Here is a 70,052-nt window from a genome sequence, read left to right as displayed (position 1 = left end):
AGTAATGTCATGTATTGGGGGAAGTTACAAGAGAGACATTTTCTGAAGTAGCATCATGCAGGGGAACAACTCAGCCATAGGGAAGGATTGAGAACCCTGTAAGCATGGAGGGAGACTCTGACCCAACTTCCTGAGCACACACTAAAATGCCTGGAGAGTGACAGCAAACCTGGGGAAAGACCTCGGTTTTCCAAGGAGAGCTGAAGCCTCTGAGGAGTGTGTGTGGTGCTGCCCTGAGGTCTGGAGTCCATGCCTGGCCAGCAGCCTCTCACTAGGGTCTGTCTTCAAAGAGGTTTTGTGTTTTCGTCAAAGCTTGGGGTATTCCTACCTTGGGTTTAGTGCTTTTCATTGACTGAGGTCATTCCTTAGTCTTTTGGAAGAGAAGACATGGGAGAAAAGCTTGTTTTCTTTTCCTGCTCTGTATACTTGTGTGGACTAGTTGCGTCTCACTAGCCCTGGTTGCTTACCTCCCTTTTCCCATCCTCAGAATGCTTCCACTTCAAAATAAATCATCTTTGTGAATCTGGTACATAAACAAATTGATTTCAATGAGCTGTTTCCAAAACATGGCCATAACTGCCCTTGAGTGTGACCAGCATCCTCGAGTATACCTGCCCCACCAGGGATGACAGTGTGCAACAGCCCCAGATTGAGAGCTTAGCATAGGAGTGGGCACCAGGGTACCCTTCATTTGACTTCTGCTGGTCATTTCTATCATCAAATACAGAAACCTCTACGTACGTCCTGACCTTTGTGTCATGGACTCTCAAAGGTCCACCAGGACATGACACAAGTTGGAACACAGGGAATTCCAATTAGGTACCAGCAAACAGATTTTTCAGCATGAGGGTGTACAAACTCTGGGCCAGAGACCCAAAGAGGCCAAGACATGTCCATCTTTGAAGAGATTCAAACTCAGACATGGTGCTGAGAAGCCTGACTTAAGCTGGCCCTGATTTGAGACAGGAGATGCACAAAAAGCCTCCAGATATCCCTTATGATCTAAATGACTGTAACTGTACAGATTTCAAGCTTGTTTCCGAAGAACCAGAGGCCAGGCTCCAAGCAGCTGCTGCCTGGTTTTGAATGCATTTCCTACTTGTCTCTCCTGGGCAGGGACTATCTCCCTGCATCAGCAGTTCCATTTCTCACCCAGGTCAAGGCTCTGTCTCGATACCAATAATAACAACAATAATAAATTGAGAGGAAAGAACATTATCTATCACCTCTCACTCGTGACTTGGTTTTTCTACAGCAAACTCTAGTTTTTCAGGATATTGGGGCTATCAAATCAAGTCCAAGACATGAGTTTCCAGCTTTCAGCACTGTGCAATGGCCCACCCAGGAATACTTAAAAATGGGCGCTGGAAAATCTGAATCATCTGAAATATACCTCCAAAACATCCCAAACTGATCAAGGGCACCAATGAAATTACAGGGGTTTGGGCTGCCACTGCTTTTCCAAGGAGGAAGCACATCTGAGGAGCATCCTCTTCAGGAGTGGAGGATGGAAAGTTGTCCTGCTGCCCAGAGGTCACAATCCAGACTTCTCTTATGAGATGACATGCTTCTTTATATCCCCATATGGATTAGGATGCTATGGAATGTAAGGAAGTGTGTGGTTTCAGGGAGACATCGCCAGTGTCCTCTGCTTCCAGCTACTGCAAGGAGTCAAATGCTTTTCTGCAACTGCATTTAGGTGAATCTGAGTTTGTCAAATATAGTCAGACAGCTTATAGTCACTCTACAGTGTGCTCAGTGACTGTGGAGAGCACACAGGGATCTGCAAATCTGAAAAAGTTGTGAACTCCTAAATCCATGCAAATTTGGTAGCAAAGATGTATTCTGCACATCTTTCTCTGGAAAAATCACCCGTATGACTATAGATTCAGCTAAACAAAGTAATATTTACACAATATAAATAATATTTACACAATACAAAATAATATTTTATCTTGAAAGTGTTTTTTAAGGGCCTTCTGAATCCCTGAAAACCTCAATGGCTCTCATCCATTCTCAGCTGGTGGAAAATACTTGGGATCTAGTGACACGAAGAAAGAACTAAACAGCACTGGGTAGGAATGACTCACAAGGAACAAGACTCAGTATGATCTAGACCTTACATCAGTACAAAACTCTCCTCTTTACTCCCAGTGACTCATAACAAGATCTTCTTTAAGGGGATTAAAATTTATGCTACAGATACAGAAACTGCTGTAGTGGATTGATCAAGTTTAATTCAATACATTGTCTCAGTACAGTAATAGAGCACGCTGCAGAAAGTTGCCTCCTATTTATGTGACACTGTGGAGCAAAGCAAGCACACAGTCTTTTCAAAAACAATGTTTTTTTTTCCCTAAATCTTTATTATTAAAGCTCAGGATAGTCTTGCCATACACACAAATATCCCTTCTTCTTCTGCTTAATTCTTTGCTCTAATACTGTGTACGAAAGAGTTCAGGATATTGTTTTGCAAACTGCAAGATTGTGGAGCAGTTACCTTTCACCCATGTTAACACAGCCTGGATGTATCCTGGATATCTTCAGGGTATCCTGAATATCCCGTTCCATGGAGCTGAAGAGCTCAAACCATTTCTCATACATTACCTTTTTCCACTATAGACCAAATATTCAAAACCTTAGTCAGTTTTCAAACAGTCTTACTTAAAGAAAACATTTAGGAAATCTTTTGAAGCTATGTAGTGATGGGGACTGTTGTTAGTGTTATAGCCTATAACATTATATGTATATATATAGTGTTATAGGTAACACTATATATATACTATATACACACTATATATATAACACTGTAGATGTATATATTTATGTAATGTTTTAGGTATTGAAAGGTTTTCAGACCCTCATTTCCAACCAAAATAGCCTCAGAAAACCTGATCTAGTTAATTTAAGGACATGTTTATGCTACAGTGATTAATGTCCAAACTTAATTTTAACCTGGCTATGAGAGGCACTGCTAGCAGACAGACCTTAGAATTATGAATATTTATACCCATGTACTTGTCCAATCTTCAAGCCAGTTGTGCCATTCAGGCTGGCCACACTCTGCTGTAGGCAATATTGGAGCCAACTAGCTGTTATCACTGCAGCTTATATTCCTTGGCCACATACTTCAAAGAGGCTTTGGCATCTAGGAGTCCAAGTTTCACTGTCTACACCACTCTTAGTTCACTCAATAGTGCCAGAGCCTCTGCTCTTGCCCTCAAATGGGCAAAAAATGACTATTCAGCTCACCCACCTTCTTCAATAGATGGGAATGGTTCTAGACCTGCCCTAATTCCTAAGCTGAGCTTGGGAAATGTTAGGGTCAAAACAGCAGCTGTGCTAAACACAGCACAAACCGCTAAGTTCCTGTGCTTGTATCTCAGAGCTATGTAATATACCAATATAGACCTCGAAACCATGACATTTATGCTCCTCAGTAACCAAGATGTTTTGCAAAATTTCGGTCTGAATCAAAACCAAAGCTTCTGCATCTGACCCAAACAGTGTGGTCTCCTAAATGTTATTCAGAAAGGTGCTTGTCAAACATTATTTCATCCTGTCCTTTTTCTACAGATCTAGCTCTTGGGTTATGAAGAGCTAATTCTGAACAGAAACAGAATAGAGGAAAATGATCTTTTTTTCTTTAATCCTAACAACTACACCAGACAAAAGGGGACCCAACAGAAAGAGAAGGCAGGGATTTGAATCCTGGACTCTGTTCTCTCCCTCGCTTTGTTGGTCAACCCCATTGCCCGTGTATCAGACACAACACTTCCTTTCTGCACCTGGTGGTCTCTTCATCTCTAACGCGCTGAAGGCATGTAGCCTGTGGAGACCTGGACTTTATTTAGTTGTCTAAAAAGATGTTCCTAGTAACTTTAGAGACACCCTAAGAATAGTCCACTGGCTTCTAGGTATGTTTTTTTCAGATAATGTCCTATGCCATACTTGCATGTCTCATAGAATCATAGAATCAAATAGGTTGGAAAAGATCTTTAAGATCACCAAGTCCAACCTCTACCCCAGGACTACCAAGTCCACCACTAAACCATGTCACTGAGGGCCTCATCTACATGTTTTTTTAGCAGTTCCAAGGACGGTGATTCTACCACTTCCCTATGGCTCCTCAGATGGTGCCAGCATCTTACACACTGGCAAATGATGCCAACCATTCTGGCTGGTCAGAACCTGTCCCTAGTCTTGACAGACTGTATAAATGCGGGGTTTAAATCTGGAGTGGAATCCCACCCCTTCTTTACTTTCTGCAGCTGTCCCCAGCTGGCAAATGCCTGTTCCACTGGAGCCTGCAACCAGCATTAACTCTTGCCGCACAGCATGGGCCAGGATTAAGTTACGAGCACACACTTGCAAGGACACATGAGAAGAAATAATGCAGACTACTCATGCAGACATGGGGCTAAGGAAAACTTATAGCCTTGCTGGGGGTCAAGGCCACTGTTTTAACTATGTTCCTCCCTCCATCTTCTGGTTGGGTATCAGGCCCTGACTGAAGGTAAAATGATCAAACAGTTTAAGGACAGGTCTAACTCTTCCTCACATCAACTTTGCAACAGCCTCATGATGATGGGAGAGTGAATGTTGCAGCTGAGAACTCTCCTGCGCTGGTCTTTTGGCAGCAATGCAGACGTGTCCATAGGGAATACGGAGTTTGTGTTGCTGATGCTTTCCTTGCTAATGAATAGCCCTCAGAAAGCAAAGAGAAAATATGAATCAAGCAGATGATTCCTGAGTTTACTCGACTTAATATTCCTCCCAGTGATGCACACTGAGAGGACAAAGGGGAAAAAAAATTAAGAGGAAAAAAACATTTTTCCAGAGAAAGCTGTATCAGGTCCTGAAAAAACACACACACATGGAAAGGGGCCTCTGTACAGGCTTGGAAAAATGCTGGGTTTGTCCTGTTTGGAGGCTGCCCAGTGCCCCACTGCTCATGGTTTCCAGCAGCTGTCTGCTCAATGGGGTTCCCAGGTACAGCTGGAGGGCTTGAGTGGCTCTGAGCAGTGATTCCTGACTGACAACTGGCAGGTGACTTCCCTTCAATTGACAAAGGAGACGTCTTTCCTCCCTTCCTCCCCCCGTTTTTCCTTTTTGTATTGTTTAAATATTAAAAATAAAAAATAAAAATAAAAATTCAGGAGAGAGAAAGCAGCAGGAAGTAAAGAGCTGTATGAAGATAAATCCTCAGACATATGTTGATGTGGCTTAGGATGGGCAAATTCCAGTCCTTCAAGCTCCAGCAGACTTTCCTCATTACCCATGTCCTGGCTCGTGAGCTGGGACAAGATTCCAAAAAAAAACCCCAGACTCTATGAAACATCTAGACAGGGACCCAGAATTTGTCTCCTGAGGCTTCCCCCCATGCTTAAATAGTGTTGACTTATGCATTAGTAAGAAATTCACTTTAGTCCCCAATTGCCACTTAGAAACCAGGGCAACATATAGACCCGGTGCATGGACCAGTTCTTAGCCAAAATGAGAGTAACCAGAAGTCACCTAAGATGAAAAGTAGTGAGGTATCGTCAGCTGGTGTCCTAAGTCCTGCATCATAGAATCATGGAATAGTTAGGGTTGGAAAGGACCTTAAGATCATCCAGTTCCAACCCCCCTGCCATGGACAGAGTGCTTCACATTACACCATGTCACCCAAGACAACCTGGCCTTGAATGCTGCCAGGGATGGAGCATTCACCACTTCTTTGGGCAACTCATTCCAGTGCCTCACCACCCTCACAGCAAAGAATTTCCTCCTTCTATCTAACCAGAACTTCTTCTGTTTTAGTTTGAACCCATTACCTCTTGTCCTATCGCTATATTCCCTGATGATCATCCTTCTTTCCCTTTAAGCAGTGCTTCTGTCATAGAATCATAGAATCATAGAATAATTAGGGTTGGAAAGGACCTTAAGATCATCAAGTTCCAGCCCCCTTGCCGTGGGCAGGGATACCTTACACTAAACCATATCACCCAAGGCCTCATCCAACCTGGTCTTGAACACTGCCAGGGATGGAGCATTCACAACCTCCCTGGGCAACCCATTCCAGTGCCTCACCACCCTAACAGGAAAGAATTTCCTTCTTATATCCAATCTAAACTTCCCTTGTTTAAGTTTTAACCCGTTACCCCTTGTCCTATCACTACAGTGTCTAATGAAGAGTCCCTCCCCAGCATCCCTACAGGCCCCCTTCAGATACTGAAAGGCTGCTATGAGGTCTCCACGCAGCCTTCTCTTCTCCAGGCTGAACAGCCCCAACTTCCTCAGCCTGTCTTCATATGGGAGGTGCTCCAGTCCCCTGATCATCCTCATGGCCTCCTCTGGACTTGTTCCAACAGTTCCATGTCCTTTTTATGTTGAGGACACCAGAACTGCGCACAGTACTCCAGGTGAGGTCTCACAAGAGCAGAGTAGAGGGGCAGGATCACCTCCTTTGACCTGCTGGTCACGTTCCTCTTGATGCAGCCCAGGATATGGTTGGCTTTCTGGGCTGTGAGTGCGCACTGAAGCCGGCTCATGTTCATTTTCTCATCAACCAACACCCCGAAATCCTTCTCCACAGGGCTGCTCTGAATCTCTTCTCTGCCCAACCTGTAGCTGTGCCTGGGATTGCTCCCACCCAGGTGTAGGACCTTGCACTTGGCATGGTTAAACTTCATAAGGTTGGCATCAGCCCACCTCACAAGCGTGTCAAGGTCCCTCTGGATGGCATTCCTTCCCTCCAGTGTATCAACTGAACCACACAGCTTGGTGTCATCGGCAAACTTGCTGAGGCCGCACTCAATCCCACTGTCCATGTCAGCGACGAAGATGTTGAACAAGACCGGTCCCAACACCGATCCCTGAGGGACACCACTCACTGTCTAATCTATTTAATTCCCCTTGCAGGTAAGGCGCAGTGAAGCGCCAGAACCAGTTACATGGTCAGGAGCTATGCTCTGCTCTGGCTGGTCAAACGGAACCAAGCCCATCTTCCTTGGAGGTTTGGTCCCCTTCAACCAGCTATAGCAGTGTTGAAAACATCGAGCCGGGAAGGTGTGCCACTTCCACCTCAGCTCAGCGCCACCATCCCCTCCTCCTGGATGGATCTGCTCCCCCTCTGAACATCTCCAGAGGTGCATCTGGGGACGAGCCACCTGGAAAGGTTTGGGATGGGTTTAAAAAGCATCACTGCAAGGGTCTTGTCTCTGTAAGGATACACACATGTACCCGCCCCAGCATCAACTCAGGCCCAAATTATCACTTACAAGGCTTCCTGGCTCTGCAACATTCAGCAGATTTCTAAGTCAGTGTGGATCTGCAGGGTCCTAATGTAGAGCTTTCTGTATCTCCCTTTCCTACGAAGCATGCTTCCATAAACCCCCTTTTGCTAAGCTCTGTCAATCCAAGTAATTTGCATTTAAAATTAAAAATATGTATATCATAAAGAACAAGGGTAACATAACCTTGAAAACACACTGTGTGCATGTGTCTTTTCTCATTTATTTACTGCAAAAAGGAGCTATAAACAACCATAGTCCACAAGGCAAAGTTTTGTGACCCACAGGAAACAAGATATCAGTTATCCCATAGCCACTTAGCCCACAACGCACACACCACCTCACATCTTTGTGCAAGGTATTTTCTGAGTCTTCCCGTCCACACAACACTGCAACAAATGAAGAAAACAGCAAAATGACTTAAAAATCGCTTTGCTGACTTCTTCTCTGAGCCAGGCAATGGATTTAGACATTAAACATCAGACATCCAACTCTGCAAGTTGTTCCCTGCCTTCAACCCACCAAAAAATAAATGCAAAGTTATCAGTAAATAAATACCCAAATGTATATCAACATAAGTTGGTGGATGTGGAGGAGAGAGCACGGATGCAGCCTGCATGGAATAAAGACTGGCAGCAGTCTGTCCCAAGCAGCTTGGGTCTCTGTTACAGAACAGCAATGCTCCATGGAGTGCCACATCCTCCCAGTCCCTGCATTTTCCCCATGGGGATGCATTGGAGAACAACTTCATTTCTGCCAGGTCTCCACAGCCAATGTCTTTTAGAAGGCCCAGACACACAGGGGTGACAGTGCACGGTGGAACAGTCTGGCCAGAATCACAGACTGAGCAAAGGACCACAGTTTTTCAGTCCCCGTCACATGTTGAGGGGTTTCTGAGAGGCAAGAAGGAGTATACACATTGTATGGGTCTGGTGACGCTACTGAATATGAAAGGTTCAGTAAATTGAATTCAAAAGAGAAATTGTTCCAAGATACCCAGGTTTTCCTCTCATGCCAGATACATAATTCATCATGAACAAGGGCTGTGTCATCACTGACAGCTCATCAATCTCAACCACCACACAGACAGACACCACATTTCACTACTAAATCCCTGGAGGTTTCTTAGCACTTCAGGCAAACTGTTCCTGGTGTGAAACGAAACAGTTCCTGGACATGAGTCAAAAGGGGATTTTTCTGACATCTCATTTCTCACGGCACCTCTGCTCCATACAGCTCAGCCTCAGCGCCGCCCTGAAGTGACACCACATCTATGAAGGTACACCTGCAGGGTGCAGCACTGGGTTATGCAGTAGATACCCAAAGCCTCCTAAAGTGAACCACAGAATCATAGAATCCCAGCAGACATTAATCATGGACCAAGTCCTTCATGGGAGACCCAGGGCATCCTTTAGGCACCAATGAGTAGCGAATCCTACAGCAATTGCAAAACAAGCACTTGGCAGCTCATGTTCAGCCAGCACCCATTGCACCATGAAACCTTCTTGCCACGCTATGAGCCAGCTTTTGGCATTATCCATGAGGATGCCCTTACCTGCAAACCCTTCCCAGCTGCTCTCCAGAACCAGCATCAGCCTCTGGAGTCTATGGGCCCATATCTGCAACAGAGCTGTGTTGGACAGGGAAGCAAACTTAAATTAACTGAATTTCCCTTAGCTGAGACTCTTGTGTGTGTTCCATAGCATGGGTTTGAACACATCCCCCCACAACGCCATTGACACACCAGTGCTGCTTCAGGGCATGGTGTGGCATGTCCCAGCACATCCGTGCATTGCATCTGCCCACTCTTGGCCTCCCTTACACCAACATGAGTTGTGCTGGGGGCAACCCAGGTGGCAGCAGTTTTGGCCAGTCCTGGGGCTGACTTTCTTTGCAGGTACATCCTGATCCTTGCTCAGAAGCACGGAGAGGTCAGTGCTGTGGTGAACTCAGTCCCTTTCAGTGCTGAGGAGAAATGTGTTGCCCTGAGCCCTGGATTCTCATCCACTTGCATCCTAAAGGAGCTGCTCCTCCAGGGGCACCCATTGCAGCCTGCAGGGTGACGGATGCTGGAAACATCCTTATGTTTGGGATGAGGCATCCTCAGGCTGAGCTCATCTCTGCTCAGCCTCTTCCTCCCAAAATCTGCTGCACACCTCTAAAGTTCCTATGGAAGGGCTTTCAGCCAAAGGTTCCTTCACCATTGAGAACATAACCTCCTCTCATCTGACCTCCTTTCCTGGAGTTCCTGCAAGACTACAGAAGACATAGCCATCAGAGATGGGTGCTGTGCTGCTCAGTGACTCTGTTACCTGTGGATGGAGGGGGAAGTATAACCTTGTGTCTTTGCATGGTTCTTCTTGTGGGACCTCTGTACTGAACTCTGTTCCCAAGTAAGGAGAGTGTTTCCCTCCCTTACACCTTCACTGAGGTTTCCCAGGCATGTAAAAAGCAGCAATAATCAATTTTTACAGAATATCCTCTGAGCCCCTTTTCATGTCGATTTTGCTGACAAGCAGAAGCCAAAACCTTTGTCTAGAGCAATAACATACAGCAGAAAGCAAAAGCTGGAAAAGTCATCCAGCCGGTCTTGCATGTCCCTGGACTGAGTGCAACACATGCTTAAATCCAATCTTGTTTTACAAAGAGATTTGTGCTGAAATCCCATTTAAACAGATGCCTGAAACAAGATACATGCTTGAAGGCTTTCTAAGAAACAAAAAAAAATGAGAGTAACAACCAGGGACTCCTGTTATACACAGTTCACCCAAAATAAAGGGTTTGGGGCATCTCACATCCCTCCTCTGAAACACGCAGTAGCACCGAAGATCAGTATTGTCAGTCAATGCAGACCTGCCCCTCAAACACTGTACTTTTCTTTCTGCTTTATCATTTTTGGTGTGGGGGTACCTTTTTGGTTTCCAGTTTTCCCTTTCAGTAGCTCAAACCTCTTTAGAAGCACTCTTTGACAATTCTGCATTAAGCAAACTCCATGCTCATAATAAATGACAACATTGTGCAAATCCACCTTGATAACATTCTGCAAAATATTTATGCAATTATTTCAGCATTAATTTGCACAAATGACAGTTTTCAGGAAGCCTCTATCCCAAGGCGCTTTTTTCAGAGGAAATCAATAAATACGTCTTGATATTCACACTGAAGAATTAAAGATGGAAGACTTCTGTAAGCTTCTTGTAATTGGCTTCATTACCTCAGTTTTTCAAAACCACCCAAAAACTTTTGAGCATTATTCTCATAGAGGACCATTGCTGGTGCTTTCTTTCCAAGACGCAGAGCTTCACTGTTCTCCCCTCTCTCTTTATAATTTGTTCATGAGGAGAATGACCTCTTGACCAACTACCATTGATCTGCTCTTCCACCAGCCATGTCCAGGTTCTGCCAGGATGTGAAACCATTTAATCCAGTTTCAAATGTCCTTTGCTCTCCTCTGAGGGAACAAAGATTTCCTGGGCACATGCAGAAAGCCTCTGCCAATCCCTCCTTTGCTAAAAAAAGATAGAAATTAAAAAAAAAAAAAACACAAAAGCAAATAAGGCAGATAAACAATCACCCCACCATCTGATCAGTGTTTTACTTTGCCTGATGCAACTTTATATGGTAAAACCCTGCTTGAATCCTTCACAAACAAACTTCAGGCTGGGATGATGAGACATTTGGGTACTTTGCCTGATTACCTCCTTCCGCTTGTCTCATAAAAGTTGTTTATCAGTCATCAGCTCTTGTTCACCACCAGAAGTCTTGTGATATCTGGCATCTCTCACACTGCTGCTAGAGGAGCTAAATCCCATCTCCTGAGCCAGCCCAGAGGAATCTATTGAGCATCAGGGGAAGCAGCAGAGGTGACGGCAGTGGGGATGTGTCTCTGCAGGGTTGTGCCAAATTTTTTTCCCAGGTTTTGAAGGCTGGTTGTAAGCTTTGAGAGGATTTCTTTCCTTGGCTAGATGTGTAGGCACATTTCATTTTAATATTTCAATCTTCACAGTGACAAAAATAAAAGGGGGGGGGGGGAAGGAGAGTAAATTCAGTTACTATTTTTTAATAACTTTTATCAAATCCTTAACTGATTACTTCAAACAAATCAGTTTTCTCACAGCTGTGCATGTAAATCCTGTATGTTTATACACCCTTCCCACTGCTCAGCACAGTGTGGTTTATACACGTAATGTGAAGAGCAATCAGAAAATCAATCTGTAATCATTCCTATCTTTTATTTTCTCTCCACAAAAGCTCATTGCTCCTACCCTGTTCAGCTTGTTTCCTCGAATGCAACTGCTTCCTCTGAGTATTTGTATCATCATCATCAAATACATCCCCATGTATTTGATTTTAAGGTTTGGTGTAACTAAAGAGACTTAGTTTAAAGTATTGGTACTTTTAAAAGGGTGCAGATCTTCTGAAATGAAAGTTGGACACAAAGATGATAGTTTCTGGACTGTTACCATGATAATAATGTGGTCATAATTATGTGTATAACCTCGTTTAGTCTGCAGATGATAATTTCCTATTTTTTCCTACTTGTGGAGTAGTTATAGATGGATAAAACTGCTATTTTCATTCTGTGTCAAGGAACTGTGTCCAAATATATGTGCTACCAGCCTGCACAACCAAATCTGCTATTACAAATGAAAAGTTAAAATAATACACAGATTTGTCTTATGGTGTTTATGGAAGTGAAAAGTGTGTTTAGATTCTAGTTTGGTGTTAGTCGATCTTTTTTATACATCAGATTTTTTAGTTCAATTTGTGGTCCTTTTAAGTTATTTCTGGTCCTTATTAGTTATTTCTCCCTGCAGACAAAACCCAAAATCCTCATTTGGTTGACTGCAAGTATATTACGTTAAATACTGAATCAGACTTCTCTAGGCTCTTCACTACTTTTAACATGGACAATTCAATCTTAAAAAGGACTGAAAATTATGCAAGTAATTCTCTTGAAGATTGGTTTCAAACGAGAATGCTTCTATTGTTTTTGAGACAGAGAACAGACTCCTTCACGAATGTGTAGGTTTTGGGCAGATGAGGGAAGACTTGGTTGGAAACACTGGAGTGAAAATGCAAAGAAATCCTTTGTACTTTGATTACTCCTATCCCTAGTCTGGAATCACAATGGATCAGTTACTCTACTGCAAGTTCATGGTGTCCCATTAGAGTTCCTTATGTGCCGCTGCTTTGCCACCCAAACGTTTCCACCATTGTCTTTAATCTATCACCACTTCTCAAATTTTCGGTGGTGGAGAAAACAGACATTGCTTAGCTCCCAGAGGAGCAACAGGGAAGCAAAGACCTAATAATGGTTATTACAGTCCCTCTGTGATCCATGTGAGACCTGTGAGATGCTTCATAACATCTTCTACCAAATTAGACTGGACCATTAGCAATGAGGGTTTATAAACAACTTGTAAGAACTGTGGCCACACATCTCCTTGGCTGGGAGGCTTACGAGCTACAGCTGCAAATAAAACTGCTCTGGGAGAGAGCTGCTTGAATTATCATTTACAAAGAAATTATCTCATGGAACGAGTAAGTTATCTGATCAAGTCTCTTGCAAGCAAATAATTCACATCCTAATTTGCTCTTTGTGACTACCTGCTATGGCTATAGCTTAGATGAACCTTTGTTAAGGTTTTGGCCATATCTTCTCATGTTAACGTGGTATAGATACTGTTTGCTCAAAGCAGTGTTCCTTTACTGGATGTGCAAAAGGCTGGCCACATAAATAGTAAAAGAATCACAAGTGTCAAAGATATGACTCTTTCATGTGATGGTGCTACTGTCACTATGGATTGTGTGATGTGTATCTGTCCTGCAGTGGTTGGGAGCATGAGACACAGATGTGCAGTGTACGTGGGGTGTGGGTGCTGTCCTTTACAAGATTGGACTCTACAAACAAGGCTGATCATCTAATTTCATGCTCCCCAAGTCAGAGGTAAACTGCAGCACTTTTGTCTTCACAAAACATCCTCACTCTCACCGAGGATGGTTACATCCTTAGAATCACAGACTTCATTGCTGCAGACCTTTGCTTCTTTCTCCTGGTCTGGAACAATGAATGTTCGCATGGTCCCACCTCCTTTGGGCTCAGGGGGGCCTGAAGAAAGGAAAGACCCCAACCCTTCTGGTTTGCTAAGCTTTGATACCAACCCTTCTCATCTCTGCATTCAAATTAATGGCTATCATTCTTTGTGTGCTCTTCGCAGTGGAAAATTAAGAGAGTAAGACTTGCAAACCAGAACTGGTGAATGGATGATGGCCTCCAGCATTGATGGAGAAGCTGTTACAGAAGGAATAAATTACACATTGACTGAAATGCAGGGAGGACTACAACTCTTTTTTCTAGCCCCGGTTGGGTGCAGCACAGTCAGTTCACCCAGAATAAAGAGCTGTTAAAAGCAGCAGTGATGGTCCATTTCAACAGAGAAATTACTCAAAAGGTCTGCCTGCTGTCCATCTATTTGCTCTTGTAGCCATGGCATCAGCACAGAAAGGACCAGGTCTGGTTAAAAGGCATCATTCAGCTTAAAACAGGACAGCCAGACTTCTGTTGCCCATCCACTGCCCCCACCCCACTGCTGCAAGGCCACTCGTATCTGAGAGGGAGACCTTCTGCAGTGGTAATTCTCTGAAATCTCTGCCTGGGATAGTACTGGAAACAACACTTCACAGTGGTCAGAATTTGCATACGTTTGGAAAAATGATTGATTTCCTTTTCTTACTTAAAAAAAAAAGAGTCAAATCAAACCTCAGCAAGGTGAAAGGGCTCAAAAATTAGGATCCCCATTGCGCATTTGCGACTCTCATCAAAACCACTCTGAGTCACTTATTCTCTAATACTTTTCAATTCTGACACTTTCTTACACACAAAATGTTGTGGTCAGGAGTCATTTCTCTGTCAGAGAAAGAGCAGGAGCGTGACAAGACGAGGAATGACCAAGTTTTTTCAGATTCTACCCAGCAGTGAGCAAACAGCAGCAGTGGAAATTACTTTATTTCTACAGACTGAATATTTGAACCTCCCTGGCACCCCTAAGTATAAGCCCTGGAATATAGGTACAGCAAGGCTGATAACACTATCTTTCTGAACTCAGTTTGGTTTGAAAGCAGTGGACAGTGGAGCACAAGCTGGTGGCCGGCTGGGTGGTGTTTAAGCACGCAGCACTGACCTCCCAGTGCTCCATGTGAATGAGCCCCTTTCCTACAACGTCACCTTGCTCCACCACCAAAATCACGAGTTGGTTTCACAGGTGTTGTGTGGTGCCCTGCATGGCGAGGACTGCTTCCTCTTGAATCTCACTAGCATCACTGCAGCCCAGGGCTGCAGGGAGTGCCTTTTGCAGATGAGAACTGAGATTGCAGGGACACTGCACCTATCTAATGATGCTGCCTCATCTCCCCTCTGCTTTGGTCCCCATCCAGATGCCATGGAAGGTTTCAGGGTCAGATTCTCATTTGTATTGTGTTTTTTGTAAGTTTTCCCAAAGAAGTAAGCTTCATCACACTGGGGACCAAGCTACAGGGCTAAATCTCACCCTCGTGAGGCATTTGACAGCATGAAGTGAGGAATTTCAGCATCCCGTGCTCTGGTATCTCTCCTCCCTTGCAGCAGCCAGGAGAGGATACATAAATGTACAGATAACCATTTGCAATGCTGCATTCCTCTTTTTGTTGTCCTGTTGAAGCCAGGGGTGATACACAAATGTAAAGCCACAAGCTGTGCCTATGCATGAGAAACTTGTGTTAGCAAATTTTAGCAGCTGAAAATGAAAAAACTGGAACTGAAAATTATACAAGGATAATTTATATATATATTCTTTTTTCCCAATGGTTGGTGCAAAGAACTGAATCTTAAGATGCTCTCCAGACAAGTCTGTGAAAAGTTTTTCTCCCTCTTTGCCGCAGATTTTCAGTTTTGTAAACTCTAAGATCTCCAGTGCGGCTACTCCTAATTTACTGCAGAAAAGCAAGTGTAGCTGGATGTGAAAGAGACTGATGAATCTGCAGCTGGTAGCTGGTTTTGAGATAAGGATGAAGACACCAAGGACTTCCTGGCAACCTGCAGAACTTCCAGAATTTACTTTGTTTCAGATAAATTTTATCACAGAATCACTGAATGGTGTGGGTAGACCATCTGGTTCCTTCCTCCCCTGCCATGGGCAGGAACACCTTCCACCAGACCAGGTTGCTCAAAGCCCCCTCCAACCTGGCCTTGAACACTGCCAGGGAGTGGAATTTTAATTCCAATGATCCCAAAAAGGAACAATAAATATTTTCCAAAGGGTAGGACACAGCCTGCCTGGAAATCTGACACCAATTTTGTGGAAACAGGATAGTTTCTCAGTGCTGTGATTATGAAGAGGTGCTATGTACCAGTTCCCTGCCTCTCAGAGCATCTCTGAGCATCAGGATGGTGAAGCACTACACAGATGATTTGTCCTGAGCTTGGAGCAACACTCTGCAAAGAATGAATGGGTCAAATGGAGATTCTCCTAAACCAAGCAAGGAATAAAATATATGCCTTGAATGCATAACCCAAGATGGAAGTGGGATAGGAAAAGCTTGTCCTTGTCCCTGTACCCAGTAGGAATGGGAAATAAATGTCTTAACCTGCAGCAAATGAAATCTCAGATTGACATTTGGAAAGTTCTGTGGGCAGGAGCTCCTGAGTGTAAGGCAACAGCAGGGACCCCAGGTTCTTCTCCCCCTGCTTCCTGCCATTGACTGGGGCCAAGATGTGGGCAAGATACAGGATGCAAGCAGATAGCACAGCAAACAGAGAATTTCAAAATGAGTTAACTGTTTGTATAAACCATTCTACCAGCTTGAATATGAGCCAATTTTATACATAAAGGGTTTCTTCTTGTACAGCTTGTAAGTGGCTATGAAAGGAATTGCTACAGGACCACAGTATCACAGAATCATGGAATGGCTGAGACACTAACCAGCAGGTTAGCCCACCGACTGTACTGGTGAATGAGGCTGTTCCTCCCCAGGTGCAGAACCCTGCATTTGCCTTTGTTGGATTTCAGAAGGTTCCTCTTTGCCCGTCTCTCCAGCCTGTCTAGATCCCTCCGAACCACAGCACAGCACCTCCCAGTTTTATATCATCAGAAAACTTGCTGAGGAGGCACTCAATCCCTTTGTCCAAGTCAGTGATGAATAAGTTGAACAATACTAAACAATACCAGATCCAGTATTGACCCTTGGGGGACACAGCTAATTACAGGTCTCCAACTAACCTCCATGCCACTGACCACAACCCACTGAAAACTGCCATTCAGCCAGTTCTCAATCCCACCGAAGTCTCCATTCATCCATCTCGCAGTTCCTGAGGCTGCCTATGAGGATGTAGTGTGAAACAGTGCCCAAAGCTTCGCCAAAGTCCCGGTAGACAACATCCACAGGATGTCTTTGAAGCCGTGAAAACAAAGCATCATCAGAGAGATCTTTAATTGATAACAAACCTATCTGGTCATTAACATCACTGATAACCACAAAAAAAAAATAAATAAATGAAGAGACGCATTTAATCATCTGTGCTCAAAGATCTTTACCCCCTCTGATAATCTGGTTTCAGCCTAGAACCCCTTTCCTCAGACAGTCGTTACACTTCTCAAATTTTCCTCTACATGCAGACAAGTATCATATGTTAGGCAGGAGATAGTGTCCCTTCCATTTGGTGTTAGGTCCTGCTTTGGCCCAGCTGTACAATGAACCTTTGGCACTACAACACACAAGTAGCGATGCTGCTGCCAGTTGGGATCTGGCTGTAATCTGAGCAGTCATATCCTGAACCCACCTCTTGGTCATGTAAAGGCCCTCTCCACTTACTCAGACTACCTTACGGTTACATATTAATCATCTATTAATTACCACAGAGCAGGCATCAAATTCCTGTTTCTGATGAAGTCCAACTTGCATATCTGGGAGCCCTCTTTTTCCCCTGTATCTCCAAATACCAATCAAGAAGGTGAATTGAGTGGTCAACTTCCTTTATGCTGACTTCCCACTTACTGAGCATCTATTAGATATTAGTCATTCAGCAGATGTGTCAACCACTGACAGCAACCACAGTTGATGAATTACTGTGATACTGATTTAGTTGTGTTTGGAAAATTTACACATGCGGTAGGACATGATAATTTCTACTACAGCTTCTGGAAAGGTGGAAAAGTAGAAGTGTTTAATTGACAAAAAAAGCTTATTTCGCCTGTTTTGTCACGTCTCCTCTACAGAGGTCAAGGTGTGAGAGATAGGTGCAGTGATTTAACCAGTGTTAAGAGGACCTCTGGGTGTGTCTGATCCAACCACCTACTCAAAGCAGGATTAAACTAAACTAAACTAAACTTATCTTAAAGCTCGGTGTTTAATGAGGATGCTCAGAGTCTTGCCCCGACAAATTCTGAGTTTCTGTCAGGTAACCACTGGCCTCAGCCTCAGTTTAATCATTAAGCTCCTAGAAATTACCTCTACAATGCACACTGGCTCATGTAATGCTCGTATGTAGGAGGAAGAATGTTGATTTATTTATAGGGATTTGTAGAGATATGTACTCAAGAGAAAGAAAATGCATTCACTCCAACAAGAAAGAAAAAGTAAATGTCTCCCTACCTGTAAATAGAAAAGCTCCTTGTTTTTCAGAAGTAGCATAAACTTTACTGATAGTGACTGAAAAAAAGAAAAAATATATAAATAAAGTATTTGAAGGTATCTGTCATTTCTCATTTAATTTACAACAAGCTCAGTAAGGACACCAGAGCTCTGACACTGACCCACACTCTGATGGGAGAAAGTATCATCAAAGCCAACACACTCAGATTTGGGTGCCTGAAGGATCTCAGCTGGTAAAGGACTTGACTTAAGCAGCAATTTAATCTCAAGCAAGCTTTCATCAGAGCAAAGAGAAGGGCTTGGTTTGATTTCAAAAGGCTTTAGATAATACTTAATATCTTTTTTGTTTCAGTAAGCATTTGTTAGTGCCCCAGCTTTCAGATCTCTAGCTAAGAGAGAGCTAAATGTCAGAATAAAACAAATCTCATGGGGTAAAATCACGGTCAATATTTGCTTTCACTTTAGACCAGGAAGAATTGGAAAATAATTATTTGGAACTTGGAAAAATCTTGGAATCAAAAATATGAGAGTTTCAGTTGTATAATTCAGACCTGGTGGAAGCATTTAAAGAGGTGTATTTCCTCCCGAGAGCCTCTCATCTTGCCTATGACAGTTGCAAATGAATGTGTTCCATAACCATGGAAAGTATTTTTATCACGATTGCAATGCTGTGTTGCAGTAGCTGTGTTTGAATGCTTAACTAATCACCTTTACGCTGATGAGGTAACCTAAACCACTGACACAGTTAGAGTAGATGAGCCTGGATTTAGGGTCACACTGGTTAAACCTGACCTTCTGCTGCCTTCTGGGCTTTTGAAATACTTTTTCGTCTAAGCTTGGAAATTTAAGTGACCCACTTTGAATGGATATTTCAGTAAATGGCATTAGAGAAAACCCCTTCTAAGGGAACCATTTCCTTTAGCCTGTACATCTCTAAGAGGGAAACTGAGTTACACATTTAGCTTTTCAAGCATCAGCATCTTTTAAACAATCTGATGTAGTTTGTGGCTCTCTCAGAAACTACAAAGTAAATTCTGCCTTTATTTACATCCTCCTTTGGGTGACACAAGGTGAGTAAAATTTAGACTTACACATAAATATTAAGCAACTGTAAAAAACCCGTATGCATCATTTTAACTGTAAACATCAGCAAAATTAGACCCGAGAAAAGGTATGCATCATCAGATCAAGGAGGTTATACTGTTACTCTAAGGTGCACATCCTAGCTACTTCTAACCCACTGTCAAAGCAAAGTGACCAGAGTAATTTCCTAAGACAGAAATATTAGAGAAAGATGGACTGAATTCACACCCTCCATTTTAAACTGTAAGCCCCTTTGTCAAGAATCTCTCTGAAATTCAGCCTACAAGCAGCATCAATACCCTTGTGTCTGTCCGTCACTCACCTGCTCCCCGGGAACCTCATCAGAGAAGGCAGTAGCTGGTTTATTATATTTCATAGCTCATTATGATCAGTACCATTACCTGGGAAGCTGCAGCCTGAGAGGCCTACGCTTACCACTTTCTTTGTGTACCAGGTTTTGTAGTACTCTGGGTCTTTCCCTGGGAGATTCTCAGTTTGGATTTTCGCCTGGGAGAGCCATCAAGTTTCTAGTTCCTGGTTCAGTTTCTGCTTTATCCAGAATTTTCCCATTCCTACTTTGCTGCTGACTGGCGTAACTGTGGAGCCCTGACCTCTCAACAAAGGATATTTGAATGATGCCACAGAAGCACCCTGTCCCAGAACACCCTATAAAATGACCAAAATACTTATTAGAGAGCTATGGATTTAAATCCCTAAAAGCAGGTGGGGGAGCGAATGTAACCATCCCTCCTTGCAGGCAAAGTCTCTTTCAGGGTCAATCCAGCAGCTTTTAAAGAACATCCAGGACTCATCAAGACATCTGCCATGAAAAATCAAAACCCAAAGCAGTTACTGTCAGGTAAAGCAACAATAATGACCCAAAGTCACAAGGGGGCATAGCCTTGAAGCAAATCAACATCTCCAGGTCTGCAACCCCCTTACAATTTCTTAGCGAACATCTAGAAAAATACCTGCAAGTGCTAGAAAGGGATCCTGAGTGTCTCCATGTCAAATAGAGTAATGGATTTAAATATTCGCTATTTAAATACTGACATGGCAGGGTACATCACAGCACCATTATATTGGTCTCACAAGGATGGAGGGACAGCACAGTGGGATCAGGAGCTACTTGGGATTACTGATAATGGTCATCCAGGACACAGGGCTGGGACACAGGGAGTTGTAATGCCTTGTGGCTACATAATTCAAGGTATTTTAGCTCCAAATACTCGCAAGACCAGCATGCTATCACCTATATGCCATGCAGGAGGTGTCTGTAGTTCCTTCCAGTTTTCCTGCCTACAAGAGGAGACATTTTGCATCTCAAAGCCTCCACAAGGTTTCTCTTGAACCACTCTGTTCTCTCCCTAACTTAGGAACTGAAAGTTTAACTACATCCATCACAGTCCCTAGAGCCCTTTCCATAGGATCAAAGCCCTGTGTCACAGGGCAAGAGCCTGAAGTGAAATTAAAAGGTGGTAAGCTCAAAATCAGTGTTCAAGGTTTTCTTTTCCTAGATGGAGAATGACTGAATTTGGGAACTCAGTATCACAAAGCATTCTGATCAAAAGTGACACATCACACCTGAGGTGTGGCCTGAATAAAAATAGCATGACTAAGACTAGGAAATTTGAGAAAAAATATAGGAGCTTGAGAAGGAGCCTGGTTCCTCAGACATCAAGACAAGTGACAGCACATGGCAAGTATCAGAGAGCAATGGGATGGGGGCCAGCTGTGCAAAATCTGCCCAATTCAGGGTAAAAAGACATCAGACTGACCTATGAGCAAACAGATCCAATCTGGCAGTGCCAGTGATACTAGTGGCTTTGATGCCTACTGCATCCCAAGTCAAGATCATAGAGCATATCAACTTATGTTTGATGAGAGGACAACTCTGGCCCGAGTCTAATATTGTACACTTTGCACCCACTTACTGCAGCGAGTGCAGAATTTTTGGTGGTTTTCTAACATCATCATTGAGTTTTGTTACTACTTGAGTGACATGGCTAAAGTAATGACATCACCTACTGATCTAAGAAAGAGTGAGCCCATATCCTGTCTTCCACCTGCGTTAATGGAATATATATACATACACTCTATAAGTTAAGTTATGGTCAGAAACCACAGTTAGGGCTGGGAAAAAACACCTACTCCAGATTAACTAGGACAGCACAGAAGCCCTTATAAAAACTCCAGCAGCAAAAGTGCCCAAACACCATCAGTTCAACAGAGCTCAGCACAAGCATCAGTTACAGTAAGAGAAGGAAGATGTCTCCGATTCTTTGTGCTTCTCTGGTAAGAACTTGCTTTCAGGGTTTTTTTCACCCTTTTTGACAGAGACATATTTAAATTGTAATAAATGACTGTCAAGAATGAGGATCTGTACCTATCTTTAAAATGCTTGCTTAAACCATTAATAATCGAAAATAACTAAAAGGGGGGACCGCTGAACAGCACCAGCATGGGGCAGCAATGAGACTGTACGGGTATATTAGTGAATGGGGCTGCTGCAACATACTCTGACTCAAGAAAAACATTGAAAACTAAACCTTTGTTGAGTTATATCCTTTCTGGTATCTCTTGTATTATATTATTTTCTATAATTTAAATATTTTTATTACCAAATTATAACTGAATGTGCATACCATACCTGTCAGCACCATAAGAATTAGTTAATGAAAGCAAGAGTGGATGTGATATATTACATATTTTTCCATGTTTCCAACCTCTAGTTTAGGCTTTAACTGTAAATGAATTTCCGAGCTGTGCAAGGAGTTGTTAGGGCGTGTTGTTTTACAGCAGCTGTACTGCATTGTGTCCTAAATGCACTCATTGTCTTCAGTTCAGATCGCTGTTCTTACTGCTGCTGGTCTTGCTGTCAGCCAGCAGTTCTGCCTATGAGAAGGTGATACAGCCTGGACTCAAGCCAGAAAGCCTCTTCAAGCAGTCATATGCTGGATGCTTGACTCCAAAAGAGTCAAAATTCCCTCAGACTGTGAGAGTCAATATAAGCATCAGCTCCACAAACCAGGAGACCAAAGTGACTCCTGATGTCAGCAGCCGCTCCCTGTCTCCATGGGATTATAGGTATGATCTCTGCCCCTATGGTCTAGAAATACCCTGGCTGCCCTGGCTGTCACAATAATGCCAGGGCTTGCCTACATCTTTATTTCAGTGCTTCACCATTGAGAGATTTTGGAAATATGAGGGTGTCCACAGTCCATATAATCCTCTTTAAAAGATAACCGATACATAAAGGAGTACAGAGTAAAAGCATGATTTAGATGAACACACAGAAAGCAAAGACTTTTGGTTTTATAATTTAATTAATTTATTTGTATATTGGGGAAAACTATCATCAAAAGCATTCTTTACCTAAGACATCAAGAGAGCTAACATTGCACCAAATTCAGTGGTGGTTTAATAACATAATAACACCAGCATTAGGCCCTAAGAATATTTCATGTAGGGGAGCTGAAGGCCTTTGGGTCCGTTAGGCAATCTGACATGTTGGGAAGCTCCAATCAGTCTTTCAAAGACAGTGCCTATTTGAAGCAAGTTCTTTGCAAAGGCAGACACATGCAGTCCTGGCATGTTTGTCTTACACTTAAAACCCTGCAGTATTTACTTACTTACACCTTTTTTCTTAAGAACCTACAGCAGTGGAGGGTCTACTGCAATGTCCCAGGAGGTACCCATTCCTGAGCTAGGAGCCCATAGTGATTCAGACTATCGTGCCTCCAGAGGCACAGCAGCAGTTCCATTTCAAATCCTTCCTTTCATGTCAACTTACAGGATAGATGAGGACCACAACCGTTTCCCCCATGTGATTGCTGATGCCACGTGCAGACACTTGCGGTGCGTGAATTCGGATGGGCAGCTAGACCACAGCCTCAACTCCTTCCCCATCCAACAGGAGATCCTTGTCCTCCGGAGGGAGCAGAAGGGCTGCCACCAAACATACCGGCTGGAGAAGAAAACAATCACTGTAGGATGCACATGTGTCACCCCCTTGATCCGACACCAGGCTTAAAGGCAGCCAGCAGTGTAAGAGCAGGGAACTATGGAGAACAACTTCCTTGCCTAACAGCACTGAAATGAAGCGGCCTGATTCAGTCTCTGCAAAACTGAATTAAGATATAATGATTAACTAGAATCTATCAGAATACATTAAAATTTAAAAGAGTCTCAGTAAAAAAAAAAAGAAGTCTTTCCCCCCAAAATCTTGAACTCTATGAATTTGGTATCCAGACACCTTCATGTGACAGACTGACTGAAAAAGTAATGGGTACTCTCTACATATCTTTAGCTTACACTTTTAAATCTCTATTAATGTAATTCTATTTAAGCTGATGGAAATGTTAGCAATAACGTATTTGTTTATTTATCTTTGTGTAATAAAAAACCAAGTAAAATACTCTGTGTTATTCTCCTTTCTTTCTAAAGATGCCTTTTTGATGAGGTAAGAAACCACCTAATTCAATTATGAACATACAAGGGCTCTCTGCGTGATGCTAAAACCTAAAATTCTCTTCAAAACCTCTAGCTCTGCTGCAGCAGAATGTAAACCCCATAGGAAAGCTAGAGCTTGTATTATTAACACCCTTTTACTGATAGAGAAACTAAGCTGTCTGAAGGAAAACTGTTCACCAAGTGACACCCAGTAGTTTCACATTGAAAAGAGACTAGGAAAAAAAACAGTGGGTAACTACCCAGTTTTCCACCTGATTGTCTGATTGGAAAGGAATTTGTAAAGATAGGCTCAGCACAACGCTTTGAATGCGTCTTTGGGAGGAAAGAAACTCCCTCCAATAAAACAGCGTTTTTCACTGCCGAGTTTCAATTTTGCTCCAATGCTATGTGTTGAATTTCTTTCCAACCCATTTCAATACATTTTCTGTGGAGCTGGGTCACTACCTGGGTACACAAGCAAATGAGTATGTTGGATAACTGAAGCGATTAACCATGTATTGCTAACTGCAATCATCATTTTCTCCGTGCTTGTGTCCTTCCAAGGTGTTCATTGCCAGCAGTTAGTGCTTCATATGTAAAGCAAACTGACACAGCACTTCTACCATGTCTGCAATAGGACTCAGGTAGGTGGATGTTTAGCACTGTGGTCGTTTATTTAAAGCACTCTGGGGTTAAAAGTGCTCAGATGAAAATGTTCCATGTTTAAGAAGGCAAGCTGCTTTGTGAAGATATGGGTGTTTTGTTTGCTGCCATCTTAGAGAGGTGCGACCCTGCTCAGGCACTGACAAAATGCCATTGCCAAATGCAACAGCAAATAATGCATTTCTAGAGATGCAGAACTCAGAGGTGCAAGTCCCTAATGAGGAACAAGGTCACTTCAGGTGAATGCATCTTCTTCAGATCCAGCTGTGCTAAATAAAGACGTAATCATCCCACCTTTTGTGCTGGGGTTATTCCCTCCAGCTGTGCCATATGCCTAAGCCCTCCGTAATCTAGACCAGGCAAAATCAGGTGGGTCAGTCTGTAACCTAAATTTACACTAGAGACACAGGTTTCACACTGTACCTGACCTAGCAGATATACAACGGTCAGATAAATCACTCGTTAACTCTGGGTGATCACAGTACCTGCAATCACAACAATAGACTCCTATCCACACCTGTAGTTACCTTCAAACACTGATATAACTTTACCCATATGCAGGAATCTAGCAGTATATGTGATACTGACTTAGCTTGGCTCCTACCTAATCTCCAGCTATTCTTCCCTAAGGTCTCTTTCAGGTCCTGAAGTTCACCCCAGCTGACTGTTGTGGGAATATTAAGCATGGGAACAGACTGCCAATAAAACCCTAAAACATCAAGGAACCTCATCCTCTGAGGTTTTCAATGAGTTATATAAATACCAGTGCAGGCAGACTGAAATAGAGCTGAGTGTCTTGCTCATTGGATGATCTCTCAACATCCTACCACTTCCTATAGATTGAGCTTTGGCAAAATGTCTGCAGCAGCCCAAGTAACTTCTATCAGTTAAAATCACGGTAAGTCCCATGCTTTATTACCTGGTAGTGATGTGCCGTTAGCTGGAGTTGGCACATGAGTAATGGAGACTGGTTAAAAATGCTGACAGAGAACTACTATATGGAAAAAGTCAGAACCAGGTCAGCAAGAGATGACGCAGTTGGAGTACCAAAATGCCTACAGCTTTCTGCTGACGGGCTGCGAAGATATTCCGGTCCCACTTCCAGCAGCGTCGTTCTCCCTTGGACCATTTACCAACTCAGCTAAATCCTTGCCCCAGGAAACAACCTGTTTTTCATTTACTTGGCCTTATGCCAACTTCATGCTCACCTCCACAAGCTGCTTCTGTTTTGTACATGTTCCCGCAGAAGCATTTAATGATATAATCACCTGGATTCTTTTGGCCTAAAAACTATTTTATTTCCTGCTGCAAGTTCTCTTGTAACTCCTGGCATCATGAGCTAAGAGGTCTTCCTTCCTTGACTTTGCTGTGCTCAGTTGGAAAAGAACAATTCCAAATCAACGCAATGTTGCCATGAGGTCACCTAATTAGTGTCTTTGTTTCTCTGGGCAAATTTTGATGACTAACAGTTAATAATGATTGTAATAGAAGACCAAAGAGAGTAGGACCCCTCTTTCACTCTGTCTCAGCTCTTACCAGTTTGAGATTCAACAGATAAAGCTTGGTCTTTCTTATTTTGGAGAGTTTGAGTGCAAATTCCTGCTTATTTTATGATATCATTATGGGGGTCAGGGGAGAATTGCTGCAAAACCCTCTTCAACACAAAGGTTTCCATTCCAGCCCTGCTCCCTATCTCAGTTTCATGTCAGTTTGCTAAATCTGAGCAGCAGTGGCTTGGCATCCAGGTTGCTTGGCAACCTGAGTAGAACCCAGCATAAAGGGAAGTTTGAGATTGCATTTGTATAGCAAACTGTCAGATAACCATGCTCATCATTGACAGTTTATCAAAGCAAGCTGGCCAGACAACAGACGCTTGTAAAAGATGATAGATTCATCTGTCTGGCAAGCCTTAAAACATGAGGGAGGCCAGTAGTACAGATTTCAGAAGTCTGAAATAAAAGCAAACCCCCAAAAACATAGGGGTAGGTTAGAGAGAAGATAAACAATCTCTATTCATTTGCGGGAACAGGGAACCTTGATCATGATACAAACATATTATGCTTACCAAGAATGCAGATAAAACAGAAACTTGACAGTTTGGACTGGTAAAACCACTAAAACTCATCCATAGATAACTATGCACAGAGAACAGTATTTTTTCAGTCCGCAACCCCCAAAGAACAACAAACTTAATTTTAATTTTAATCTTCTGTTACAGTTCCAGAAAAAGGTGGAAAACCTGAGCTAGTTTTCTGAGGAAATAAATAAATAAATAGAAGGAAAAGTTAGAAAGAAAGCGGGAATGAATTTATCTGAAGAGCTGAGGACTTGAAGCTGTTACTGCTATCCAGCTCTGGAAGTACGGAGAATAATTAGCAAAGATGGAAAATGTTTTTGCGAGTAGCAAAAGCAGAAAGCACAGTTTGTTTCTAGTGCTGAGCCTGGCTGGCATCTTCTCAGCTCCTGAAAACCAGCATCAGCACACAGTCACATCCCCATCAACAGCCCTGAGTCTGACAAGCAGTGTCAGGCAATCACAAACATTGTGAGCAGGTTTTTTTCTTGTCACCAACCTGTAACAGTGTTGTAGAAGATGCAGACTTGGACCACTCACCTAGGTTCTTATTAAGAACAGCATTAAAAATCGTAACACAGAGCAAAGAAGAGGAAGAAGGGGAGGGAGACAGAAGAAGGAGATGAAGGCAAGTCTCACAGTTTACCCTGTGATGGTGACATGGGAACAGGCTTCTGGTCTGGTCTGTCAGGCTGGTCCCAGGACAGCCAGAACTCACAGCTGACATGGAAACTCATCCCATCATCTGTACCCATCATGTTGGCATCAAACCACCAATCCCCACAGGACTGACCTCCAAATCATTCATCCCCTTAAAGCTGTGTCTGTTAGGTCTAGCTCTCAACCATCCATGTTGACTTCTGTGTTTTCAACCCATTGTCCTCTGTCTTACCAAACACAAATAGTTCTTAAGTTGATTCAACCTTTTAGGTTGAAACCTTTGCATTCTTTACATTATTTCTGTGCACTTTCAAAAGCAATGGTTTTGTAGAACAGGCTGACCTGGTCTGTCATCCCTTTGAACACCCCCAGGAGCATCTGCCTATTGCCAAGGGTCCAAAGAAGCCTGGCTCACATCTTCAGGCCAATAAATACATATACAGGTCACAGCACAGGTCTGGGAGTAAGCATCTGCCTAGGTTGGCATCACTGCTGTGCCTCTCAGCCCATACTGAGGCAGGGCTCTCTTTAGTGTGCTCCCTTCAACTTCCCATGGGAGCTGCTACACAACAGGATCCCTGCTTCAGACACAGCCAAGGAGAGGAATGAGCAAGGGGACAGAGAAAGGAGGTTAGTGAGAGGCAAGCAGAAGTGTAAAGGGATGGGAAAGACCACAAGGCTCATATACTAACCTGTGACTGTCGTTTGCTCAGCCCAGAAAGTTATAAGAAGACACTGTGGAACTGCTACTAAACCTGCAGCTATGTCTTCTCCTGGTGAAAGAACTGAGCCCCTGAAGACTACTCTAAATACTTTTCAGAGCCAGAGATAGCCAGCTGGGCATCCAGGAGCTGGACCTGTTGCTAGAAGGGGAACAAAACCAAGAAAAGCCTTTAGCAAAGGCTGTTCCTCAGCTGTGAACTGTATTTGCTCTTGGTGGCGATATGACTGTGCTGTTTACAAGAAACAGGCTCTTTTGCCATGTTCTTAGATTGCTGGAAATGAAAGCCAACCACCCACTTCATCGCAAAAGAGAGCACCTAAAAAATAACCATCCTCATATTTACAACCAACTGCACTCTAAGAATGGTACCATTGGAAGGAAATAACTCTAGCTGCTTTTTCTATTTAGAAACAATCCCTATGCCTTCCTGAGAGGTGTGTGGTTTGCAGTAGGTAGTGCCAGCTGCAGAACCTCATGACCCATGCTGAGACTTCCTTTATTATCTACCTTTGCATTTTCTTGATTAGCCACTTCATAATTCATCCGGTTAGGGTAAGCTGATGGGTGGTTAAGATCAGCAGTACAAAAGCATGCGCTCATTTAGCTGCCACAAACCCAATGCTAATCATGACTGAAGAGAGGAAAGTAGGCTTGTTTTCTGCCCACAAAACAAGTGAGGACACCCCCACGGGCTAGGTTTATCGAGATGGAGAGAAATAGGTCAGGAGTAAGAACCGGTGTGTGCAGGGTGCGATTTCCTGGTCAGTGGTTACTGTAAAGGAGAGCTGGTGTTAAGCAAGAGTGAGCAGAAGACGCCTCCATGGGTTTGCGCTCCACCACATGAAGGGCTTGGTGGTCATAACGAAAGAGCCGCTGCCACAAATGAGTACAAATGCTTGTAACTGAATGAGATGGTTTCCCCACCTAGTTACCCATGGCTTGTTGAACTGGCACCCAGTGACTCCGGGGCAGGGAATACACCACACTTGACAAACAAGCACCAACTCATCCAACCTATTTGAAGGAGAAAACCCAGGGTCTAACTGTACCAGATGGATCTAATTCAAAGTGTCGTCTATGCAGCTAAAATACAATACAAGAATGGTTGCACACACATTTATCCTTCTTTAAAAGGAAATACAGACTTAAAAACTCCACCAGCAGAACCCAAAGTCAGAGGTCTCTGGCTCAGTTCTGGGTGAAAGATGAGTAATGTCAAAAAAAGCAGCACTGCAGCAATCTGATAAAATAATAAACAGTGTGTTTATGTGGGCTGTGCTCCTCGTGCAGCTAAGGGAGAGAAAAGGCACCTCAGCTCAGCAGGCAACCCTGCCCTGGAGGTGCAATTCCTTGATGTTCCCTTTAACAGGAGGGATCCTTATCCACCACTTCCTGCACAACACCTAGTATTTGGCTGGTTAAAAACCAGTGAGATGAAGCCATCATTACACATTTCCCTGCATTCCTGCTCAGCCAACCATCCAGCTGGTGGAGGAGAACATTGCTTATAAGGATGACATCTTGTCTGGAACAGGGTAGGACAGGCCTTTCCCAGTTCCTGTGAAGCAGGATAGACTCCCATCCCAAATTTCGGCTGCAGACCTGCAATGTGATGTCTGCCATCCCCAAGGTGTAGAGAACCTGGCTGTATTACCAACTCCCCCAGTGCTGCCTGTACAACCTCATCTCACTTTCAGCCCCTTTTTAAATCTTTTTATCTGTTTGGATTGCAAGTTCTCTTCCACTCCCTCTTACTCATATCACTGCACCGGAAAAAGCCTTCTCTTTCCTGAAATCTCTCAGTGTTACTGCCACACAAACCCATTCTCTATGTATGCTTTCATTTTGAGCTGCCATAAAACAACATTCTTTTAAATAAAACACAATTTTTATTCAGTGGATAAGTTACTGAATAAATACAGATAAACAGTTGGTTTTTTTGATACTCTGGGCACATACAAAGCCATAAATACAATCATAAATAGAAAATATAAATAGAAATATAAACATACATTAGTTCTTTCCTGTTTTAACACTCAATACAAGTGGACTCAATTTTCTCCCAGAATATTCTGAGTTAAGTCAGCCACTGCTTCCCATGGAGCAGCAGTGACACAAACCCAGAATGCAATGAAAATCTGAAAATCAGGCCAGTTTACACTAGTAATATGCTAGTGAGCAAGGATGGCCAGAGAACGAAAAGGAGCTAGGAGATGAGGAAGGGAGAGAGAAGGTGCAGGAGAAGGATTTTTGTAGCAGTGATGGTTTGCAGGTATGCATTAGGGCAACTTACTTCCAAGGACAACATTTCCACCATCTTTCTCCCTCCATCACAAGTTACCAGTGCTTCCTGTTCTAAAATCCATAACAGCAAGAATCACTACTTTCAGAATGCAGTCTGCTCAGATTTGGAAAGGAGATGTCATGTTAAATGCTTGGGATGCAAGGTGGGTTACTGTGGGATTTCTCCAGAGGGATATTCATAGGAAATACTTCTTCTTCCCAGTGTTGCCTTCCTCCTCCTAGGACTGGTGGTGGATGACTGGAGCAACACACGTGCAGCCCACAGTGATGACTTTCTTCTCCAGCCGGTAGGTGTATTGGCAGCCCTGCTGCTCCCGCTGGAGGACAAGGATCTCCTGTTGGATGGGGACGGAGTTGAGGCTGTGGTCCTCCTGCCCCAGTGGGTTCACACAGCTGGAGAGGCGGCACTTGGCATCAGCAATCACCTGAGGGAAGCGGTTGGGGTCCTCATCAAGCCTGGGGATAGGGACACAGAAGTGTTTTATGCACTTGCACAACATGGTTTCGCAGGATCTTCTTGCTTATCTCCATGAAAGCACCATATTATTTACCTGTGTAGCCTCACTATGAGACACAACCAAAGAATACCCCTACCCTCAGATTGTATATTAGGAAAAAATTCTTCACTGAAAGGATTGTCAAGCATTGGAAGAAGCTGCCCAGGGAAGTGGTGGAGTCACCATCCCCAGAGGTATTTAAAAGACATGTAGATGGGGTGCTTAGGGACATGGGTTAGCAGTGGACTTGGCAGTGCTGGGTTAAAATTGGACTTGGTGACATTAAAAGCCATTTCCAAGCCAAACAATTCTATGATTTACAAAGATTGACAAGATGATTAGAACCCACTCCAATTTACACTACATGCAGTTCCTCCTGGAGAAATCTCACCCAACATCAAAATGTAAGCACACATCATGAAGCATATGTAACCTTCACAGGATTCAAGGCATCTGTTGAAAACCAGCCACCATGCACCACAAAGAAACATCTGTGAAGCGGTTCCTGCAATTTAGATAACAACTTACCTGTAATCCCAAGGAGAGAGAGACCGGTTCCTGACATCATGGACCAACCTAAAGGCATGATCTGAATTGCTGATACGAACGTCAACTTTCACCGTGGTAGGAAACTTGAGATTCTTTTGGTTCAGGCAATCTTCACTAAGCCTCACAGAGCCACCGTTCTTGCTGGGTCGGGGATGAGCTACCCTCCCGTGGGGTGAGCTCCCCACCGTGAGTGCTAGAACCAGCACCAAAAACAGTGATCTGATCTGGGAGAGAAGGGTGTTGTTAGCTCTGTCCAGCCAAGAAAGAAAGAGCACAAAGAGCAAAGTCTTTACTAGACTGAACCATCAATAGACCGTCTTATATTTGGGTGAGATGGGCCAGCATAAGCAAATAGCAAATGATGCTAATGATACTCATCACAAGAGATGCTAAATTCTGATTCAAATTCTAGTTCATAGTTGGCTCTTCACCAAGAAGAGCTTCTCTCCAATGAGTTATGAAAGGTCCACCTCTGTAGTCAAACAGCAATGATCTTATGATCTACAAGGTGGAATAACAACTCAGCTGACCTAAGCTTACAAACCTAATAAGCCATATGCTTTCTCAGAAAATGAAAGGTTGACCACCTAGCAAAAGCTTTTCAGAAAATCACAGCAGTTGGCAGTGCTGCAAATATTACCCAGGTTGAAATTTAAGTAGACAGACATTCACTTTACAGTGAAATTTCAGCAATTTTGATAGCATATTGTCTGAGAAAAGGACTGTCTCTCGCAATCCCACATCAGCAGTGCTGCCCTTACAGATAATTATGGATAGTCCATTGCCTTCTTTGTCACTCAAGAACCAACCCATTTGCAAAAGCTCAGGACACAAGGCTGTATGAGGCAGATTTAGCATCCCATTCATCTCCCACTAAGACCAAAAGTGTTGTTTGTAGATAGCATCCTGGGATCTGCATTCTGCTTTTTCTCTTGCAGCAAATGAATCTTAGCAGTCACAGAAAATGCAAGTACTCACCACTGCAGCATAGCTGGCAAAAGCCATGGCACTTTTTCTGCTGTTTAGGTGTATGCACGCAGTGACAGGGTACAAGAGCTCTTCTCCAAGACCTCTTCCACTCTCTTGTGTCTCAAAGCCAGCTGTGGTCTCTTTTTTATAGTGAAGCTCAACCAGTACCATCCTTTCCATTGCAGCATACAGCTGCCTTACCTGACCCGAGGTTAGGAGCTGATATTTCATTTTCTACCCCACTTCCTTCCGTCTAGCTCCAGAAAGGGAGGGCAGATGCTGTGTCATCAGAATCCCAAATCAGTCAATACAGTTTATAGAGGCAGAAAAAGAGATAATGGAAGAAAATGAGGGGAAAAAAAGTTCAGGCAGCCTTTTTTTTTCCCCTTCTCCCCCTCTCTTTCAAATATTAATGTCCTCTCACCACAAACACATCAGTGGATGCATTTTTACGTGCCCCACACAAACCAAACAGCAGAGATCAGCAAGCTGCAAACAAGGGTTTCAAAACGAGGACAGGGCATGGAACTTCATAGTTTAACCTCCCTTTGCTTCAACTGCACAATCCACACACACCTCAACTCGAGGATCCCTGTGTCCTTCCATGACCTGCCAAGGGAATAATAGATGCCCAGGGGAATTCTTCCCAGTGTATCTCAGGGCACCAGGAGCTGGGATGCCTTCCTCACTCATTGCTGAAATCCCATGGAGACACATTCTAGAGAGCTCTTTGAAAAACTCATGCACACCCTACAAGGGTCTTGAGGGCACTAATTGGCCTTACTAGCCTTGACCAGTATCACCATGGATTTCCCTGCACAGCCTTTTACAAGAAGTGCCTTACCAGTTCAGTTTTGGGCCCTCAGTCCCTGCCTGAGCTATGCTGTAGGAGGGCTGGTTTCCTGCCCCTTCTCTGGCTTTATCTACTGTGTGGACCTTGGAGCAGCATTTCTCCTGGATGAACTCCTCAGACATATGTGGTATACCTTTTCCCATGATCAGACTGTACCGCAATTTGCTTACGTCTTCTCTGAATGCCAGAGGGGTGGAGAGAATGTAAAGTATTTTTAAACAGCTTTTTTCTTATTCTCACAGTGGCTGTAGATGATGACAATGGCACAGTAATGTTATGTCTCTCCAGTAGCTGGACGAGACCTCCCAGTATTGCCAGTAGTGAACTTGCAGACTCTCTGGTCTCTCCAGCCTCCTGCCCAGACTTACGGCTGCTCCAATACCTGGAGTTAGGCCAGCTTGATGTCTTTCCAAGTCAACATACAAAGGCAAACAATATGCACATACTGGACCCCCAGCTGCTGGCCATTAGACCTTGCAACACTTACATTTAGGATAGAGAGTAAAATTACACTTAAAAAAAAAAAAGAGAAGAAAAGGATTTAATAGGAAGACAGCACAGGCTGGGGTGATCAGGCACGGAGCTCAGTCAGACGAGCATACTGACCACAACCCCACTTACATGTAATCAGCCCTTATCATCCCTCCTCTCATTTTCCAGTTTGCTCCTCACTGATCCGCCCTGATGCTTTTCTTTCCCTAACTTTGCCCTTTCCCTTAAACATCCCATAGTAAGTCTTGCACAGTCCTAAAACGCTCTTCCCAGTGCACCACCACAAGTCTAATAGTCCTGTAGCCATCGAGGTGATCTGGGGAAAGCTTCCCCCATTGACTTGTCTAGATTGACAGTCTTCCTTGGACAGCTCCAAAAGAGCTGGGGCAGGGGCTCCGTCGGCACTGTGTTATTTTGGTTCCTCCACCTGGTACTGCTCCTGTATTCCTTTGTGTTCATGGAAAATGATGGGTTTTAATTGAACATGCTAATAATTTCCATTTTACCATTAGGGGACAGAGGCATGAAAATAAAAGGAAAAGGAGAAGTGCATGTGCCCAGAGGCACCAGCACCTTTCTTTAGAAGTAAAAGCTATTGTTATTGCAGAAAAAGACCACGTAGCCAGTTTATCATAGACTCACAGAATGGTTTGGGTTTGAAAGGACCTTAAGACCATCTTGTTCCAACCCCCTGTCATGGGCAGGGACACCGCACGATAGACCATGTCACCTAAGATTATCTCCAACCTGGCCTTGAACACCACCAGGGATGGAGCATTCACAACTTCTTTGGGCAACCCATTCCAGTGCCTCACCACCCCCACAGCAAAGAACTTCCTTACATCTAACCTGAACTTCCCCTGTTTAAGTTTAAACCCATCACCTCTTGTCCTACCGCTACAGTCCCTGATGAAGAGTCTTTGTCCAGTGCCCTTATAGGCCTCTTTCAGATATTGATCAGCTTCTCTGTGGAGAAAAGCCTCATGAGAAGCCTCTCCCAAAGCCATGTAGCCAAGCTAGAAAAGGAGGACTGAAAAGTAAGACTCTTCACGCACATTCACCTTCAGTCCTCCAGAAAATCAGGAGCCTCTTACAAATTCATGTCATTTTCAAATAAGAAGGGACTAACCCAGTCCCTGCTCTATCACCTTGCTTGAATAGTACCTGCAGAAACCTCCACTGACTGATGCTTTATGGCACTGCAGGATGTTGTCATGATGTTGTGGTCTGATTCAACTGATGGTTCAGAGACCAGCAACTCATGTCACATAAACTTTTCATGCTTCAGGTTACCAAGTTCATCTGAGGTAACATCAATTTTGTGACACGTGTTCCTATTCTGACAAATGCGTCTACTAAGACACGGGCAGTGGAAGACTACAAGAGGGTAGAATTACCAGAAACCCACTTCTGTACCGCAGAAACTGACTCCCCTTTTTTCCCCTGAGCAATCGCGGTGAAAGGAAAAGGGCATTGCCATGAAAATGGGTTGGATTTTTCAGGTACAGTGTTAAGCGGAAACTGTTACATGTGATGAAGCAATGACATTACCACACCAAACAGCGGGTTATTAGCCCTGACCACCACTTTCCACTCACACCTTCTATCTTCAGTAGTTTATAACTTCAGCGAGGATTCCCTCTTCGACCTGAAATTTCCTATGACTTAATTTGTGTTGAAGTTCTCTGAAAATCTGAACTAAAAGAGGTCACCTGCACCACCTCCAAGGAAACATAGAACTACAACTCCTGAGCAGACAGAAACCAGAAGTACTCAAATGTCTTTGAACACACATGTACGAACACCAGGCACAGAGCTGTGACCTGCATTTCACTGACTCTGCTACTGAGCAAAGCAAACCCTGTTTCTCAGCTGCATCTGTGCAAATAAATATTCATAGCTGGTACTCATGTTTCAATGACATGATCATTTTCTGCTCTGGAAGCAGGTGCCCAGCCATGCAGGAAGGACTAGGGAGAATAGATATGTCTGGAATCCTAATAAATTAATAGGATATACCTGGAAGTAATGCTTCTGTAGCACCCTCTGGCCCACCACCACCCAGTCGCATGGATAGAGTCCATGGGTGTCTATGTAGCAGCAAGCTGCTATGAGAATAGGCAGCATTTTAGGGGTAGGTGTCTCAGTCAGCTCAACTGAAAAACAGCAGAGGACCTTCTGTAGCCTGCACCAGTGAAGGAGATAATGGGGGTGAAATTGCAACCTCTGAGATCTCCAGACACTGGGGCCAAATAAACATTTGGCTGAGCTAAAGCACAAAGCAGGACTCCAATCTCCAGCAGCTTACTCCTGTCAGCCCTAGCTATACCCCTTCATGATGTGTGACACTGTAAAATCACCTACCTTCTGATTTAGAGAGCTGACTGTACATATCCATGCTTATTGCTGCAAGGTTTGCTGATGGCACTTTTTATCACATCAAGACTCAAGACCAAGCTGTTGATCACAGTCAAGAGATGTGAGCTGGAAACACTAAATTTTCAGAGTAAACATGGCTACAATGGGCAAAACCTCATTTTTGGCTGCCATCTTAGCTCAGCTTCACACTTTTGCCAGAGCTGCAGGTTGAGTGGGAAGCAGGGATTAGGTGATGCTGATGGTCCTGGCACAGGGATTTTACCCATAGCCCCTGCAGTCTGGGTGCTCACCCAACCCTCAGCAGGCAGATAAACAGGACATTTAATTTACAGCATCAATAGGCCCACAGAGAGTAGGGGGAATAAAGGAGTTGAGAACTATAATACTAAGGTGCAGTGTGCTAAATAAAGCACATCTCTGCCATCCATCTCTTCCATTCACATCTCTGCGCATGGCCAAGTCCTGGTGGCACAACAGATGAGCTGGGCAAAGGGTGATGCACAAGGACAGGCACACTGTATAGGGTCACACAACCCAAACAAGGGCTGGGGCAGAACTGTGGCTCCTCACTTCCATGCAGCAGGGATGAAACCAGGTAAACTATTAAGGGCACATGGTTTGAGAGGAGGCAACAGGAAACATAGAATCATAGCATAGTTAGGGTTGGAAAGGACCTTAAGATCATCAAGTTCCAACCCCCTTGCCGTGGGCAGGGACACCTCACACTAAACCATGCCACCCAAGGTTCTGTCCAACCTGGCCTTGAACACCACCAGGGATGGAGAATTCACAGCCTCCCTGGGCAACCCCTTCCAGTGCCTCACCACCCTCACAGGAAAGAATTTCTTCCTTATACCAAATCTAAACTTCCCCTGTTTAAGTTTTAACCTGTTACCCCTTGTCCTGTCACTACAGTCTCTAATGAAGAGTCCCTCCCAGCATCCCTATAGGCCCCCTTCAGATACTGGAAGGCTGCTATGAGGTCTCCACACAGCCTTCTCTTCTCCAGCCTGAACATACTAGAACAAGCACTTAGCTTGCCAATATTGGATTCCCCAAATCATTATTTTTATTATGTGCGATTTTTAATCTCAAAAGGAGCATGATGTCCCTCAAGAGAGGTTGCACACTCACTATTTCCCAGTGGGAGTTGAAACTTATCACAGAATCATAGAATGATTACAACCCCCCTCCCGCGGCAGGGACAGCTGCCACTAGACCAGGTTGTCCTGACTTCTTAGAAAAAACCTGCAAAATAGGTGAGAGCATAAAGGGACTGTTTACATGGGCCTGTAGGGACAGGACAAGGGGGCTTTAAACAGACAGAGGGGAGACTGAGATGAGCTATAAGGAAGAAGTTCTTCCCTGTAAGGGTGCTGAGGCGCTGGCACAGGGTGCCCAGAGAAGCTGTGGCTGCCCCATCCCTGGCAGTGTTCAAGGCCAGGGTGGATGGGGCTTGGAGCAACCTGGTCTGGTAGAAGGTGTCCCTGCCCATGGCAGGGGGTTGGAGCTGGATGAGCTTTAAGGCCCCTTCCAACATAAACCGGTCTGTAATTCTATATACTGAGCTGGCTACCGGCTCACAGGAAACGTTCAGGGCTACAATCCTACCCCATAGCATGGCAAAATAAACCAGATTTCCCTGCCCTAGAGCTCCTTCTGGTGTCTTACCAGGGGAAATACAACGTTAGCAGAGCCCCAGCTGTAAGGACAGGGAAAACAGATGAGATGGCTCCAAAAACTATCAAATACCTTCACCACTCCCTGCTGTGACCTGTGAGAGGAACAGCCTCCGAAAGACAGAGAAAGGTGAGGAGAGAGGAAGGAGATTACAGTGTCCTCCCTCCTACAGCAAGGCAATGTCAGAGCTGCAGCTATTACCAGGGAGCTTCTTATAAGCACCCAGGCACCTTTCCAGAAGAAAAAGGTTGGTTCCTTTGCTCATGAATGAGTTCATAAGAAAACACCACCCACACCTTGGAGAAGGCACCTGGGTACATTCAGCACATTGCTCCTGCCCAGGGGCTCTGCAGCATGGAGCCCGCACAGTGGTGGCCATGCAGGAGCAGAGCCTGCTGGCTCAGCTTCCTGCCCAGTCCCACAAAGCTCAGACCAGAGCTGCATAATAAAACCACTGACCCAGAACAACTCTGACCTTGTGTGCTCAACTCACCTTCACCAGCCTTGGCAGTTTTATGAGCCATGCACTGGCTGTAGGCCTGAGGTCACTGTATTAGTTCAATGAGCTCTTTAGAAAGCTGTAAACAAGTAAAATCCCCTCCAAGCCTGAAAAATGTGATGTCACAGCTACGTTGGATGAAGGGAGGTCAGAGATCGGGCTTTTGTAATTCAGAGAAGACAAATAAAGGTTCCCCCCATGCCTTGTGCAAGATGCTACCAAGTCTTCCTTAGGCACCAGAACACGTAGCTGCAGTGGGAGAGGCAGGAGCTGCCCATGTCTATTACCCATCCACTTGAAGGGAACTTCTGCAAGTGCCTGGTCCAACAAGTCAAAGGCACTATGGTGGATGTGCCAACATGGCCCTTGAGCCCAAAGGGGCAGGCAGCTTGCTGAAGGCATTCCACAGCAGCCCAGGTCCCCGGAAGACTATAGTTACATCCCTAGAAGTGGGAACAATTTAAATCAAAGTAAGCAGCAAGTCATGGGACAAACCCTAGACACTTTAATTATTCAAATCAGTTATTTAAGTCATCCAGAAATAAAAGCACATGAACAGTGCAGATGCCCAGAGATGGGCAGTGACAACAGCAAACAGCCTGTGCAGTTTGGGGATCTCCTCCAAAGCTTGACCTCAAACTCACCAGGATAAGAAAATAAAAGAAGCAATAAAAAGGCAATTGAAAGATAACCCCATACCTTCAGCAGCTCTGGCCCCATAAGCAGCCAACACTGGTCTGTGTGTTCAGCTTTTCCTAAAACCCACCCCAGCCATGGGAACCTGTTGGTTTCTAGGAACAGCCTTTTCTCAAGCAGCAGTCACCTATGTGTTCCCAGAGAGCAAGACAGTTCAAATCCCCCAAGGGGAAGGGAAAGTTTTTCGTATTCAGTAGTTTGTGGTTACATTCCACAGGATGAAGATTTGCAGCAGCTCAGCCATAAGGACATACAGGAGATGCAGGACCCAGGTCCCATAGCTTTGGCCTTTCTTTACTACAGGTTTCCATTGGTGGTGGTCATAGGGGCACAATCCCAGGCTGGAAGCCAAAGCCATCTACCAGGAATATGGCCCATGGGCAGCTCTGAGCATTCCAGGTCCTTCCCACCCACTTGGAGCCAAAACTCTCAGTAGGGCTGTGAAACAGCAGGTCAGATTATACTTGACCCCTCCAATGCCAGAAATCACCCTCCACAAGATGGATAGAGCGGGGGAAGAGGCTGGTCACAGCCAACGGGGCAGGCATCAGGCATCTCTGCTTGTGAGACAAGCATGTCTGGGCTATACAGCTGGGGAAAAAAGAGTAAAAAAAAAGGGAAAAATAAAAGCTTCACTACTAATAGCGGAGCTCTCATACTGCTTCTTACCACCACTGGTACTCAATGTTGGATTCCTAAATCCATTTTTTTATTCAAAGGCTGGAACTATTACCACCAAAGATAAACACAATACATTAAAAACACTGATACTTTGCACCTAAGTTTTTCCTCTTGGTTCCTTGCAGAAACAAACCTCTTCCCAAATAAGCCGATCTGAAGACAGCAACAGTAAGAGAGCTTCCAGAGCTCCTGGCTTCTTTTGGCGCCAGCAATGATGGAGTACTGTAAAGTGCACAGACTTGAGCTCCCCAAAGTTCAGCTCAGCCAGAGGAAGCATTCAGGAGTTAAAGGCAAGCACAAAGAGTCTCCAGACTGACAGTCCACAAGAATTTGGGTTCTTCCACCCAGATGCTCAGATTAAGAAGATAATGTCATCAGACACCATGATCTGGTTGTCATCTTGCATGTGGGCCAATGCCACCTTCACCTCATCCTGCGAGAAGGGCTCAGGGTTGTCACGGTTGATGGACTCCATCATGCTCTTCAGACCCACGGACTGAGCATGGGAAGCCTTGAAAACCTCCAGGAGACGAGCCTTGAATGCCTTCAACCTGGTCAGGGAAGGCAGAGAGTAATAACCCTTCAAGACACACTCACACAAGTCCTTCCCCTTCATTCCCTCAGGGATGCCTCAGCCCTTCCTGATTCCGGAAGCAGCACCCAGCAGGAAAGCCAAGAACAGAGCCAGAAGCACCCAGAACAGATGCATCCCCATCACTGGGCAACAGCTTGGACCCACCAGGTGGGGTGGAACATGCAGAGACAGGTACCTCCTCCAACCCCTACTCACCTCGGCTCAGCCAGCTCCGGCTTCTTGGCTTCGCCAGCGGCTGAGGCTTCGGGTGTCTTTGGAGTGTGTGCCTGAACTGGAGTAGAAGGAAGAGTTACCTTCAACCTGCCTGGAGTCCAAGCACCCAGAGAGCAAAAGCACTTGGCCTTGGGGTGGGCAATGCTGAACTCCCTCCCAACATTGCTCCTTCTGCAGCAGTTTGGAAGTGGACATCAAATTAACCAGCAATACCAACTCCCCTGTCTCACATGGCCATGGATGGTTTGAAACACATCTTCATCTGTGGAGCTGGACGGTGTCGCACCACGGACCATGAATGGCCCCAGGATGTGCAGACCAGCAGGGTAGAAGTCAGCAGCACCCTCAAGACCCAGGTGCCACTTGAGAAACCCCAAGGACTCACCTTCTGGCATCTCCTCCTCAGCGTCACTGAAATCGTATGGGTCATAGGAGTCCCCCTCGTCCCCTGTGCGTGCCTTCTTTCTCCTGGGTAGGGGAAGAAGATGTCTCCCCTGCACTGGTACTGGGGATCACCCCAACCCAGATGCAGGCCTGGCACTTGGCCTTGCTGAACTTCATGAGATTTCCATAGGTATTAAATAGTACTGGTCCCAGCACAGACCCCTGAGGGACATCATTCATTCCTGATGTCCACTGACTGCAACCCATTGGACATGGCTATCCAGCCAGTTCCTTATAAATACGGATGCCCCTCTGTTACAAACTGGGGTTGATCCACTAGACAGTGGAGTACTTCCCCGAGGCCAGCACTGCCTGCTGCAACTTCAGAAGAGGCTGGCGCCCCTTACATGACACCCCTTCCCTTGCTCTGGCTCCTACCTCCTTGTCCTGCGCTCCTCCTTGGGCTGTGACTCCTCATCCTCCTTCTCAGTCTCAGAGTCGTCCTCTGCCTGCTTTTTGCGCTTCTTCTCCTTCTCCAGCACCTGTGTGGCACAGACAGGATGGACTCAGCCCCCTTTTCCACTCAAGCTGCTTGTAGTGGACCAACCCCTAAGATCACACTATGGTGGCCTCATGCCAGACTATCACCAGGAAAGGACCTCATCAGCAGCCCACCAAACCCACTCTTTACAGTGACAATTTCAGGACCCCAAAGAGCCAAGGGACACCTTCCCCCCACCTTTTTGAAGTAGGCGAACTGCACCAGCTCCAAAGCTGCCTCAGCATCCTGCAGATCAACAGTCTTGTTCATCCTGGCCTTGGCATGGGCCGTGGAGAGGCGGATAAGGGTCTCCAGGGTACGAGCTGTGACAGGGGAGGTCTGGGGAGAGACAGAGAGAGGTGTCTCTTCAGGGCTGACCCCACCTCAGCATCCCACTTTACTGAGATGCATCACATCCAAGATGGAAAACACCTGTAATGAGAGAGGGAAGCCTGTGTCTCTGTTTCTCTCCTCTGGGTCTGAGCAGGAGCTGCTCTCAGGACTCACCATGGCGATGTCCGGGTTCATCTGGTCCTGGCTGCGCAGGCGGGAGTACTCCTCTGCTATATAGTTCGCTGACTCCTCGGTCAAGACAGGCTTAATCATCTTTGCTACGTGGATGTACTTCCTCATGAACTCCATGCTGACAATCTTCTCCCTGCAGGGAATGACCTCCGCAGTGAGGACAGGCAAAGGGTGTTTGCGGAAGTGGGCTTCCCACTGTTTACCCTTCACAGGCATCTAGGTGTGCAAGGAATTAGCTCCAGATGTTCCCCACCTGCGTGGCATGAGATCAAACCTAGAGCAGGGCTCCCTTGATATCCTGCCCGTGTACCTCACCATGGGCCATCTGAAGCATCTCTGGCACCAGCTACAAGCCACTGCCTGGATACCTAAGCCAAGCACATCAATTCACAGTGCCGGAAGCCACCAAAGCACTTTAGGGGATGCGGGATAAAGGACTCACTTGCGGCGGTGGGGCCCATGAAGGAGCTCATTGTATTTCTCGTACACTTGGAGCTCCTGTTCTTCCTCCTGCGCAAAGTCGGGGTCCTCTGTAGCCAGGATCTCCACAGCACTGCCTAAGGGCATGGCTGGAGAGGGGAAAGTCACAGAGAATGGGCTTTTATCCTCTGAAGCAGCTTCCAAGAGCCACCAAAAGCAGTGCTCAATAAACCAGGGATGTTGAACTGAGCTGCCACCAAGGGGTGACACCAAGGTGTCCTTCAGCAAGGAAGGACAGAACTGAGCAGCAAGGAGATTGCAGTTACACGCAACTCACCATCCCCGTCCTGCTCGTTGGGTTTGCGGTAGCGGTGCATCCGCAAGACATGGTCCGAGATCTCCCTGTCCTGCTCAGAGTCCATCTGGTCTAGCACAATGAAGAGTAGGTCAAAGCGGGAGAGCAAGGAGTCCTGCAGGCCGATGTTCTCCATAGGTGTCTTGTACTGGTCATACTGCAATAGGACAGTATGAAGTGTTACAGGAGACCTTCATGGATCAGTCTTGACTGTCAGCAAGGCTGGGAGGAGCTCCTCAGACCAGGCCTTAAAGGATGGATGTCCAGGCAGTCGGACACCACACTAAACCCAGCCTGCTGCAGCAGTAAGACCTCTTTTCCCCATCCTTGAAGGAATGTATTTCTTGTGATCCCAGATCAGATACCAAGACTAGGGCTCATCACCAGGATGAGGGTCCACTTGGCTGCCCTGAGACACACAGGCAGAATTGAACTGGGGTGACAAACCTCACAAGCCACTCTCTCCTCCAGGAGAGCCGTGAGCTCAAACCAGAGATCAAACCAACCACATCTTCACTGCCTCCATGGATCCCAGTCCCAGCAAGGACCAAATCACTGGTCTTGGCTGAAACTTCTGGCTTTTACCAACTGTCTCCTCCACCAAGATGGCTCCCAGCATCTTTCCCCATGGAGGGGACCAGCAAACGCCAGCACTCACCCGCCCGTAGACAGGGTTGGCTGCCGCCAGGACACTGCAGCGGGAGTTGAGGCGGGCATGGATGCCAGCCTTGGTGATGGTGACGCGGCCCTGCTCCATCACCTCATGGATGGCTGTGCGGTCAATATCGGACATCTTGTCGAACTCATCAATGCATACCACCCCTCGGTCAGCCAGCACCATGGCCCCTGCTTCCAGGCGCCGTTCACCTGGGGTGGAGGAGGAGAATGAGAAGGTCATCACCATTCAGCAGCCCCACACATGTCCTGCCCTGCTGTCCCCTCCACCACAGCTCTAACCCTGTGACCAGCCCAAGTCTCAAAGAGCAGCAGCACCTTTCAGGTCTGCCTGTTTCCTACCCAACTTGACAGCAGGAGGAGAACACTTAGGATGAACAGTAAACACATGAGGAAGAAGATGATGATCCAGGCTGTTGCTAGCCCTCACAGGGGGTGCTCCAAGTAGGAGCAGAGAAGACCACCACTTAACAGAGGTAGAAAAAGTACCCCCAAACATGATGAACATTGCCACAAAGCTTCTGGATGGAGTAAGTCCTTTCGTAGCATTGCTACAGAACAGCCGCCATGGATCTCAGAGTCCTTCCCAGGTGTTAACAATCATCCCTCTGACAGCTCCCACCAGGAAACAGCCCATTCCTCACCGGTTTCTTGGTCTGTGGTGACAGCAGCAGTCAGGCCAACGCCAGAGGAGCCTCTGCCGGTGGTGGCGATGGCACGGGGCGCGGTGCAGAGCACGTACCGCAGCAGCTGAGACTTGGCAACAGAAGGGTCACCTGAAATGGAGACATTCATGTATAATAACCACACATTGCCCAGATACTGTGTCCAGCCTGGGGCTGGTGGGGAGGGAAGGGGGCAGAAGGCAGTTTGTTCAGTCTTCAGAAAACAAGGTGATCACATGATCTTCTTGCCTTCTCAATAACCCAGTGGCAGGAAACAGAAGATGGTGCTAGAGTTGAAAGGTGCATGGTGATAGGACCAGGGACACTGGGGACAATTTGGAACACAGGAAATCTCAATTGGATGGTAGAAGAAAAAGAGATCTCCTTGATGGTGGTCAAACACTGGGTCACACACTGGCCCACAGAAGACAGGGGATCCCATCCCTGGAGATGTTCAAAATCAACTGGGCGAGTCCCAAAGCAATCTGACCTACCAGTGACACCAGCTCTGCCCTGTGCATGTGAGACCTCCAGAGGTTCCATCTAACTTCAATTACTCTGTGAAACTCCCCCCCACCACCATCTGAGGGTGCCTCTGCCTCGCCCTTCCAGACCTATCAGCAAGATGTTGATGTCTCCTCGGATGCGGCTCCCGTTCTCCAGGACCTTCTCCACCCCTCCGAGCAGCATGCAGAGAAGGGCCTTCTTGATGTACTCATGCCCATGGATGCTGGGAGCCAGAGATTTCGCCAGTTGGTTAAAGATATCCTAAAGGTAAAAAAGGCAAAGCACGGCCCATCACATGGACTGTAGCAAATAAGAACAATGAGCAATACTCCACAAGTTCATTTCAGCACAAAAATGGTGCTTATTCCTAATCTTAGAACCATGTGGATGAAAATTACTTAGAAAGCAGAAGACCACTGGCCAGAGTCTTGTTTCAATAGGGCTCTGAAGCTCTAGACCATCCTGACTGTCACAGTCACCCAAACAAGCACTGGAAGCAGCAACCCCTGTGAAAGCAAGGCTCTCTCCTCTCCATGCTACAAAGCAAAGGTCTCAGCATAGGGCCAGGCTGGAGCAGACCTCCTTATCTCATTCCCGTTTGGGGTTTGAAGAGGAAAGAGGGAGGTGTTTCTTCAACAGAGGAAATTCCCTGGCAACAAGCTGACGGGGTCAGGACACGCACAACACGAACAGATCTCTGTCTCAACAGCTATGCACAGCAGTGCTGCCAGCAGGCAGCAAGGATACTGTTAACAGCACAGAAGCAACAACAAAACAAGTCCAGGACCTGATCAAACCCTAAGCAGAAATTACAAAGAAAGTGAGTGGAAAATCCAGCAACATTGCTAACAGGGTTGAAGAGTTACTTACAACCCAGTAAGGCATCTCCTTAGCCACATGCCAGGCCTTAAAGCTGCTCCTAACTGAAACCTCATGCTCCAATAGAAGCCTGCCTTCCAGATGTAAGGCTTAAATACCTTGGAGTGACTCTTGCTGAATCTCTTGATCTTGGCCACATCAGCAGCAGAGTAGAGAGGCCGGACGTCTTTGTTCATCTGCTTCAGGTGGCAGGCAATGAGGATAGTCCTGGAGAAGAGACACAGCCATGATCAGGTCCGCAAACACCACAGAGCCTATGGGTCACAGCAACAACACAGCAGAAACTTCCACAGGGTCATCATTTACTCTAGGAAGTCCTGGAGAAGGCTGGAAAGCTTCAAGAGCTGTAGCCCACTGCACCAGCCCATCAATGGAGCATCCAACCTCCTCTTTGTACAGCTGGAGCTCACAGCTACACTGATGCTAGGAAGCAAACCACTGCCAAGTGATTTAAGACAATGTCTGGCCCAGCTCTGTGATGGTCACCCACCTGTGCTAGATCTCAGCTTCCAGGGATGTGACCCACCTAGAAAGGGTGGGAGGGCTGAAGCCAAGACAGACGAAGACTCACCTGAAAGTCCCTGATGTGTAACCCCCTTTCTTTCCTGGCAGGCAGCGGTACGTCCCCACCACCTGGATGCGGTCTCCAGCCTTCACCTTGTCTACCAGGTCATCATCCAGAACAACATCCACTGAGCGTGGTAGCTGACCTGCTGGTGCCTTCTCAGGCATCTCCTGGATGGTGATAGTCTGATGGTCTTTGTAGACCGAGAGGCCAAACTCGGTCTCCAGGGGGTTATTCTCTTCATCCTAGAGGAGGAGGAATCCAGATAAAGAGACTAGGACCAGTTTTCAGGAACACATCCAACAGTGCAGACAAAGCTCAGGTCAACCTTCCTCCATTCCCAAATACATGTCAAATCCTCCACCCAAGGTGTATACACCCTCCAGGACAGCACAGGCATGCCCAGGCTGACCTGTGTCCCAAGAACAAGTCTGGCTGACAACCCCCCAAGAAGCCACACTACAGCAGAACCATGATCATAAGTAACACTGAACTAGGGGGTCTGGTGGCCTTGTGTGCAATGGAGTTTTTCTTCACCTGTTCCTAGTACCTATCTGGGACTTTCACGCATTTGACATTGCTGGCAGAGGGAGAAGAGATGCACAAGGATTTGAGCCCTGGGCTCAGAGCTGATGCATTCTCTCTCAGAGAAGCTGATGCTCTGCACAAGGCTACTTCACCTCACCTTCGTAGGGTAGACAGAACTGGATGGGAAAGCATCCAGGGAGGTCAAATCCGTGTATCGGCGCTCAATAGTCTTCTTGGTAGCTGGGCAATAATGGACACTCCGGACGATCTTTGGACGAACCAGAGAGCCTGAGGTTGGGAGAATGAGGAGTTAGGGGCAGGGATACCCCAGCCCTCTGTCAGCAGACAGTCCCCAACACTAAACTGCCAACCACGGCCAGCATCTGCTTGAGCACCACCCCAACACTCAAGACCTCCTGCCAAGCCCCCTGTTCCCTTCACTCAGGTTGCCAGGATGCACCCCAGCTCTTAGTGGTCTCCAGGCCCTCCACAGCGAACACCAAGACCCAGAACCCCCAAAGCCCCTGGGTCTCCCCTGGTCTCACATTTGGTCACGATGCCCTCCACACAGACAATGCAGCTAAGGAAACAGGCTGTCAGCGTCCGCGGCGACACGTGCTTGGAGCCGAAGCTGCCCTCCAGCCCAATGTAGAAGTCCTCGAACTGCTTGGCATAGGTGGCATCAACAGAGGCAACAAAATCCTTTAAGGCACGCTGGAAAGCGACCAGCTCCCCAAAGGCACTGTTCAAGAGCCTGGAAGAGGGAGGAAATGATGCAGACTGATCAGCCTGTTCTGCTGTCCTCCTTAACGCTTATCCCATGCCTCCATGTGCTCCAAAAGTTTAAAGGAGCATGAGGTGAAAAAACCCAAAGCCCATTATAGCTCTGTGTCAGATCTGCTGCCACCAACAGCCAGGAGCTGAACACAGCCAACCACATATGAAAAATCTCACATGTTCCCAAGCAGATTGGCAAGCCTGCTCCAAAATATCCCCAAGCATCCTAACAAAGGAGATGACTAATATCATACAATCAACCCCCAGTTACTGCAAAAAGATGAGTACCGAGTCATGGGTTTGCAAGCTTGGAAGGGAAGGGGGAAAAGAGCAGGTCCACCTTTTACATGAGACCTAGTGCACAGGGCAGCGTTTGGCCCTTCCTTGACACAAGCGACCTGCAAGACCAGGGCTCGATCTCTGAAAGTGTGCCTAGGGCAGGGTACTGAAGGGAAGCCCGGGGCCCCACACCAACCGGTTGGCCCTCTTCTCGTTCTTCCGCCGCAGGTCATTGATGTTGACAAGGAGGCGGTACTGGTTGTCGCTGATCATTTCCCGGACCTTGCTAGAGTAAATGCCTTGGTCTTCCTGCAAGAGGGGTGGCGAGAAAACACCCCAAAAAACAACACACTTTGCATCACCGCTCAGAGACATCCCCCAGGAGCCGATTCCTGCGGAGCGCGATTCGCCTTAGCCCCACGGAACAAACCGGGGGGAGCAGGGGGGCGGGGGGAAGGACCATAGGGACCAGATGCTCCCCAGCCCCGGGGAACAGCGGGGACTTCCAGCGCAGCCCCTCTCCCGGGCTCACCTCATCATCCAGGAAATCGAGGTAGTCGCGCTGCGCTTCCCGCAGCTCCGCGTCCTCCAGCACGCCCGCCGCCGCCATGCTGCCGACCGCTCCGGGACGCTGCGGGTGCCGCGGAGATCTGGCAGCTGCTGTGAGGGGGGAAACCGAGAGGAGCCGGGGGAAGCCGGACCGGCCCCAGCAGCGACCCCGATCCCGTTAACGTGACCCGATTCCCCCGGGCAACCGCCGCGCTCCCGGTTGGCGCCAAACACAGGACTCTTTCCCGCCACAGAGCTGGAGTTCCTCCTCCCTCCCGCCCAGCAGAGCTTCTCATTGGCCTTCGCAACCCAGAGTCACCCAATGGGGCAGCGATAGAGCTGGCGGGAGTGACGGGCAAGAGCTCCAGCCTATCAGTGCGCGGGGGGCGGGGTGAGGGGGAGGTAGGGGGGTGGATCCGAACTTCCGTGCGCTGGCGCTGGCAGGGGCCGGTATAGGGACCGGGACCGGGATCGGGATCGGGACCGGGATCGGGATCGGGATCGGGATCGGGATCGGGACCGGGATCGGGATCGGGATCGGGACCGGGACCGGGACCGGGACCGGGACCGGGATCGGGATCGGGATCGGAATCGGAGCTGTGGGCTCCGAGGGGCCGGGCCGGTTCCCAGCTCCGACCCTTGGAAGTCACCAGCCGGGTGAAAGTACCATTTCGTTAAAAAACAACAACAACGAATGTAAAAACATCCTTACCCCCCCCCCCCCCGCCTTTTTAATTTTCCTATTATATTTTCCTATTTACACTCTAGGTGCTTGTCGGGAAGTGCTTGGAATACTGTGTTCAGGTTTGGTCCCGCTGGAGAAAGAAGATATGGCCATGCCACATCTCCAGAGGGTCCAGAGAAGGGCCACAAACATGATCCAAGTACTGGGCAGCCATGTGAGGAAAGGCTGAGAGAGCTGGGCTTGTTCAGCCTGGAGAAGAGAAGGCTCAGGGGAGACCTTATCCCCATGTGCCGCTATTTAAAGGGTGACTACAAGGAAGATGGAGACTCCCTTTTTACCAGGAGCTACATGGAAAAGAAGAGGAGTGATGGGCACAAGTTAATTCTGGAGAGATTCCAACTGGAAAATTTTTCACAACGCGAACAATCAGCTGCTGGAATAATCTCCTCAGGGAAGTGGTGGACTGCCCAACATTGGACACTGTTAAGATTTGGCTGGACAGGGTACTGGGCCGTCCAGTTGAGGTCATGCTTTGCCTTGAGAAGTTGGACCAGGTGATCCTTGAGGTCCCTTCCAACCTGGGATTCTATGATTGATTCTATATTGCATTTGGGGAGCCCCTTTCTGTGTGTTTTCACCCCAAAGAATACAGGCTGGGTGTCACTTTTCTCTTTTATGTGATCCAGTGCAAGTCCAGGAATTTGGAGCTGAAGATACAAAAGCAGCAGGTCCTGTGGTGTTTGCAATAAAAAGGAGGATTTGGGATGTGTCTTCGGAGAGGTGTTGCAGGCCTAAATCAAAGGAAAGCAGAGACAGCAATGGTGTCTGGGAAACAGCTGCTCCCCCTTAAAAAGGATTTTGGTATTCCTTAAAAATCTTTCTCTAAACCTTGCTTAAAAATACAAAACACAAACAGCTAGAGAAAACTTTTGGTTTGCTCCTTTTGCTTGTTTGTTTTGGAGATTTTTTTAATCTCGCAGATTGTTCTCCTGGCACCAGAGATGACCCCTGCAGCCAGAACAGGCTCTGCACTCTCAGCAGCACCCATTCAAACTTCAGAAGTCCCTCAAATTCCACCCCCCCTTCCCCCCCCCCCCCCCCTTCCCCTGATTTTCTGTATATTTCCCATTTTCATTGCAGCTGGCATGAGTGGGGGCAGAACAAGGAGGAGTGAATGGAGAAAGGCTTTGGTATGCCCATGCCACACTCACCGGGGTTGTAGCAAGATATTTAACTGGGCACGCCAGCTGTGAGGGTATAAATCATAGAATGACAGGATGGTTTGGGTTGGAAAAGACCTTAAAGCTCATCCAGTTCAAGCCCCCTGCCATAGGCAAGGACAGCTTCCACTAGAGCAGGTTGCTCCAAGCCCCATCCGACCTGGCCTTGAGCACTGCCAGGGATGGGGCAGCCACAGCTTCTCTGGGCAACCTGTGCCAGGGCCTCACCACCCTCACAGGGAAGAACTTCTGCCTAAGATCTCATCCCAATCTCCCCTCTGTCAGGTTAAAGCCATTCCCCCTTGTCCTGTCCCTGCAGGCCCTTGTTAAAAGTCCCTCTCCTGCTTTTTTGTTGGCCCCTTTGGGTACTGGAAGGATAAACTGGCTGGAGGAATCAGTCTTTGTGAGTTCCAAAAGGAAATGTAATGTATCCTATATAAATTGTCAGAACCCACCATGAGACTTCACCTCTGAAACTTTTTTCCTCTCTCTGCAGTAGACAGACTATTAAATCTAGCAATGAACACACTCTACATGCTTTATGGCATTTAAAATATAGATGGAAAGAAAAATGGGTTTTGAAAAAATAAAATACGGATGCAATGTGACCTGTAAGTGCAGCTGGCAGTGCACAGAGTGATACCAGGGTGGGATTCAGGCACATAGATCTGACCTATATTTAGTCGGTCAGAATGAATCCCAACCCATAAAGACACTACAAATCGCTGCAGTGCTCCTCCTGACAAAGTCAGTGAGCTCTGTGTGAGGAGAGCTGGCAGGGACCCATTGCTCCTGACTGCAAGGTAACAAGAGTTAGGGATAAAAATAGCCGCCTGTTGTTATTCATGTCAGCACCCTATAGCAACTGCTGCTGTGCTGTGGCTCTTGTCTGAATAATTAATTGGATCAGGTCAGGACAGGGAGGACAGAGCTATGGAGAGCTGGGCTTGTTCAGCCTGGAGAAGAGAGGGCTCTGGGGAGACCTTAGAGGAGCTTCCAGTGCATAAAGAGGCTGACAAGAAAGCTGGAGAGGGGCTTTTGACAAGGGCCTGTAGGGACAGGACAAGGGGGAATGGCTTTAACCTGACAGAGGGGAGACTGAGATGAGGTCTTAGGCAGAAGTTCTTCCCTGTGAGGGTGCTGAGGCCCTGGCACAGGGTGCCCAGAGAAGCTGTGGCTGCGCCACCCCTGGCAGTGTTCAAGGCCAGGTTGGATGGGGCTTGGAGCAACCTGCTCTAGTGGAAGGTGTCCCTGCCCATGGCACGGGTGTTGGAACTGGATGAGCTCTAATGTCCCTTCCAACCCAAACCATTCCATGATTCTGTGACAGAGATGGAGAACATCAGGACAACAGTGACAAGGTGGATTCCTTCCCTTCCCTAGGAGGCTGCCCAGGATCTCCAGGCATTCACTTCCTGCCACATCCCAGTGCTTGGAAATTGCAGCACAGGCTCACAGCCATTTAGCACCTCCTATGCACTGGAAAAACACCAATGTGAATTAAGCACCTAAATACACAGTGGGCTACAGAGCCCACAGAGAAACAGGAGAATCACAGGCGAACACAGGAGTAATTTCCAGGGGTGAATTGTTCTGCAGATGCTGGCCATAACACCCCAGCTCCTCACAGGGTGCATTTTCTCCTCCCTTCCTCACATCCATGTGTGTCAGCATCTGTGTTTGTGCTTGGTATCTGAGATCCCTTTGTGGGTACCCTGTGATCCCTCCAAGGCTCTGTTTTGTTGTGCACTTTTCCCTTAAGTTCAACTAAAAGTCACTCTTCAAGCCACAGCTGAATTCTCAAGTTGCGATCCATCAGCTTTCCTGTATGCTGAGCACCCTCATCTCACCCACGGAGGGCAGAGGAGAGGCTTGTGGCTCATTTGCAGCTCCAAAAATTGGGGGAGAGTACCCCAAATTCCATGGAGGGTCACCTTATCATCCAGCAACTCATTGGAGTTGGGGTTTCCAATATATTTGTAGTAAGACAGAAAGATAATAACATGGAATGAGATGTTTTGAATGAAAAAAAAAGTCACTTTTTATAATTGACACAATGTAGAGACGCAAGACTTGACTATGGGATGTTTTTATTAGTTTTCCAAGGGATAAAAGAGTTTGTCCTTGCTGGTGTCTCCTGCAGCTGCAGTTGCAGGAACTGAACCCCAGCCAAGGAATACACTCTCGCAAGAGGAGAGTTGTCCTGACTCTCACCACTTCAGGACCACATGCGGAAGACATAGAATTTAATGCTGAAGGAACCTTCTTTAATCCTTTAATCTGACCTTTTCCCTAACATAGGCTGGAGCATTTCACCCGATCGCATCTGCACCCAGCATGGGCATTTCTGACATTGTTTTCTTCAAGTATTTGCTGTTCCCAGGCACTCTGGTAAATCTTTAAACTGATCTAGTTGTGGAGAATTAAAACACAGAAAGCAGCCATCAGTGTGCTTGAATGGAATTTCTTCACATAAATGCATGGGGAGCTGCTTTAATCTCACCAGGAGAGCACAGGGAACTGGGTAAGAAGTTCATACTCTGACCTTCAGCGTGTTGGGATGGATTGTGGCAACTTCCTTGCTTCCCAGAGCAGGAGCCCAGCACACATAGATCTGCCTTCCCTCCCAGATGCTGCTCACACGGCGATGGGAGCATGGATTCTTCCTGTGGTCCTGCTTCTGATGCACAGCTTCCCCAGATCCCACGGGTAATTCATTCTCTTCCCCTACTGCGGGGAAGAAAAACACAGCCATTAATTAAAACCACAACAAACCCACACAGGCCGTGCTCCCAGGCATAATGAAGAATGAATTCCCCGGCAAGCAAAACTGGAGGAGTGGCTCAATCAACAAAGCTCTGGAGAGCATGGCTGGGAGCGTGGCTCCACAATGGGGCAACCCGACGTTCCCAGGGAAGCCTGAAGGGCCCAGATATAGATCACCTGAGGTCTGGTGACGCTATTTCAGTCTGCTTATCTGCTCTTCTGAGCTCTGGTTGTTACTAAAGGCAGTGAGAGCTAGCTCCTTTTTTTAGTTCTTTTTCCCCTCTTTTTCTTCATCCCCAAGCCTGGAAATGACCCATCTGTATGCAGAGCATCAATGCTGCTGCATCAGGATCTGTAGGATCTGCTTTCAGCCACAGGGCAGGATTCACTGGGCACTTCAGAGAGTGATGTCCAGCTTTGGAAGATGGGAAGCTGCAGCAATTTGTGTAAGCCACATTAGCAATCATCATCTGACCGTCACGATGCCCCATGCAAACCACGAAGAGGCTGGAAAGTCCTAACCCCAAATTGCCACATACCCCTTGTGCAACATGGGGGGAAGCGGCAGAAGGTGGCAAATTTAGCTGCCTCAAGTGCTTCTCTGTGATTTCAAGAGCCAGACTTGGTAAGTGCTTTTAGGGATGTTTTTCTTCTGATTGTTAGTTAAAGAAAGCATATAAGCAGGATTCAACACAATTGCAAAGGATGAAAGTAACCCCGCACCATGAATGTCACCAGTGTGTGTCATTATGGAGGAAGACAAAAAACACCAGCCTGCATAAAAGTTAGGGATCACAAAAAACTTTCCCTCCTGAGCCCTGCTGGCTGGAGATACGCTCCAAAGCAAGGTTTGTATCCTTTCCAAAACTGACATTTTTAATGCTATCCTCAGTGTTATTCAGCTGCACAATCTTTGCTAGAACTTGCCAAACCATGAGCATCTATTCTTGTCCAACAGAAAGGAGTTCAATTGACACCAAAATTCTCATTTCACTCAATTATGATGACAACATGTCAATATTCTTTATTACAAGCAAATACAGGGAAAAGGTAACGCGTCCTACTGTCTGTATCCTGTTTGGTGTTTTGAATCTGGTGTTTGTGATACTGTGATATGTTTGAGGGCACAAAGCCTGCTTGAATTATATCAGATGACTGTAAAGTGGAGGGAGAGCCTAGCCTGGTACAACCTAGTCTTAACTGCCTGCTGGGGGTAACCTCCTGGGCAAACACAACCACACCTGGGTTTTGCCTTGAAGGAAACTGGGTGATACATTTCAGTGTGTAAAACGTCAAAGATAGTGAGTAACAGGCACTGCAAAGCAGGAGGATAGGTCTCAGATTGACTGTAGAGTACAGTTTGGAAGGTACAGGTCACCTAAGAACAGGTCATAGAGCCAGTGATCAGAAAGGTCTCACTGTACAGCATCCACCAAGTTTGGTGTGCAGAACAAACTCTCAGCACCCACCCAATAGAGCAGTCACCCCATACCCTTTGGCTTTCTCCAGTATGCCCTGGGGCATGCCATGATGATACATGTGGAAAAACCTTTCATAGGAGCAAAACAGAAGGGCAGGCAACCCAGCAATGTTGCAATGGGCATGTTGCAGCAGGGATGTCCCACCCCACCATCTGCTTCTACTTGGGTTGTATTTTTCTTTCCCACCCCATCTCCAGCCTTGCCATGCCCATCACCAGCACACAGCTTCTCTCATGTAAGTCATTTCTGCAATCTGAACAGTGATGGTAAAAGAGGTGGAAGAGGAAAAGCCATGCTCTGACCTCCATCTCACAGCCACTGAGCACCCCTGGAGATTTCACTGTATTACAGGATGGTTTGGGTTGGAAGGGACCATAAAGTTCATCCAGTTCCAACCCCTGCCATGGGCAGGGACAGCTTCCACTAGACCAGGCTGCTCGAAGCCCTGTCCAGCCTGGCCTTGAACACTGCCAGGGATGAGGCAGCCACAGCTTCTGTCTTATTTGAGCCAGAAAGTCGCATTCCTGGGCTGCCTGTCCTGCGATCCTCTCCCTGCAGAACAAGCAGTGCTTCTGTTTGCCTTGTAAACCCATCAAAAAATATAACCATTCTGACAGGCTGGAGAAGCAAAACCCACAAAAACAAGCTGACACGGAGACTGGAGAGGGGAAACAGGTACTCCATACTCATAAATTAACCCGCTCTTGGGAACCTAGTGACTTCACAGCTGAACCTGTTGCTGTGATTTTAGTATAGTTAGTCTAGGCTGCATAAACCTCTCACAGACATTTTCCAAACATAGCTTAAGGACCCACAGACCACTCCTGAAAAGGCATTTGGGTGTAAATGCCTCTTTTCTGAAATGCAGATTTTGGTGCTAGCAGTTAACTCAAGGCTGTACTGCCTTTATGCTGCAAATCTTGGGGAAACTCACTCTCTCTTCCATGCTTGTATGTCTGCAGCAGCCAAATCAGGAGGTTTGCCCCAACCAGGAGCCCAGGAACTGGGCAGTTGGCAGCAGCACTTTTATTTTCCCTCTCATTTCCCTAATTTTGACCTTTATTGGGTCGGCTTAGGGGTAGCATGAGAACAGCTCTCTGAACTAGGAATTGTCTTATCTGACAGCACTGTCCTAACAGTCCTGGCTGGAAACCACGAGCTCCAGCGATCACTGCCTGTCACAGCACAGAGCCCTCCCTGACCTCTGCTGCATTGTGAACTCCTTTGCTCAGAATCACAGTATGGTTGGGGTGGGAGGGGATCTCTGAAGGTCATCGGGTCCAACCCCTGCTCAAGCAGGGAAACCACTTAGGGCCAATTACCCAGGACCACATCCAGATGGCTGTTGAAGACCCCCAAGGATGGAGACTCCATCACCTCTTTGGGCAACTTGTGCCAAGTGCTTGGTCACCCTCACAGTAAAGAAGTCAGAGGAAACTGCTGTGTTTCAGTGTGTGCCTATGGTCCTGTCTTTTCTACTCTGAAGGCAGAATCTCCAACACTGTCAGAGATCTCCATCCATGAATCCCCATCCGTGTGACCTCCATCCTTGGACATCTTCAAACCCCACTCAGACATCATGGTCCTGTGCAACCATCTCTGGGTGCCCCTGCTTGAGCAGGGGCTTGTCCCAGGCCACCTCCAGAGGTCCCTTCCCACGCCACCCACCCTGCAATGACTTTATATCCCTCTCCTGATGTCTCCCCAGGAGTTGCCCCCTCCAGCTCTGCAGCTCCGCAGGAACACCGGGGGTGACCGGGTGCGGGCGATACCCGTAGTTTGAGCCCCGGTTTGTCCTGGTCGGGCAGCTTGGGCTAGGATGGGCTCGACTGGCGACTTGGCTGGGGCTCGGCTGGGGGCTCGGCTGGGGGCTCGGCTGAGCCCGGCTCGGCTCCTCGGGGCCACCCCGGGGCGGGTCGCGCATGCGCTGGGTTGGCCGGTGGCAGCGGTGCTGCCGGAGGCGGCGGCCGCGGGAGTCGGTGTCGGCGGCGGGAGAGCGCGGCGGTGAGTGTGTGAGTGTGTGTATGTGTGTATGTGTGTATGTGTGTATGTGTGTGAGTGAGTGAGTGCGGGCACGGCCGCCGCTCCCCTCCCCAGGGCACCTCTCTCCCCGGGGACCCCCCGCCGAGCGCCCGTGCGGGATCCGGCACGGCGCTTCCCATCCGCGGTGAGCTCCGCGCGGGTATCGCCCCGCACCGCGTCCCGCCGCAGCAGGAGCATCCTTCCCCGCAGGGAGCGGGTCCGCAGGGCCAGTGCATGGGGAACACCCCGAGGGCGGGAGGTGGACCACGAGTGGAGCTTGAGGTGCGGGGTGATGCGTGAATTCCCCCACGCACACACCCGCACACAACCGGGTCCATGGGGCTGGGGTCGGCGCCCGGGTAAGAGCATCCGAAGGGGAGGAGTGTGCGGGGACACATTGCCTATTGCCATCAGTTCCCTGCAGGCCGCCGTGATCTGCACCTCCAGGGCTTCCCAAAGCAGAGAGGTGGGCAGTGATTCTCCTCCACTGTTTTTCATGGCCATGGGTGGTTTTCCTTGTGTGACTTTGACCCCTGGGGTGTTGTGGAGGCCGTGGCAAGGAGATGCATAGTTTAGCTGTGAGCTGGGTGAAGAACCAGCTCCTGCTGTTTGCTTTGGAGCTGCTACCTGCCCGTTCCGCTTGACGCGCCCTAGCTTGTGTCCCAGAAGGGTCAGTGAAGGGTCGTTCTCTGTTTATGTTCTCCAGGACGTTTTGGGGATCCATGGTCATGTTCCCTCTTTATCCCCTGTGGATTTTGTCTGGGCTAAAAGCACCATAAGCATCTTACTTGTTTTGGTGAAAAAAGCCTGTCAACAGTTCTTGAACTGTTCTGGTTTTCATTGACAGCAATATCTATCTATATACATTTGGATAAACATTTAACACTTGTTTGTTCAGTGTCAAACTGACTCATGTTCGGCATGAGCAGTGTTGGGTACAGAGCTTCCCAGTAGCTGTGCTGAGCTGGGAAATGCCATGGGTACGATGGTCCTGTGCCCAGTGCTCATTTGGTAAGTGTGGAGCTCCAGCGGGGCATCCCAGGCTGCTTTTTACTGTGCCATAGATTTAGGTTAGATCTGAGGAAGACATTCTTCCCTGTGAGGGTGCTGAGGCGCTGGCACAGGTTGCCCAGAGCAGCTGTGGCTGCCCCATCCCTGGCAGTGTTCAAGGCCAGGTTGAACGGGGCTTGGAGCAACCTGGTCTAGTGGAAGGTGTCCTTGCCCTTGGCAGGGAGCTGGAACTGGGTGAGCTTTAAGGTCCGTTCCAAACCAAAGCATTCTGTGATTCTCTGAGACTTGTGTGTGTTGCAGATGCTGTGGGAGCATCACTTCAGAGCTGGGAAATGCCCCAGTGTGCTTTAGGTGTGGTTAGCTGGGGGATTGCCAGCCACAGGAGGGCTCATAGGAGGTTCTGATGAAGAGGGATGTGGTGCTGCCCTGGTCATTGAAAAAGGGTGAAGTCATGAAAAGGGCATAAAGGAGGATGGAGCACATATGCAATGCTCTGCTGGAGTGAAAACTAGCAGGTCTGAAGTCTCATCTTGCTCTCTGCTGTGGCAGGGAGAGGATTGGCAGCAGTGAATTATACTGGCAGACCGTGCTCCTGCCTTCATGTTGTGGTGCAGGGGAGGTGTGTTACATGCAAACAATTCCTAGAAAGCCTTGGGCTCATCGAGCCAAACCACAAGCAATTATGCATTTCCTGCTGCTCAGCCTGCAAAGGTGTGGGTTAACAGCCCCTGCGATGCAGGATTCCCTGTTTTCAGGGCATCATCGCTTTTATTTATTTACACTAAAGCCTCTGGCTGAGGTTGCATCCCGCTGGATGCAGGGAGGGATGGCCGGTGCGAGCAACGTGCCGGCAGTATGACAGAGGCTGAGGACATCATCGGTCACATGTGTGCACTTGCAGCTACTTGCACGTCTTGTGTCATTCACCAGCTTAATTTTTAGCTGCCAGTGTATGTTGACTGCCCTGCTCCTGCGGTCACTTCAGTGGCCCTTTAATCACAGTATCCGTTCATGCTGAAGAAATGCCTCCAGAGAAATAAATTCCTAGGAAGCCCCCTTGAGTCTATATGGAAGAAGTTCTTTACTGTGAGGGTGGTGAGGTACTGGAACAGGTTGCCCAAGGAAGTTGTGAATCCTCCATCCTTGGCAGTGTTCCAGGCCAGGTTGGGCAAAACCTTGGGTGACATGGTTTAGTGTGAGGTGTCCCTGCCCATGGAAGGGGGGTTGAAACTTGATCTAAAGGTCCTTTCCAATCCTAACTATTCTATGATTCTATGATTTGGCCTGCAGCTCTATGTATGTGGCCATACCTTATAGCCTCCATCCTTCAGGCACAGGCAGTAATAAACGGAAGCTTGCTCCCAGTTGCTTTTTTTTTACCCCCTTGCACATCCTTGTGATCGAGTAGGGATGTAAGCATGTGGATGCAACATAGCCTGCATCCCTTCTTTTGGAGGGGAATCTGCCCTCTGGTCCCTGCTGGCCCTTGCTCAGGGCTTCATAGCCCCCTGGACAGGCACTATGCTGCCATTGCAAACATAGAAGCTCGCTGGGAGAGTCCATGGGGTTAAATAGGAGGAGAACTGAGGTGGGGACAAAGACTTTAAGCTGTGAGCTCCCAGGCAGCCTGCCCTCTACCCGCAGCGCCAGCAGTGGTGTGCATGATTTATATACATTTTTGTGTAATGACCGAAGCTCTGAAATCCACAACCTTAAGACAATGTTTTTGTACAAGAGGCTTTTGCAGATGACAGCAAAGTTAAGAGCAGCCTCAGACTCTATGCTCTGGGGGATATTCTGGCAACCGTGCGGGCCCCCACAAAGGGCCCAGCCAGTTTGGTTTGATTGCTCTGCCTGCAAGCAGATGAGTCTTGGGATGTCCCATCTGCAGATAGATGTGAGCAGGGAGAGATTTCCTGGCTTGTTGAGGTCTCCCTGTGCTTTCAGGATTCTCATCTCCAGCAGATCCACTCTGAAAGACTTGCACCATCACCTGGTGCTGGTCCTGTGGCTTTGTGAAAAGCTCATGGCAGTGATCTCTTATGTAGGCAAATTGGCTGCAGAAATGCTGTGCTTTCAAGGTGTGCGTGCATCTACTTGGCATGGAAGGGAAGGATAACGTATCCCACAGACCTTGCAGGAAGAAGTTTAGGAGGTGGAAGTGGGATACTGCTACAACAAATCATAGAATCACAGAATGGTTTGGGTTGGAAGGGACCTAAGATCGTCCAGTTCCAGCCCCCTGCCACAGGGAGGGACACCTTCCACTAGAGGAGGTTACTCCAAGCCCCATCCAGCCTGGCCTTGAACACTGCCGGGGATGGAGTAGCCACAGCTTCTCTGGGCAACCTGTGCCAGGGCCTCAGCACCCTTACAGGGAACAACTTCTGCGTAAGGTCTCGTCTCAGTCTCCCCTCTTTCATTATAAAGCCATTTCCCCTTGCCCTATCCAAGCTCATTTTTCAGTCAGTGGTGGAGGCAGGGAGAGAGGGAACAAAAAAACAGGCACTTCTCTGGCACAAATCCACCTTTGGCATCTGAAATGAGGCAGTCATCCCACTCTTGTCGGTGGTCCCTGCTTGACTGAATACAGCAGGCAGGGACCGGTGTGGGTGGCTGGACCAAAACTGTGCCCCAGAGTGTGCTAACACTTCAGCAGCCTGATGGAGCAGGTCATTGATTGGGACTGCATCCTGCACTTGTTTAATTACATGTATTCAAAGCCTGTAAATGTGGGTGCTCCAGCCAGGGATCTCACACCTACCTGAAATGGAGCCCCAAAGCATTGGGGGGTGTGTTAGCTGTGGGCAGGAAAAGAAAGTGGTGAGCCACTCTGGGATGTGCAAACAGCAAAGTTTTAGTGAGATCAGGGAGAAAAGCTGCAGAGTATTACCCTGATCTTGAGCAATTTTTGATACAGGAGGGATGGATTTGCCAGAGGAGGTATTTCTCAGCCAGGATCTATGGGTAGAAATAATGAATATTAACATTTTTGCATCTGACTAGTGCTCCAGATGCTTTTCTTTTTTCACACTTTTTGTGTATTGGCTGTGTTATATCAGTAGCATCACCAAGCTTTAACCCTGGTTAGGCATTAAGAAAATGCATCTGTGTTTATGGCAGCAAATCAGCAATGTGCCATGGTGACCCACACTGTTCCCCAGCATGGTTTGGGAGTTAGCACAGTCCAGGAGTTGTTCCCAGCAGACAGTTCGTGTGTAGCCACCCATTTCAAAGGTGTAGCATCATTGGAGTGACCAAGCCAGGCTGGCTGATCTCAGAACCGAGGGCTCAACACTGTGAAAGTGATGCCTGGCTCAAGGTTTCGGCTCTCACAATAAAGCCAGCAGCCTCATCAAGCCTTTGGCTTCCTAGCTTTGGCTTTCCACTGCCCTTCTTTCCTCTCACAAACACCACAGGACTCAGGGGCTCCTCCTCCTTGTTGGGATGCTGTGGACCCCCTCAGCTTTGCTGCAGGCACACAGTGCTTGCCAGCAGCTTTGTTTTGCTCTGTCCCCTCAGAGCACAGCGTTCATTGTGCTGGCTCCGCTGCTCTCATCCCCTGGACCAGTCCCAATGCACAGGCAACACGGAGCCCATGACAAGAGGCACTTGCTGCTCAGCACGGCTGAGCTGGCTGCTGGCCTGGCTTGTTTCTAGGCCAGAAATCATAGGGGATCTGACACATGGCTTCAGTGGGGGATCCTGCCATCTCCAGCCAGCTTCAAGGGCTCATCTCCCAGCATCACGAGACATTAGTTTCCTGATTAATACATGCTTGGACAAACCCTGCTTTGCTACATGCTGTGCATGTGTATATGTGTATACAGAAAGGTAGAGTTTGAGCCATTTTCTGTTGTTTGAAATTTTCCATAAGGTTATTTTGACCCTTTTTCTTAACAGATGAGGCTGGTTTAATGCTTGCCCTTCAATGTCTCCAGTAAATCACATCACCTTTTACCTTCCAGAGCATTGTCACCTATGCAGGTCCCTGCTGGACGAGTGTTTGTAATACACCCCTTGGGCTGATGTAGATGTAACTGAGTATGTAAGTGTGTCAAGGGAAATAAAATATTCTGTGCAAGGCACTGTTAACTAGTCCCAGCACTGCCTGGTGCATTACAGTGGTGTGTTAATAGCACAATGTCTAGTTCTTATGAGGCAGATGAGGATTGGTATCCACATTTAATAGACAGGGAGGTCCAATTTACGTAAGTCCCAAGCACCTGATCCCTCTCTGCTTGTGGGGATTTCCACGTTCTCAGTGCTGGAGTGTAGTTAAGTCAGTCCTTCATATCCTGCTGCCTGCTTGGGCAAGGCTTGTGTCTGGCACAGACCATCAAACGCCACCTCTTCCACTTTCTGACCCCTGTGATATATAAATCCCAATAACACCCTGCAGAGGGGATCTGAATGCTATGTGCATCTGCTGCAGTTAGGAGGAAGGCTAGCACCTAAACCCATGGCAGGAGAAGGAAGCAAGTAGTATAAAGACTACACAGGAGTTGCTGCTTGAGCTGGTGGTCTCTTATTTTCTCATCTCTGGTGGAGCCTTTTCAAAACACCAGGCAGAATGGGATGGAGGAGCTGGCACTGTGCTCCCAAGCTGGTCTCTCAAAGTTTGTCCTGAGCCCTCCTCAAGTGGTTTAGTTATAGAAGGGGATGTTTGAACTCATGGGGAACCAGTCTGCAGGCAGCAGGCTTTGGGATGGGGCTTACCCACTGCATCACTGAGCTGAGTGTAGCCTTGGTGCAGCCTCTCCCAGCCCAGGAGATGAGAGCTGAACTGCTGTCTATCATCCTGCAATGCCAAAGCTGGCTCCATGTAGGAAGGGGTGAGAATAAAATTCCATGTTTCAAAATGACTTGGAATCCCTCCAGGGACTTTTGCTCGACTCCCAGGAATTAATCACCTGCAGCTCTGAAACCCACTCTGTTGCCCACTGCTGCACCATCACTACTGTTATTTTCATCCTGTCCACAAACACTGTTTCTTTTTTTCTGTTTCAAATGCAATGCATTTATTAAAGACTTCCCCACAGCTGAGTTCCATGGTCCTCTCTGCTTTGTTTACCAGGAATTATTGCCTTTCTGGAAGCCTGTGTCAAACTCTCATGCCTGAATACTAGTCTGCAAGCAAATACATCACACTGGTACAGCCTTGGTCCCAGACAGTTAGTGCTGAGGCCAGCCCGGTGGGAAAATCAGGCATCCTCTGTAGGAAATATTCTCATTCAATCCCCTCCATCAGACTGTGACCAAAAAGCAAAAGAGCTGGGAAAAAGCTCGGGTTTCCAATTACTCCTTTCAAAAGGGCGAGGAAAAACTGGAATGGGATCGTTCTCCTCCTGTGCCACGGTTCTTATTGTGGCTGCAATGATCCAGCCTGGCCATCATCCATCCCATCCTCCTTGCCTCGCAGCTCCCTCCCTGAACAAACGATACTTGGTTGCTGTTAATTGGGAGCAGCCAAAATAACTGAATCCCCCGGAGATGGGGGGTGAGGACAGAATCTCAACGAGACGCCCTGCTGATGAATGTGGCTTTCAGCCGCTCCTACGCCCCTGTGAAGGGAAAAGAATAGGGGCTCTGTGAAAGTGAAACAGCCAGTGCTGACCTTGGGTTTCTGGGTTGTTTTTTTTTTTTTTCCCTTTCTTTCGTTCTCTTTTCTAACGTTAATTGCTCGTAGCTTTGCCCATCACATGATCGCTGGGAATTGCCAACTTGTTCTCACTCGTTATTGTCACCAGTTTGGTTTGAAATAAGCACTCTACCAGGTTTGTGATTCAGTGCTGTTTATCCGAGTGTCAGATGTGTTTCTTGTGACTTTGGACCATGATTTGGAATATCTCTGACCCTCTCTCGGTGTGTTACAAACCGGCATTTGACAGCTACGAAAGGCAGCCTGGGAGAATCAGTCCTGCCTGCTGCTGGCAGGGAGGTGTGCAGCACCTAACCTTTCCCTAGCTCTGCTCGCGTGAGAAGCTCCCTGTATACACTGAGTGCTTGAGATGAGGGATCTGGCAAAATCCTAGTGCTAGCACACACCATACATGCTGGAGCCAGCCTGTGCCTGGTACAAGCTGCCTGTCTCTCTTGCATCCTTGTCAGCATGCAGAGCAGGCAGGCCATGGATGGTGGAAGGGGCCAATGTGCCCCTCATATTGGCATGTATCCATATGCCCAGGCTTGATTGCTGTCTGCACGTCTTCTGTTGCCTTTGCTCTTTGCAGGCAGGTTTCAGTGTATTGCTGCCTCTGTGCAGATGGGCACTCCAGTGCTGCTCCTGTGGTGCTCAGTTACCCTGTCTGTGCCATATCTGCACTGTTTTTCATTTTCTGATGTCCTGGAGTCCACACTGGTATTAGTCTGTGTTCTCCAAGCAGTGGGGAGCTTCAGCATGCTCTTTCTCCTTGTGCCTTGCTACTATGATCCTTATCTCCAACAGCAGTGCCTAAATACCTTTCTGGATAGTTTTCCAGCATACTGCTGGGATGAACTGGGACAAAGATTCAGCACTGAGCCCCCTTTAGTGGGTCCAAATCCTTGAACCATGCTTAAAGGGATGCTGGGAGATGGTGAATGGGGGTCCAAGCCGTGTTGTTTGGGTTATATCAGAGCAAGTGCTGGGAGAGGTGTGAAACATGTGATGGCAGGTTAACAGACATGGCAGAATAGCTTAGACACACAAAGCACTTCAGAGTCTGTACTCACACCTCTGCACAGGGCAAAACCTGTGTATAAGGCCTGGATATCGTCAGCTGGAAAATGTATAGGTCTTGATGCAGTGAAGGAGATGCAGTCAGCATGGGAACAGAGCTCTTGTGTGCACATCTGGACTAGGAGATCAAACACTGTTAGTACAGACATCCATAGAATCTCCCTGTCCTTCCCACCCCAACATGCTCAGCCTCCAGCCAGTTTCCGGTCAGATCTTAGGATCATAGAATCACAGAATGGTTTGGGTTGGAAGGGGCCTTAAAGCTCACCCAGTTCCAACCCCTTGCCATGGCCAGGGACACCTTCCACTAGACTAAGTTGCTCAAAGCCCCGTCCAACCTGGCCTTGAATACTGCCAGGGATGGGGCAGAACATCAGCCTTCCCCAGCAAGGATGCTGTCTTCAGTCTTACCCATTTGTGAAACTGAAATATCATTTGCAGGGCCCGTTTTGCCTTCTCTGGCTATGGCAGCTCCTTCAGCTGCTGGCAGACAAGGAGAAAAACCTCAAGCAAAACCAGCCCTGAGAGATACTAAGGGAGAAAACCTGGAAAGTGCAGGGAGAGAAAAAAATGGCTGGAAAATGTAACTTGATTATGACAACTCCCGTCTGCTAGAATATGTGGAAGTAATGTGAAAATATGTTGTCTGTCATCAGAGGCTTTGGGTTGCAAGAGGAAGTGGGACTCACAACCTGCTTCAGCGCCTGGTCTGACTTTGCTCTTTGTGCTGTCTTGCCAGCCTAGCTTGGGTCTCCCATCGTGTGCCCATGCTAACTATTCCTCTGTCCCACCTCTAGCAGCAGCTGGTACCTGATGCAACAGCAGAAAAATACACTGTTTCCCACACTCAGGCAAAATAGTTTGCATTTACTCAGTATTGGCCATCTCCATCCATTGCAGCTCTGGTTGCGCGCATGTAAGCTTAGGGGTCAGGTCCACTCGTGCAAACATGTATGTGTTGGCTGCACAGGAGTAACCAGAGCCCTACGGAGTCTGGTGGGGCTCCATCAGCATTGATTTTGGCTTAAGCATGGGGCATCTGTGTGCTAAGTTCTCTATTTTGTGTGGCATAAACACCATGAGGGAAGAGAAATATCTAGGGTGGAAGGGAAACAGAGGGTATTGGGAATTAATTCAGTGCTGCGAGGTAGTCTCCAGACAATAGGATCCTGCTGTGCCCTGAATCTGAACCTTTCTGTCAGAGCTTAGCAACTCCAGAGGTTGCCAAGGAGCAGAGCAGAGGAGTGCCCAGCACTGGGGTTTGGCTGCGCTGAGCATACAGGCACATCTCATCACAGCCTCTCTGTATGGCTCTGTGGATGCTCCCAAAGCTTTGATGCTGTACCCAAACTGCAGCCAGCTCTGATGTGGAGCTTCTCGTTTCTCCATCACTGCTTCTTACACCTGTAGGTTTGGGACTGTGGACTTCTCCCCTTCTTCCTCTGCTGAACTCACTGTAGCAGCTCCACTGTAGCAAGCTGTGTGGCAGAGAAGCCGAGCTTACTTGCAACCTCCATGATTTAGTTGGGACCCTCTTCAGTCAGGTGCAGAAAGCCAGGTTATTCCATAGATGAGTAATTGCACCCCAATTTTGTCCTTGAGTAATCTGTTCTAGGGAAAGGGGTGAAAAGTCCCTTCTGCAAATCATCAGGTGCTTTCTTGACATCTAACTGCTTGCATCTCCTTACTGGCAGCTCCTGGCTACTCCTGCAGATGCTTCAAGCTGAGTGCCCAAGAAAGAGCAGGCTTGTCACATGGCTGTGCCCATTGGCTGAACTGCAGGGACAGGGCTGTGCCATCCTTCTCCATGCTGAATTTAGGTCTGTGGAGTTCAGAAAAGCCCCTTTCCCTTAGAGCATGAGCAGCACTCAGGAGGAGCAGCACATTCTTCTTCCCAACCCATCTCCATTAACATTTCTTCTTTATCCCCTCCCTACAGGGCACAAAGACGACGTTCCCCAGAGCCGGGCTCAGAGCTGCTGCACGCCGCGAGATGACAGCCATCCTGGAGCGGATCAGCACACTGTCCCTCAGCGGGCAGCACCTCAGCCGTCTCCCCAGGCTGCTGGAGGATGGCTTCCCCAAGATGCCTTGCACGGTCAAAGAGTGCGAGGTGCCGCAGCTCTTCCGCGAGCCATACATCCACACTGGGTACCGTCCCACCGGCCAGGACTGGCGGTACTACTTCCTTAGCCTCTTCCAGAAGCACAATGAGGTAGTCAATGTGTGGACTCATCTGCTGGCAGCGCTGGCTGTGCTGCTGAGGTTCAAGACGTTTGTGGAGGCTGAGCAGTTGCCTGTAGATGCGTGGTCCTTGCCTTTGCTCATCTTTGTCCTCTCCTCTGTCACTTACCTGACCTGCAGCCTCTTGGCCCACCTGCTGCAGTCCAAATCAGAGCTGTATCACTACACCTTCTACTTCATGGACTATGTTGGAGTCAGCATCTACCAGTATGGTAGTGCCCTGGCTCATTTCTACTACAGCTCCGATCAAGCCTGGTATGACAAGTTCTGGCTTTTCTTCCTGCCAGCAGCTGCTTTCTGTGGCTGGCTGTCTTGTGCCGGCTGCTGCTATGCGAAGTACCGGTACCGACGGCCTTACCCCATCATGAGGAAGATGTGCCAGGTGATCCCAGCCGGGCTGGCATTCATCTTGGATATCAGTCCTGTTGCTCACCGGGTGTTTGTATGTCACCTGGGGGGCTGTGAGGAAGATGCTGCTTGGTACCACACGTACCAGATACTGTTTTTCCTTATCAGTGCTTATTTCTTCTCCTGCCCGGTCCCTGAGAAGTACTTCCCTGGCTCCTGCGATATCATTGGCCATGCCCACCAGATCTTTCACGCCTTCCTGGCCATCTGCACCCTGTCACAGCTGGAGGCTATTCTTTTGGATTACAAGAACAGGCAGGAGATTTTCCTGAAGAGACATGGGCCTTTCTCTGTTTACCTCTCCTGCATTTCTTTTTTTGGCCTGGTGGCTTGCAGTGCCATCACAGCTTACATCCTGCGATGCAGGATCAAGGCTGTCCTGGCTAGAAAGGAATACTGAGAGTCATGAACATGATGGGCATGACATCACTGGGGGGTGAAAATCAAGGGTCATAACATATTAGGGACATAACTGTCTTATTTGCCTAACACACTGTGACTAACTGGGACACTGGACTTGGGTGGAGGGCTGGAGACTTCATGCTACATGCATTTTCACAGCAGGGACTGCTTTTTGCCATCCAGGGGGACATGGATGTGTTTAAAGCCAGAACACTTAACCAAGGATGCTGAAATAGGCAGAGGTTTCTTGTTCATTCTGGTAAACCTGTGGGCAATATGTTGCTGAATGTCAGGGAGGACAGCCTGAAGGCTGTGAGACTGTAGAAGGGTCTGCCAGGGCTCACAACACAGAAGAGAATGCACCATGAGGACCACAGCTGCATGTGATGACCTCACTGGGTTTTGCCATCTCTGCTATCTGTTGGGGACCTGTTACTATCAAGGGCAGTAGCAAGGTTTCAGAAGAGGTCTGCATTTCTATGGTTCAGTTGCAAGGGTATGTGTGACACTGTGGCTGGTATAATCCTCTTCCTGCTCCAGCTGGGCTAAGCCAGGTTCTCTCTATGGTCCCCTTGTGAGGTATCTCAACACCAAGTTGCTGAGGAAGCTTTGGCAAAGCACGTTTGGAGACTTATGCCTGACCTGGGGTCCTCTAGAATGAACTGGAACTCAAGCACTATGTCTGCCAGTGACTGGTGTAGATGTTAGGTCAGCTCCATCTTTTCTTTCTGTATGACTGCACCATCTTCAGTGGAGCTGCTCATCCAAACCAAGGACTCAGGCAATCCCAAGAATTACTAACAGGAGATGGTGTCTTTCTCAGCAGTTTGAATTTGACTTAACGTGGTGCCAATGCTGATGACTGTTTGGTAGCCTACAAGACAGGTATTCATAAGCTCCTCACTTCTCTTTTAAGTGCTTAGGTGCCTTGGAGAAGCTGGGCCTCAGTCAGGTTGGAGATGGGTTTTAGACTTCCTCAGTAGCAGTGACAGAGGTTGAGCCATCAGTGTTCAGGGGGCTGGCCCCAGCAGAGGAGATGCTTTTGATGCTGGGTACATCATTTTGGCTGCTTGTGGGACAGGTTTGTGCATTCCTGCGTAGACTGTATCTTCTGTCTAGGGAGTCTGACTGACCTCCATGTCCATGCAACATAGAGTAACTTGGGTGTGAGCTGTCCATTACAGGAAAGGATCTGGCCCCTGAACCTCCAACAGCCCTGCTGCGACCATGGCCAAAAGGGTATGAAAGTGAAGTAGTCTTTATTCACCTCTTAATGGTGCTTTCAGGACACCAAGCAGTCCTTGGTGGGCCTTGTGGGAAAGCTGACAATGGAGCACTAAGTGAAGATAGAATAGCAAAAGGCAGGAGCAGGGTATCAACATTAGGGTTCTATGGAACTTTGGGAGGGGGTTGTCCTTGAGATGTGGTGACTCCTGTGTGGAGTAGCAACGATCGTAGTCAGGGACACTTAATGTCCATGGGTCACTCCTGTCCAAGGTGTAGCAAGGGTTAATTTTACCTTGTCCTCCACCAGATGAGTCCCTTCTGTGCTTGTTTGAGGAGAATATTAGATATGGAGCCACACTGTTTCACTGAAGTTGGTAGCATTTGCAGGACAGGATGCTCAGAGCCAATGCAGAGATACAATCTTATGCTGTCTAGACACATACTGTTTGACCCACTGCTTGCTTTCCATAGTAGGCCCTGGCACAGCTCCTCCCACTATGCAAGACCTGCAGCCTCAAATGCCTTGACATCTGGCAAATTCCCAGGATGTATAAATCTTTGCTGCATCTAAGGAATCTATGGGATCTATTCCAGCCACATATTTGTCTCACTGAATCCCAAGGGCAGGCAAATGAATTGTGATTGCTGGTTCTGAGCAGGCAGTGTAGGGTTGGGGACAGCTGGGGACAATCTGTTGTGACAAGCACTGATTTCTGCACTTGATCTGTTTTTAACTATTGAGATATGTGTGTGTGTGTTTGTGTATGTGTGTGTGATTTATTATCCAGAAAGGCTTTGCCTTTGGATTTTATATTTGCAAAGCCTCCTAGCTGGGTCATAGGCTGAAGGAAACAGTTCTATGCTGCTGAAGGAACAAGGTGGGCCAGACAACAGTGTCTTTGAAAACAGATTTCTTAATAGGTGCTGTGCTGTGTCCTGTGTTTTGTGGACAAATTTGAAACTCATGGCCCTGTTGACAAACTAATTACAAAGGGGGAGGGAAGTAAGTTTTGAGTACAGGAGAAGAAATCATAGGAAAGCCTTGAGGAGGTCATCTAGTCCACCCTTTCCTATTACTCTAGGCCTCGTGGTTTATATCCAGTCCAGCTTAGAAATTAATGACTTCATTTCCTTTGTTGTATTTTGCTAACAGCAGATTTGCCTTACGGGAGTGGCAACTGGGGATGGTCCCAACTTACACCTCAACATAGCCCTTCCCATTCACAGCAGCTCATCTTAACACAAAGTGAGCTGGTGCTGGGAGATGGACCAGCGGAAAACCAATCCTAGTGAAAAAATGCCAATAACGTTGTGCTGGTTTTAACTTTCAGCCAGCAAACTTGGACGACACTGCTGCCTGCAGGGAAGGGCCGGAGCGGAGGCCAGAAGCAGCTGCTCCTTGCACAGTAGCTAGTTGCTCAACTAGCTTAGCCACAGTGATGTACTGCTCTCTCCATAGTCTCCATGGCTTTCGTTGTGGGTCTCTTCCCAATTTGGGGAAAGACTTGTGTGGGAGCAGTGTTTTTTTCTCACAGCCTAATTTGCATTGCTTTTGTGGTAGGCAAAGCAGAATAAGTTACTGAGTGTGAACCTGGCTGGATGGTATCAGTGGGCTCCTGTGCAGGAAGGGCAGTAAACTACAGGGGTTCAGAGCTCCTTTCTGGGCTAAAACTGAAAGGAGTTGTTGCTAATAGCAAACCATGCTCTGCTGCTACCTAGAGTTATACTGGTACTAAAGGAAGGGATCACCCAGGCATTTCCTTCTCTGAGGGTTTGAGAATAGATTATGTGTCCTACCTTTGTCAAAGAAGGCTGAGAACAGTAATGCCATCTAGTTCAGGGTCAGGGAAAGGAGGTGCCCACATGGCTCTTCTGAGGTGTTCTGGTCATATGCTTTCTCCTCCCTGGTCCAGCAGAAGTGAAACTTCTTCTGGAGCAACTGTGTGACAGTGGTGGTGTTCTTACATATTCTCATGTTACCCCTCAGGTGAAGCCACTCACGTCCCGATACGGCCCTGCACTCAGACCTGGAGCTGACCTCCTGGTTACTATGATGGGTTGATTTAGCAGGGAAATGCAATACAGATGATTGCTGCTGTGAGGATGCACCCTTGTGTCACAAGGGGCTCACCAACACTGGAGCTTCCTTCATCCCTATCTCCATCCTCCTCTTCCTCTGACCAGCTTATTTCTTTCTCACATCCCTGGACTTCATCTTTGTGCCTTATGCATCTGGCTGCCTGTCTGAGC

General features: G+C 47.2%; 4 protein-coding genes across 5 annotated transcripts; 2 read left to right on the top strand and 2 right to left on the bottom strand.

The window, feature by feature from the left end:
* Positions 1-21,254: 21,254 nt before the first annotated feature.
* On the top strand, positions 21,255-23,074 carry LOC130608984 (interleukin-17F-like). Its single transcript, XM_057427488.1, has 3 exons — positions 21,255-21,281; positions 21,829-22,073; positions 22,782-23,074. The coding sequence occupies exons 1-3, from the start codon at positions 21,255-21,257 to the stop codon at positions 23,017-23,019; spliced, it is 510 nt and encodes a 169-aa protein (XP_057283471.1). The 3' UTR covers positions 23,020-23,074.
* A 7,007-nt stretch (positions 23,075-30,081) lies between these two features.
* LOC130608983 (interleukin-17F-like) lies at positions 30,082-32,522 on the bottom strand. Its single transcript, XM_057427487.1, has 3 exons — positions 32,080-32,522; positions 30,889-31,133; positions 30,082-30,319 (listed from the first exon to the last, which is right to left on the bottom strand). The coding sequence occupies exons 1-3, from the start codon at positions 32,107-32,109 to the stop codon at positions 30,082-30,084; spliced, it is 513 nt and encodes a 170-aa protein (XP_057283470.1). The 5' UTR covers positions 32,110-32,522.
* Positions 32,523-39,162: 6,640 nt separating this feature from the next.
* Positions 39,163-47,785, bottom strand: MCM3 (minichromosome maintenance complex component 3). The gene is made up of 17 exons (XM_057427486.1): positions 47,599-47,785; positions 47,263-47,375; positions 46,556-46,764; positions 46,168-46,298; positions 45,489-45,727; positions 45,016-45,124; positions 44,146-44,299; positions 43,511-43,642; positions 42,850-43,058; positions 42,174-42,348; positions 41,859-41,985; positions 41,399-41,549; positions 41,090-41,230; positions 40,789-40,892; positions 40,352-40,434; positions 39,949-40,024; positions 39,163-39,709 (listed from the first exon to the last, which is right to left on the bottom strand). The coding sequence occupies exons 1-17, from the start codon at positions 47,674-47,676 to the stop codon at positions 39,511-39,513; spliced, it is 2,430 nt and encodes an 809-aa protein (XP_057283469.1). The 5' UTR covers positions 47,677-47,785; the 3' UTR covers positions 39,163-39,510.
* Positions 47,786-55,683: 7,898 nt separating this feature from the next.
* On the top strand, positions 55,684-68,232 carry PAQR8 (progestin and adipoQ receptor family member 8). Of its 2 annotated transcripts, XM_057427644.1 has the most exons (3): positions 55,684-55,771; positions 63,034-63,185; positions 65,461-68,232. In XM_057427644.1, exons 1-3 carry the CDS (start codon positions 55,690-55,692, stop codon positions 66,571-66,573), a joined length of 1,347 nt encoding a protein of 448 aa, XP_057283627.1. In that variant the 5' UTR covers positions 55,684-55,689; the 3' UTR covers positions 66,574-68,232. The 2 variants fall into 2 exon arrangements, with proteins under 2 accessions (XP_057283627.1, XP_057283628.1); XM_057427645.1 differs by lacking the exon at positions 63,034-63,185 and having other exon boundaries at positions 55,689-55,771.
* Positions 68,233-70,052: the final 1,820 nt, after the last annotated feature.

Source organism: Pezoporus wallicus, unplaced genomic scaffold (assembly GCF_028554395.1).
Source record: "Pezoporus wallicus isolate ANWC-B61680 ecotype Strahan unplaced genomic scaffold, APGP_CSIRO_Pwel_v1 contig_6464, whole genome shotgun sequence".
Lineage (NCBI taxonomy): Eukaryota > Metazoa > Chordata > Aves > Psittaciformes > Psittacidae > Pezoporus > Pezoporus wallicus.
This window is presented reverse-complemented; position numbering and strand designations above follow the sequence as displayed.

Coding starts and splice junctions, on each gene's coding strand:
- MCM3 (XM_057427486.1), bottom strand. CDS start 47,676: ATGGCGGCGGCGGGCGTGCTGGAGGACGCGGAGCTGCGGGAAGCGCAG. Junction 45,125..45,488: donor TACACATCAGGGACTTTCAG/GTGAGTCTTCGT, acceptor TCTCTTCTCCAG/GACTATCCTCATTGCCTGCC. Junction 42,349..42,849: donor CCAACCCTGTCTACGGGCGG/GTGAGTGCTGGC, acceptor GTCCTATTGCAG/TATGACCAGTACAAGACACC.
- LOC130608984 (XM_057427488.1), top strand. CDS start 21,255: ATGTCTCCGATTCTTTGTGCTTCTCTG. Junction 21,282..21,828: donor CGATTCTTTGTGCTTCTCTG/GTAAGAACTTGC, acceptor CATTGTCTTCAG/TTCAGATCGCTGTTCTTACT. Junction 22,074..22,781: donor CTGTCTCCATGGGATTATAG/GTATGATCTCTG, acceptor GTCAACTTACAG/GATAGATGAGGACCACAACC.
- LOC130608983 (XM_057427487.1), bottom strand. CDS start 32,109: ATGAAATATCAGCTCCTAACCTCGGGTCAG. Junction 31,134..32,079: donor AGCTCCTAACCTCGGGTCAG/GTAAGGCAGCTG, acceptor CTTCTCTCCCAG/ATCAGATCACTGTTTTTGGT. Junction 30,320..30,888: donor CTCTCTCCTTGGGATTACAG/GTAAGTTGTTAT, acceptor CCCTATCCCCAG/GCTTGATGAGGACCCCAACC.
- PAQR8 (XM_057427644.1), top strand. CDS start 55,690: ATGCGCTGGGTTGGCCGGTGGCAGCGGTGCTGCCGGAGGCGGCGGCCG. Junction 55,772..63,033: donor GGCGGCGGGAGAGCGCGGCG/GTGAGTGTGTGA, acceptor TGCTCTTTGCAG/GCAGGTTTCAGTGTATTGCT. Junction 63,186..65,460: donor TAGTCTGTGTTCTCCAAGCA/GTGGGGAGCTTC, acceptor CCCTCCCTACAG/GGCACAAAGACGACGTTCCC.